Here is a 70091-nt window from a genome sequence, read left to right on the forward strand (position 1 = left end):
TGCAATTTAGCAAAAGAAATTGCGCGAATCAAGAATATTGAGCTCGTGCCTAAGTTTTTTAAAAGTTTGTTCATCAAGAGGCTTGGTAAAGATATCGGCTAATTGATCTTTAGTGTTAATGTAAGAAATCTCGATATCTCCCTTTTGTTGGTGATCCCTAAGAAAATGATACCGAATGGCTATGTGTTTAGTGCGGCTATGCTCGACGGGATTATCCGCCATCTTGATTGCACTTTCATTATCACATAGCAAAGGGACTTTGGTTAATTTGTAACCGTAGTCCCGCAGGGTTTGCCTCATCCAAAGCAATTGCGCGCAACAATGGCCTGCGGCAATGTACTCGGCTTCGGCGGTGGAAAGAGCAACCGAATTTTGCTTCTTTGAAGCCCAAGACACCAAGGATCTTCCCAAGAACTGGCAAGTCCCCGATGTGCTCTTTCTATTAATCTTACACCCCGCCCAATCAGCATCCGAATAACCAATCAAATCAAATGTGGATCCCCGAGGGTACCAAAGCCCAAACTTAGGAGTATAAGCCAAATATCTCAAGATTCGTTTTACGGTCGTAAGGTGAGATTCCTTAGGGTCGGATTGGAATCTTGCACACATGCAAACGGAAAGCATAATGTCCGGTCGAGATGCACATAAATAGAGTAATGAACCTATCATCGATCGGTATGCCTTTTGATCGACGGATTTACCTCCCGTGTCGAGGTCGAGATGCCCATTGGTTCCCATGGGTGTCTTGATGGGCTTAGCATCCTTCATTCCAAACTTGGTTAGAATGTCTTGAGTATACTTCGTTTGGCTAATGAAGGTGCCTTCTTGGAGTTGCTTGACTTGGAATCCTAGAAAATACTGCAACTCCCCCATCATAGACATCTCGAACTTTTGTGTCATGATCCTACTAAATTCTTCACATGAAGATTCGTTAGTAGACCCAAATATAATATCATCAACATAAATTTGGCATACAAACAAATCATTGTCAAGAGTTTTAGTGAATAAAGTAGGATCGGCCTTGCCAACTTTGAAGCCATTAGCAATAAGGAAATCCCTAAGGCATTCATACCATGCTCTTGGGGCTTGCTTGAGCCCATAAAGCGCCTTAGAGAGCCTATAGACATGGTTAGGGTACTCACTGTCTTCAAAGCCGGGAGGTTGCTCAACATAGACCTCTTCCTTGATTGGTCCATTGAGGAAGGCACTTTTCACGTCCATTTGATAGAGCTTAAAGCCATGGTAAGTAGCATAGGCCAATAATATACGAATTGACTCAAGCCTAGCTACGGGTGCATAGGTTTCACCGAAATCCAAACCTTCGACTTGGGAGTATCCCTTGGCCACAAGCCGAGCTTTGTTCCTTGTCACCACACCATGCTCATCTTGTTTGTTGCGGAAGACCCATTTGGTTCCTACAACATTTTGATTAGGACGTGGAACTAAGTGCCATACCTCATTCCTAGTGAAGTTGTTGAGCTCCTCTTGCATTGCCACCACCCAATCCGAATCTTGGAGTGCTTCCTCTACCCTGTGTGGCTCAATAGAGGAAACAAAAGAGTAATGCTCACAAAAATGTGCAACACGAGATCTAGTAGTTACCCCCTTATGAATGTCGCCGAGGATGGTGTCGACGGGGTGATCTCGTTGGATTGCTTGGTGGACTCTTGGGTTGGCGGCCTTGGTTCTTCATCCTCCTTGTCTTGATCATTTGCATCTCCCCCTTGATCATTGCCGTCATCTTGAGGTGGCTCATCTCTTTGATCTTTTTCTTCATCATTTTGAGTCTCATCCTCATTTTGAGTTGGTGGAGACGCTTGCGTCGAGGAGGATGGTTGATCTTGTGCATTTGGAGGCTCTTCGGATTCCTTAGGACACACATCCCCAATGGACATGTTCCTTAGCGCGATGCATGGAGCCTCTTCATTACCTATTTCATCAAGATCAACTTGCTCTATTTGAGAGCCGTTAGTCTCATCAAACACAACGTCACAAGAAACTTCAACTTGTCAAGTGGACTTGTTAAAGACTCTATATGCCCTTGTGTTTGAATCATATCCTAGTAAAAAGCCTTCTACAGTCTTAGGAGCAAATTTAGATTTTCTACCTCTTTTAACAAGAATAAAACATTTGCTACCAAAGACTCTAAAATATGAAATATTGGGCTTTTTACCGGTTAGGAGTTCATAAGATGTCTTCTTGAGGATTCGGTGTAGATATAACCGGTTGATGGCGTAACAGGCGGTGTTGACCGCCTCGGCCCAAAACCGATCCGAAGTCTTGTACTCATCAAGCATGGTCCTTGCCATGTCCAATAGAGTTCGATTCTTCCTCTCCACTACACCATTTTGTTGTGGCGTGTAGGGAGAAGAGAACTCATGCTTGATGCCCTCCACCTCAAGGAAGCCTTCAGTTTGTGAGTTCTTGAACTCCGTCCCGTTGTCGCTTCTAATTTTCTTGATCCTTAAGCCGAACTCATTTTGAGCCCGTCTCAAGAATCCCTTTAAGGTCTCTTGGGTTTGAGATTTTTCCTGCAAAAAGAATACCCAAGTGAAGCGAGAATAATCATCCACGATTACAAGACAATACTTACTCCCGCCGATGCTTATGTAAGCAATCGAGCCGAATAGATCCATGTGGAGTAGTTCAAGTGGCCTTTCGGTCGTCATGATGTTCTTGTGTGGATGATGGGCTCCAACTTGCTTTCCTGCTTGGCATGCGCTACACACCCTGTCTTTCTCAAAATGAACATTGGTTAATCCTAAAATGTGCTCTCCCTTTAGAAGCTTATGAAGATTCTTCATCCCAACATGTGCTAGTCGGCGATGCCAGAGCCAACCCATGTTAGTCTTAGCAATTAAGCATGTGTCGAGTTCAGCTCTATCAAAATCTACTAAGTATAGCTGACCCTCTAGCACACCCTTAAATGCTATTGAATCATCACTTCTTCTAAAGACAGTGACACCTACATCAGTAAAGAGACAATTGTAGCCCATTTTGCATAATTGAGATACAGAAAGCAAATTGTAATCTAATAAATCTACAAGAAAAACATTGGAAATAAAATGGTCAGGTGATATAGCAATTTTACCCAATCCTTTGACCAAACCTTGATTTCCATCCCCGAATGTGATAGCTCGTTGGGGATCTTGGTTTTTCTCGTAGGAGGAGAACATTCTCTTCTCCCCAGTCATGTGGTTTGTGCACCCGCTATCGATGATCCAACTTGAGCCCCCGGATGCATAAACCTACAAAACAATTTTAGTTCTTGACTTTAGGTACCCAAACAGTTTTGGGTCCTTTGGCATTAGAAACAAGAACTTTGGGTACCCAAACACAAGTCTTGGAGCCCTTGTGTTTGCCCCCAACAAACTTGGCAACTACCTTGCCGGATTTGTTAGTTAAAACATATGATGCATCAAAATTTTTAAATGAAAAACCATGATCATTTGATGTATTAGGAGTTTTCTTCTTAGGCAACTTAGCACGGGTTGATTGCCTAGAGCTAGATGTCTCACCCTTATACATGAAAGCATGGTTAGGGCCAGAGTGAGACTTCTTAGAATGAATTCTTCTAATTTTGTCCTCGGGATAACCGGCAGGGTATAAAATGTAACCCTCGTTATCCTGAGGCATGGGAGCCTTGCCCTTAACAAAGTTAGACAATTTGTTAGGAGGGGCACTAAGTTTGACATTGTCTCCCCTTTGGAATCCAATGCCATCCTTGATGCCAGGGCGTCTCCCATTATAAAGCATACTACGAGCAAATTTAAATTTTTCATTTTCTATGTTATGCTCGGCAATTTTAGCATCTAATTTTGCTATATGATCATTTTGTTGTTTAATTAAGGCCATGTGATCATGAATAGCATTAACATCAACATCTCTACATCTAGTACAAATAGAAGTGTGCTCAACGGTAGATGTAGAGGTTTTGTAAGATTTTAATTCTACAACCTTAGCATGCAATATACCATTCTTAGTTCTAAGGTCGAAAATAGTAGCATTGCAAACATCAAAATCTTTAGCCTTAGCAAGCAATTTTTCATTCTCAATTCTAAGGCTAGTAAGAGAAGCATTCAACTCATCAATCCTAGCAAGTAAATCAACATTGTCATCTCTAGGGTTGGAAGTTGAAACATTACAAATATGAGAATCAACCTTAGCAATTAATTTGGCATTTTCATTTCTAAGGTTGGTAATAGTGTCATGGCATGTGCTTAGCTCACTAGATAATTTCTCACATTTTTCTATTTCTAGAGCATAAGCATTTTTAACCTTAACATGTTTCTTATTTTCCTTAATTAGGAAGTCCTCTTGGGAGTCTAAGAGATCATCCTTTCATGAATAGCACTAATTAATTCATTTAATTTCTCTTTTTGTTGCATGTTTAAATTGGCAAAAAGAGTGCGCAAGTTATCTTCCTCATCACTAGCATTTTCATCACTAGAGGATTCATATCTAGTGGAGGATTTAGATTTAACCTTCTTTTTGCCGTCCTTTGCCATGAGGCACTTGTGGCCGACGTTGGGGAAGAGGAGTCCCTTGGTGACGGCGATGTTGGCGGCGTCCTCGTCGTCGGAGGAGTCGGTGGAGCTCTCGTCGGAGTCCCACTCGCGACATACGTGGGCATCACCGCCCCTCTTCTTGTGGTACCTCTTCTTTTCTCTCCTCTTGTCCTTCTGGTCGTTATCCCTGTCATTGTCACTTGATAATGGACATTTGGCAATGAAGTGACCGGGCTTACCACACTTGTAGCAAACCTTCTTGGAACGGGATTTGTAATCCTTCCCCTTCCGTTGCTTGAGGATTTGGCGAAAGCTTTTGATGATTAAAGCCATCTCCTCGTTGTCGAGCTTTGAGGCGTCGATTGGTTGTCTACTTGGTGTAGACTCCTCCTTCTTCTCCTCCGTCGCCTTGAATGCCACCGGTTGTGCTTCGGATGTGGAGGGATCATCAAGCTCGTTGATCTTCTTTGAGCCTTTGATCATACATTCAAAACTCACAAAATTCCCGATAACTTCCTCGGGAGTCATTAGTGTGTATCTAGGATTACCACGAATCAATTGAACTTGAGTGGGGTTAAGGAAGATGAGTGATCTAAGAATAACCTTAACCACCTCGTGGTCATCCCATTTCTTGCTCCCAAGGTTGCGTACTTGGTTCACCAAGGTTTTGAGCCGGTTGTACATATCTTGTGGCTCCTCCCCTTGGCGAAGACGAAAGCGACCGAGCTCCCCCTCGATCGTTTCCCGCTTGGTGATCTTGGTGAGTTCATCACCCTCATGCGCGGTCTTGAGTAGATCCCAAATCTCCTTCGCATTCTTCAATCCTTGCACCTTGTTATATTCCTCTCTACTTAGAGAGGCGAGGAGTATGGTTGTGGCTTGGGAGTTGAAGTGCTCGATTTGGGCTACTTCATCTTCATCATAGTTTTCATCCCCTACGGATGGTACCTGTGCACCAAACTCAACAACATCCCATATACTTTTGTGGAGTGAGGTTAGATGAAATCGCATTAAATCACTCCACCTAGCGTAATCTTCACCATCAAAAGTTGGTGGTTTGCCTAATGGGACGGAAAGTAAAGGTGTATGTTTAGAAATGCGAGGGTAGCGTAGGGGGATCTTACTATACTTCTTACGCTCTTGGCGTTTAGAAGTGACGGACGCCGCGTCGGAGCCGGAGGTGGATGCCGATGAAGAATCGGTCTCGTAGTAGACCACCTTCCTCATCCTTTTTTTCTTGTCCCCACTCCGATGCGGCTTGTGAGAAGAGGATTTCTCCTTCTTCTCTTTGTGGTGTGAAGAAGATCTCTTCTCCTTCCCTTTGGAGGAGTCCTTCTTCTTCTCCTTCCTCTTGGTGCGGGACTTTTCCGATGAAGTGCTCCCGTGGCTTGTAGTGGGCTTTTCGCCGGTCTCCATCTCCTTCTTGGCGTGATCTCCCGACATCACTTCGAGCGGTTAGGCTCTAATGAAGCACCGGGCTACGATACCAATTGATAGTCGCCTAGAGGGGGGTGAATAGGGCGAAACTGAAATTTACAAAATTAATCACAACTACAAGCCGGGTTAGCGTTAGAAATAATAACGAGTTCGAGAGAGAGGGAGCAAAACAAATCGCAAGCAAATGAAGAGTGTGACACGCGGATTTGTTTTACCGAGGTTCGGTTTTCGCAAACCTACTCCCCGTTGAGGAGGCCACAAAGGCCGGGTCTCTTTCAACCCTTACCCTCTCTCAAACGGTCCCTCCGACCGAGTGAGCTTCTCTTCTCAAATCAAAACCGGGAACAAAGCTTCCCCGCAAGGGCCACCACACAATTGGTGCCTCTTGCCTTGATTACAATGGAGTTTTGATCACAAGAACAAGTGAGAAAGAAAAGAAGCAATCCAAGCGCAAGAGCTCAAAAGAACACGACAAATCTCTCTCGCTAATCACTAAAGCCTTGAGTGGAATTGGAGAGGATTTGATCTCTTTGGTGTGTCTAGAATTGAATGCCTAGCTCTTGTAAGTAGTTGAGAAGTGGAAAACTTGGATGCAATAAATGGTGGGTGGTTGGGGGTATTTATAGCCCCAACCACCAAACTAGCCGTTTGGTGGGGCTGACTGTCGTATGGTGCACCGGACAGTCCGGTGCACACCGGACATGTCCGGTGCGCCAGCCACGTCACCAGAGCCGTTGGGTTCCGACCGTTAGAGCTCTGACTTATGGGCCCGCCTGGATGCCCGGTGGCGCACCGGACATGTACTGTAGAGTGTCCGGTGCGCCAGTATGGGCGTGCCTGACGCCTGCGCGCTCTGGCGCGCATTAATTGCTGTTGCAGGCGACCGTTGGCGCGAAGTAGCCGTTGCCCCGCAGTTACACCGGACAGTCCGGTGTGCACCGGACATGTCCGGTGAATTATAGCGGAACAGCCGCTACGAATTCCCGAGGCTGCCAAGTTCCAGAGCCGCGTCCTCTTGGAGCACCGGACACTGTCCGGTGTACACCGGACAGTCCGGTGAATTATAGCGCGCCGGCTCTGCAAAAATTCCCGAGGATGAGGAGTTCTGCGCGAAGTCCTCTGGTGCACCGAACACTGTCCGGTGCGCCACCGGACAGTCCGGTGCGCCAGACCAGGGAGCTTTCGGGATGCCTTTAGCTCTCTATTTTGAACCCAACTTTGGTCTTTTTAATTGGCTTGTGGTGAACCTTTGACACCTGAATAACTTATACACTGGAGCAAACTAGTTAGTCCAATTATTTGTGTTGGGCAATTCAACCACCAAAATTATTTAGGAACTAGGTGTAAGCCTAATTCCCTTTCACCTATTACGTGTTCTCCCTTTAGAAGCTTGCGAAGGTTCTTCATCCCCACATGTGCTAAGCGGCGATGCCACAGCCAGCCCATGCTAGTCTTAGCAATTAAGCATGCATCTAGACCGGCCTCCTCTTTTGCAAAATCAACTAAATAGAGTTTGCCGTCTAATACACCCTTAAAAGCTAGTGAACCATCACTTCTTCTAAAGACAGACACATCTACATTTGTGAATAGACAATTATATCCCATATTACATAATTGACTTACGGATAACAAATTATATCCAAGCGACTCGACTAAGAATACATTAGAAATAGAGTGCTCATTTGAGATTGCAATCTTGCCTAAGCCTTTAACCTTGCCTTGATTCCCGTCACCGAATATGATTGAATCTTGGGGATCCTTGTTCTTGACGTAGGAAGAGAACATCCTCTTTTCCCCCATCATGTGGTTTGTGCATCCGCTGTCAATAATCCAGCTAGAGCCCCCGGATGCATAAACCTGCAAGGCAAATTTAGGCTTGGGTCTTAGGTACCCAACTCATGTTGGGTTCTACAAGGTTAGTACAAATAGCCTTAGGGACCCAAATGCAAGTTTTATCTCCCTTGCATTTTGCCCCTAATTTTCTAGCAATTATCTTCCTATCCTTTCTACAAATAGCAAAGGAAGCATTTAAAGCATGATAAATTGTAGAAGGTTCACTTATTATCTTCCTAGAAACATGAACAACATTTCTTCTAGGCATGTGATTAATAACATTTCTCCTAGCTAAATTTCTATCATGCACAATAGAAGAACTAGAAACAACCATGACATGAGAATCAAAAGCATCATTACTTCTATAACCATTTCTAGAATGTCTCCTATCATGATACATGAAGGCATGGTTCTTTTGAGCACTACTAGCCATAGGGGCCTTCCCTTTCTCCTTGGCGGAGATGGAAGCCTTATGGCTTGTTAAGTTCTTGACTTCTCTCTTGAAGCCAAGACCATCCTTAATTGAGGGGTGTCTACCAATCGTGTAGGCATCCCTTGCAAATTTTAGTTTGTTAAATTCACTCTTGCTAGTCTTAAGTTGGGAATTAAGACTAGCCACTTCATCATTTAATTTAGAAATGCAAGTTAGGTGTTCACTACACGCATCAACATTAAAATCTTTGCACCTATTGCAAATCATAACATGTTCTACACAAGAGTTAGATTTATTTGCTACTTCTAGTTTAGCATTTAAATCATCATTAACACCTTTTAAAGTAGAAATGGTTTCATGACAAGTACATAGTTCACAAGAAAGCATTTCATTCCTTTTAACTTCTAGAGCAAGAGAATTTTGTGCACTAACAAATTTATCATGCTCTTCATATAAAAGATCCTCTTGCTTTTCTAATAACCTATTCTTATCATTCAAGGCATCAATTAATTCATTAATTTTATCAACCTTGGTTCTATCTAGGCCCTTGAATAAACATGAATAATCTATTTCATCATCATCACTAGACTCATCCTCACTTGAAGAAGCATAAGTACTAGTATTACGAGTGCTTACTTTCTTTTCCCTTGCCATGAGGCAAGTGTGATGCTCGTTGGGGAAGAGGGATGACTTGTTGAAGCCGGTGGCGACTAGTCCTTCGTTGTCAGAGTCGGACGAGGAGCAATCCGAATCCCACTCCTTTCCAAGATGTGCCTCGCCCTTCGCCTTCTTGTAGTTCTTCTTCTTTTCCCACTTTCCACTCTTCTTTTCCTGGTCACTATCATTATCGGGACAATTAGCGATAAAATGACCAATCTTACCACATTTGAAGCAGGAGTGCTTCCCCTTCGTCTTGTTCTTGTTGGGGTGCTCCTTGCGACCCTTTAGCGCCGTCTTGAAGCGCTTGATGATGGGCCATCTCTTCATCATTAAGCCCGACCGCCTCAACTTGCGCCACCTTGCTAGGTAGCGCCTACTTGCTCCTTGTTGCCTTGAGAGCAATAGTTTGAGGCTCTTGGATTGGACCATTTAATGCATCGTCGACGTATCTAGCCTCTTTGATCATCATCCGCCTGCTTACAAATTTCCCAAGAATTTCTTCGGGCGACATCTTGGTGTACCTGGGATTCTCACAAATGTTGTTGACAAGATGTGGATCAAGTACAGTAAAGGACCTTAGCATTAGGCGGATGACGTCGTGGTCCGTCCATCGTGTGCTTCCATAGCTCCTTATCTTGTTGACGAGGGTCTTTAGCCTGTTGTACGTCTGGGTTGGCTCCTCCTCTCTTATCATCGCGAATCTCCCGAGTTCGCCTTCCACCAACTCCATCTTGGTGAGCATGGTGACGTCGTTCCCCTCATGTGAGATCTTGAGGGTATCCCAGATCTGCTTGGCGTTATCCAAGCCGCTCACTTTATGGTATTCGTCCCTGCACAAGGAAGCTAGAAGAACAGTAGTAGCTTGTGCATTTTTGTGAATTTGCTCATTAATGAACATGGGACTATCAGTACTATCAAATTTCATTCCATTATCAACTATCTCCCATATGCTTGGATGGAGAGAGAACAAGTGACTACGCATTTTGTGACTCCAAAATCTATAGTCCTCTCCATCAAAATGAGGAGGTTTACCAAGTGGAATGGAGATTAAATGAGCATTGGTACTTTGAGGAATACAGGAATAATCAAAAGAGAAGTTTGAATTAACCGTCTTCTTTTTCTCATAGTCGTTGTCGTCGTCCTTTTGGGAAGAAGAGGATTCATCGCTGTCGTAGTAGACTATCTCTTTGATGCGTCTTGTTTTCTTCTTCTTCCCATCTTTTCTTTTGTGGCTCGAGCCCGAGTCAGTAGGCTTGTCCTCCTTTGGATCATTGACAAAGGACTCCTTCTCCTTATCGTTGACCACCATCCCCTTGCCCCTAGGATCCATCTTTTCGGGCGGTTAGTCCCTTTCTTGAAGAGAACGACTCTGATACCAATTGAGAGCACCTAGAGGGGGGGTGAATAGGTGATCCTGTAAAAACTTGAAACTTAATCCACAAAACTTGATTATGAGTTAGCACAATTAAGCCAAGTGGCTAGATAGGAGAACTTGCACAACACGATAACCACAAAGAGATCAACACAGAGATGACACAGTGGTTTATCCCGTGGTTCGGCCAAGTCCAACACTTGCCTACTCCACGTTGTGGCGTCCCAACGGACGAGGGTTGCAATCAACCCCTCTCATGCGGTCCAAAGGCCCACTTGAATACCACGGTGTTTTGCTTTGCTTTACTATATCCCGTTTGCGAGGAATCTCCACAACTTGGAGCCTCTCGCCCTTACACTTTGAAGTTCACAAAGAAGCACGGAGTAAGGGAGGGATGAGCAACACACACAAGACACGAAATCAGAGTACCAACACGCACACAAGTCACAACAAGAGCTCACAACACAACCCGGCGAGTTCACAACTCAAATGAAGCTCTAGTTGCTATCACAAAGAATCAAATGCGCGGAATCAAAATCTTGGTGCTCAGGAATGCTTAGAGAATGCTTGGTGTACTCCTCCATGCGCCTAGGGGTCCCTTTTATAGCCCCAAGGCAGCTAGGAGTCGTTGAGTGCATTCCAGGAAGGCAATTCTTGCCTTCTGTCGCCTGGCGCACCGGACAGTCCGGTGCACCACCGGACACTGTCCGGTGCGGATCTCCTTCCTTATTTGGCGAAGCCGACCGTTGGCGCACCGGAGACTGTCCGGCCAGTGCCCCCTTCCGACCGTTGGCTCGGCCACGTGTCTCGTGCGGATCGTGCGGCCGACCGTTGGCCTGGCCGACCATTGGCTCACCGAACAGTCCGGTGCACACTGGACAGTCCGATGAATTATAGCCGTACGTCGTTAATCACTTTCCAAGAGCAGCAAGTTCGCCTGAGTCAGCCTGGCGCACCAGACACTGTCCGGTGCACCCAGACAGAGCTGACTTTGGCTGAACAAAGTCATCTTTAATTTCAACTGCTTCTTTGTGAATTGTAATAGCAGATACCTTCGAAAATCGTAATGACATGCATAAAATATCCTTCGAATTAATTGGACTACTAGTTTGCTTCATGATTTGTGTGGACTTTTTTCTTTGAAAGACCACTACTATTATTAATTTAACAAAGATCATATTTTGCTGGCTCAAATATTTATCACCGCGCAAGTTGTCCGGTGTCCGCAGCTCATCCGTTGGCTGCTTCGCGCTCACGGCTCACCTGTGGCTCACTGGCTCAGTACTCCACGTCTCCAACGGCGCGAGCCCGCAGCTCCTTTCCTTCTCTTCGCCCCGGCCAGTCCGCGTCCCACTCCCGGACGCGACGCGACCCTGAAACTCGACGCGTTCCAACTACAGCCTCCCTAGTCCCTCCCATGGGCGCGCGCTATCGCAGCCTCGGCCGCACGAGCTACTCAGCAGCATCTGCTTCTTCTCGCAAGGCGCGCCGCGCTTTCCACGGTGCGGCGCCCGCTACCGGTCACATGCAGAGTCAGTGCGGTAGCGCGCCGCTCGGGCTCGCTGCCCCCGCCGCGCAGCACATTGGGTGTATGCTCGGCGAGGGCCACCGGCCGGGCGCACTCGAGCTTGCCGCGGCGATCAGGTCGTCCTCGGCGCTCCCGGGCAGCGGCAGCGCGCTCGCGAGGTGCCTCCACGGGCTCGCCGTGAAGGCCGGGCGCGTGGCGAGCAGCGCGACGGTGGCGAAGGCGGTCATGGACGCGTACGGGAGGTTCGGATCCCTCGCGGATGCTCTCCTGTTGTTCGACGAAATGGCGCGCCCCGACGCGGTGTGCTGGAACATCCTCATCACTGCATGCTCTCGCCGTGGGCTTTTTGAGGACGCCTTTATTTTGTTCCGGTCGATGCTCTCTTGTGGCGTGGGACAGGGCATGCCGACTGCAGTGACGGTGGCTGTAATTGTTCCGGCATGCGCGAAGTGGAGGCATTTGCAGACCGGCAGAAGCGTCCATTGCTACGTGGTGAAAACTGGTTTGGAATCAGATACTCTGTGTGGAAATGCATTGGTGTCAATGTACGCAAAATGTGGTGGAAGTAGGGTAATGGTTGATGCACATAGAGCATTTTCTTCTATTCGCTGTAAAGACGTTGTTTCATGGAATTCAGTCATTGCTGGATATATAGAGAATCAGTTATTTGGAGAGGCGCTTGCGCTGTTCAGTCAGATGATCTCACAGGGATATCTTCCAAATTATTCAACAGTGGCTAGTATTCTTCCTGTGTGCTCATTCACAGAGTTTGGGAGGCATCATGGGAAAGAAGTGCACAGTTTCGTGGTCAGGCATGGTATGGAAATCGATGTATCTGTTTCTAATGCACTGATGACACATTATTCCAAAGTGCTTGAAATGAAGGATGTAGAATCAATATTTACTAGTATGGATGTGAGGGATATCGTATCATGGAACACCATTATTGCAGGATATGTGATGAACGGGTATCACCATAGAGCATTGGGCCTGTTTCAGGGGCTTCTGTCTACAGGAATTGCTCCTGATTCTGTTTCTTTTATCAGTCTGCTCACTGCCTGTGCTCAAGTAGGTGATGTCAAGACAGGGATGGAGGTTCATGGTTATATTTTTCAAAGGCCAGTACTTCAAGAAACATCCTTAATGAATGCTCTTGTCACTTTTTATAGCCACTGTGATAGGTTTGATGATGCTTTTCGTGCTTTCACCGATATTCTGAACAAAGACTCAATTTCATGGAATGCAATTCTCTCTGCTTGTGCCACCAGTGAACAACATATCGAGAAGTTTTTTGTACTGATGAGTGAAATGTGCCGTGGGGTAAATCAGTGCCAGTGGGATTCAGTCACAGTCTTGAATGTTATACACATGAGTACCTTCTGTGGTATTAAGATGGTCCGCGAAGCTCATGGGTGGTCTCTAAGAGTTGGTTATACAGGTGAAACTTCAGTAGCAAATGCTATTCTGGATGCTTATGTGAAGTGTGGCTACTCACACGATGCAAGCATACTTTTCAGAAACCACGCTGGGCGGAACATTGTTACTGACAATATAATGATTTCTTGCTACTTGAAAAGTAACTGTATAGAGGATGCTGAAGTGATCTTCAACCATATGGCTGAGAAAGACCTGACTTCATGGAATTTGATGATCCAGTTGTATGCACAGAATGACATGGATGGTCAAGCTTTCAGTCTGTTTAATCACTTGCAATCTGAAGGCTTGAAGCCTGATATTGTTAGCATTGCAAACATTCTTGAGGCTTGCATTCATTTGTGTTCTGTACAGCTTGTGAGACAATGTCATGCCTACATGCTCAGAGCATCCCTAGAAGACATCCATCTTGAAGGAGCTCTTGTTGATGCGTACTCAAAATGCGGCAACATAACCAATGCATATAACATCTTTCAGATCAGCCCAAAGAAGGACCTTGTCACATTCACTGCCATGATTGGATGTTACGCGATGCATGGAATGGCAGAAGAGGCAGTAGAGCTGTTCTCTAAAATGCTTAAACTTGACATTAGGCCAGACCATGTAGTTCTGACCACACTTCTGTCAGCATGCAGTCACGCAGGCTTGGTTGATGCTGGAATCAAAATTTTCAAGTCCATCAGAGAGATTCACAGAGTTGTACCAACAGCAGAACACTATGCGTGTATGGTTGATCTTCTTGCCCGCAGTGGACATATCCAAGATGCATATATGTTTGCCTTGGATATGCCCCCTCATGCAGTCAATGCAAATGCATGGAGCTCCCTGCTAGGAGCATGCAAAGTCCATGGAAAGGTTGAAATTGGTCAACTCGCTGCTGGTCGGTTGTTCTCAATGGAAGGGGGGGATATTGGGAACTATGTCATTATGTCAAACATCTATGCAGCTGATGAGAAATGGGATGGTGTTGAGAATGTCCGAAAACTGATGAAGTCCATCGATATGAAGAAACCTGCAGGGTGCAGCTGGATAGAGGTCGAGAAGACCAGACACTTGTTCATAGCGAGCGATATTAATCATCAAGATAGGTCTTGTATCTACGATATGTTAGGAAGTCTGTATCAGCAAATCAAAGATACACACACACAGAACATGACAATGGTGAAATCTATGTGACCACAAGTTGCAAAAAAGAAGAAGTGAAGCGCTCTTCATCTGATATGTGCCCAGTGGCTTGTCTGACTCCAGTTGCAGGGCTTCCACTTCCTGGCTGCAAATAGTAACGAATTTGCCTTTGTCTCACTGAGGTATGCAGCAGCCTAGTCCTGTAAGCATTCTAGTTTGTCACTTGACCTCTGATGCTATTGATTTGTGCATGAAACTAATATTTTGTAGGCTTTTATGTATAGTTAGACCCAGAACTCCAGAAGTAAGAATACATTATTTATTCTGCTCTAGGTGTGATAAAGTTCATTTTCTTGACTGCTATAGGCCTATGACCCAGTCATACCCTTGTGCTCAATGCCTATACTATAACCATTTGTATGGGTCGCAGTTAACCTTTCCCAGTTATCCTTCCTTTCTTACTAATGTAACCTATTATCGTGATTGTAGTAAGCTTTAACACGAGCAACATTTGTTTCCTTTCTAAAATAAGCCAAAAACTTTCAGACAATTCCACTTTGTTTCTTAAGCAGGTTGATCCTGCATTGTTATGCAAACTAATAATTTATGGTTGTGTGCATCCCTGGTTTGTGGCTTCGTGCAGAGGCTGGAGATTAACTCCATTATGTAAATATGTGAGCACTGACAAGGATCTTGAAGCCAAGAAAGAGACCATGGAATTTCAAGTTAACCAATGTCCTTAGAGAGTATATGCTCGTGGTTTGCTGTTAAAAAGAAGGTGATGTTTCCTTATTCCAATCATATAGGCGCATGCACATACGCACTTCTCCTGTTGATGACAAGTTCAGTGTAACAGTTGTTAGTATTTTTTTTCCCGAATGCGCAGGAGATCTGCGCTTCATTATATTGAGAAGAATCTATAACTCCTAAAGAAACATGACCCACAAAGACCTAGAGACCAGGAATGGGGGCTGTGAGGAGCAAAAGATCCCTAGCCCCAGCACGACTCCACATCTCCTTTTCTTGATCAGCCTTAAGAATTGCCTCTTCAATGTTGTGAGATTTTTTTATCAAACACACATCTATTTCTATGTTTCCAGAGAGTCCAAGCTCCAAGAATAATTGGAGTGTTTAGATCTCGCCTAGCAACCCCACTGATCTGACCAGCTGCCAAACTCCACCAAACCACAAAGCTCCAGCCTTCAGGCTGTGGAGCAAGAAACTGAAGATTTACTTGACTTAGTAGGCGGTACCAAAACTCTCTAGCAAACACACAATTTGTCGAAAGATAATCAATAGATTCCCGATGCTGATCACACAAAGGACAATGCTCTGGATGGTCAAGCCCTCTCCTGCTTAACCTATCTACAGTCCAACAATTTCGATGGGTAGCCAACCACAAGAAAAACTTGCATTTAGCAGGAGCCCATAATTTCCATATTATGTTAGCTGGCTCAAACTGAATCGAACCAATAAAAAAGAACTCATACACCAGCTTGGCCGAGTACTTTCCATCCGCAGCAAGTCTGAACACTTGTGTTATGGTCGCTAGATCGGTGAGGGATTGGAGAGGGAATTCGATGGTTGGGGCTGCTGGTGGAGGTGGTGCGGGACTGTTCATGTGTGAACAATACTCGCGGTTACTGTTCACAGGACGCCGGCCGGGGGTCTCTGCCCACGGCCGAGCAAGAGGGGGGGGTTTCCCTTCTAATTCTTGCTTGCTTTATTTCTCATCCATTGATTACATAAATAGGCCGGTTGGCTGCCCCTATCTAGCTAGAGATCCTTATCTCCTAAAAACTCTCAACAAACTACTAACTGATAACCTTCCTAGATAATCTCAACTAATCTCCTAATCTTATCTCTAACTATCCTTATCTAATCCCCCTTAGGGCCCATGGCTGCTGCTACCGCAACCCCTCTGTGGGCCTCCTTAGGTCCTGACACTACACCCCTCCTGGACAAGCAGCTCGCCCTCGAGCTGCCGCATAACGGGTGCTCAAAGACCGAGTCTACTTGACCCAAAACCAAACACCTAGAAGACAAGCCTTTTATATCTCGGCTTATCTTATTATTCCGAATCTGATTTTTTTTACCCCATAAGATAAGGCGAACACGCACGTGTGTAGCCACCTGGATCCCATGGACGCCATCTGCACGAAAGGGGAGCACATGGATGGGCACCTAGAATAGGTCGCAGCAATAACCAGCGGAGGCGCCCTCGTGGCGGCCGGTAGCGGAATGTGGTGGCGCTAAATAGTGTGCCCTTGTTGATGACGAGGTGAGTGTCTTCCCTACCGCCGCTGTCGTAGAGTTGAAGTTCGTCGCCCGCGGGACACGTATCATGCTCGCACTTCGAGATAGCGGCCTGGTGCCACTGCTGATAGTCGTCCGACAAGGTGAGGTCGCGCCGACGTGTGCCGAGGTCAACCGTCACCAAGGCTGCCTTGAGCATCTGCCGGCGCATCTCCCGCACTTTCTGTAGTGCAAGGAAGCCACAAGCAGCAGCTTGTATGCCCACAGCTACCGACGTCCGGAGCCGTGCGGACAACGCTAGCTGGTGTTGCTCATGTTGCACTGCTGCCTTGATTTGCAGCAGCCATTGCATCTTTGTGAGATCAGCCCTTATGTTGGTCCACAAATCTCCCATCGATGGAGCTGGTGATTGCTGAGTCGTGGCTGCCCCTAGTGGTGTCGCCCATGGGGACGGAGACGCCGTCAACGAAGATGATGTGATGAAATTTGGCGTTGTCTCTAGGGATGGGCACGCCGGCGTCCAGGATGTGGTGACAAAATTGGCAGGCGATGCTGCCCATGGAGATAGGGACGCCGGTTGCCAGGATGGCGTGACGAAGGTGGCATGCGGCGCAGCCCATGGAGATGGGGACGTCGGTTGCCAGGACGGCGTGACGAAGGTGACATGCGGCGTTGTCCATGGAGATGGGGACGCCGATTGCCAGGATGACGCCGCGAAATTGGCAGCAGAAGCCATGGGATCAGATCGAAAACCAAGCTAGCTGATACCAGATGTTATGGTTGCTAGATCGGTGAGGGATTGGAGAGGGAATTCGATGGTTGGGGCTGCTGGTGGAGGTGGTGCGGTACTGTTCATGCGTGAACAGTACTCACGGTTACTGTTCACAGGACGCCGGCCGGGGGTCTCTGCCCACGGCCGAGCAAGAGGGGGGTTTCCCTTCTAATTCTTGCTTGCTTTATTTCTCATCCATTGATTACATAAATAGGCCGGTTGGCTGCCCCTATCTAGCTAGAGATCCTTATCTCCTAAAAACTCTCAACAAACTACTAACTGATAACCTTCCTAGATAATCTCAACTAATCTCCTAAATAATCTCAACTAATCTTCTAATCTTATCTCTAACTATCCTGATCTAATCCCCCTTAGGGCCCATGGCTGCTGCTACCGTAGCCCCTCTGTAGGCCTCCTTAGGTCCTGACAACTTGTCTGTCCTCAATGCCTACTTGTAGCTCAACTTCTTCAAGCAAATCCCACAAGACAAGATAATCCATCAACACACCAACCGAGAGCCCACCACTGATATCAGAAATCCATAACCATCCATTAAGTGCCTCCTGCACATGGTAGTGTGCCAACATGTGGACACAACACACTGCCAACAACGTCTCCACGGATGGATTCTGACTAGAGATCTGAAGGTAAATAAAAGAAGAGTTTTCAAGGATGATTTTTTATCCGTGTAATGGTCCATGTAATATTGTTTCTCTTTGGATCTGAATTTCTCATCGTACATGTTGTCAGTTCCAGTGCTTGAGCCTTCATGTGAATGAACTTCCAATGGAATTTTCTTAATCCTACTGGTCCTGAATGCCACTTTACTTTGGAGAAATAAGCATGCAGACTCATGTACCTGCTAGTGATATGGTTTAGAATTTCCTTCACTTTTGGTAAGCTCATTAACACTCATTACAGAATGAATCACGGTTCTTGAATTGTGGATGTATGATATGGTGTTATTTTTCACATTCTGTGCCCACGCTGCTATCAATCTTAAGGATTCTAGAAATCCCTTACTAGCCTAACCGACTTCTCGTTTTCAGGATCAGATTGGAGAGGGGTATGTCAAGTCAAGATCTATTGAGTACCACATTGACCACTGATCCACAACAACTTGTTGATTAACTTGCTATTTGAACTGGATCCAGCAATAGTTCAAAGAGCAAGCCAAACAAAAAGTTGTTGTGGATCGGTGGTCAATGTGGTACTCAATAGTTGTTCATGTTCGACACTGCTATTACTGTTAGCACTGATAGCCTCCCAGTTGAGCGCAAGCAGGAACTATAGATGGCCAAGTGGGTCGTGTGCTAAATGGACCGACACTAAGCACGACACGACCCGTAGTGCTTCGGCACGGCACATACACAATTCATATAGTGTCAGTACCGGCACGACATGAGTCTAGTGTCGTGCTTGGGCGCCACCCCAGCACGATGGACTGGCACGAGCACAACACGATTAAGTGGCAGGTACGATTAGCCACAACTTAGACCAATTGGTGGTATATAGATGTGATTGTGTTAATGAATTCACTTTATAATGGTATAAATGTTCACGATTTAAAATTATATATATATAATCTTAAAGATTTTCTATATTTTTTTGAGCTTTTAAAGTGAAATAATGTCTGGACTAGTACATGCACTATTAGGTGTTAGTGTTGTATAGTGCCGGCACGACACGATTAAGCACTATAGTGGAGTGTCTGGGCCGCTAGTTATGCACTAGTGTCGGCACGTCACAACACAACATAGTGCATAATAGTGTCGTGTCTAATAGTGTCATGTCTAATAGTGCTAGTGTCGTACCGTGCAGGGCGGCTGTGTCGTGCTCCCTCTATCCTACCCTATAAGTGTCATTCTCGTTTCATGATAAATTAAATATTTTCAACCTTAACTAAATATATTTAAAAATATTAATATTTCTAATATATATTAATAATAATTAGATAAACAATTAAATCTACTTTATAATAAATTTATTTAGATATAAAACTGTTGGTACTAAAAAATAGTTAAAAGTTTGTTTAGTGTGAATAACATAGAGAGATTTGTTATAGGACGAATGGAATTACTTCTAGTTAAAAGGCGCTGGGGTTTGGGGCTCCATCCGCGTTCCCGGGTACGACGTCCTCACGTATACCGACACGTCCACGCACCACGGACGCGAGCGAGATTTTCTCTATCACGGACGTGAAGTTTCTAGATACGAATTGTTTATCAGCTTTGATTGTCCTCCCTTCCGCTATCTCCTCACACGCCGTCGCATGCCTGACTTCTGTATCTGCTGCTCCCCTGCCCCTTCTGGTCTCTTCTAGCCCGCCGCAGGGGGAGCACACGCCGGTCAAGGGCGGCTGAGTGCGCGACAGAGATGGAGGCTCCGGTGCCCGCGCCGGCTACCATGAATCTGGGGGCAAGGTGGCAGAGAATCTAGAGGCGGCGATTGCGCGGCTTCGCCTGCCTGTCTTCCTGCTGCCTTCTTCTACTCGTGCTCGCACCAACCAGAGGAGCAAGCCTGTAGCTGATGCCCCCATAAAGGGACCAGAGGGAAGGTGACGCCGGGAGACAGGGGAGGAGACGCAGTGACCATGTCTCAGATCTGGGTGTTTGAGTACTGCTCGTTGATCTGGAACCCAGGCATCACCCACGACGCCTGCATCGTCGGCTTCGTCGAAACTACCACCACGTCTTGTACCAAGGTAACCTCCACACTGCTTACCTGCTTGTGGGTGCAATCCGTCCGTCTTCACGGTCACGCCCTCAAATTATTTTTCCTTCAGCGGTGGGTGGACAGGGAGTATGGAACACAGGGGCACGCCGCAGTTCCCCGGGAGGACCATCACGCTCGAGCACCAGCTCAGAGCGACTTGCGTATGCCCTTTCACATGTCCACCCTCCTACTCTGTCAATGTAACTGCTATGACAGCCTGAATACAAGGATGGTTAATAATTTCAGGGTTGATGACTTGATGTTACTCCCCTTCCATCATGTTATCATCTACATCTGTGTTTTGTGAGCCTAACGATCCGCTGCGTAGTTGATGTGGTTGATTTTGCGAGCTAATCCGTCTATTTTACATCTTTTAGTGGGGAGTTGCTTACAGAATAAAGGAAAAAGATAAGGAGGTAGCTATGGAGGTATGTTTATTGCAAGCCAGGCAGATGCAGATGTGTTAGTCTATTCTACAACTGGCCTGTTACCAATATTTTTATGGGGTCTGTTCTGGATAACAATATGCATTTGTTCTTTATACCGAGATTTTCCTTGCAATATTATGTTTATTTGGTCATTCATAGCGGCTTTTTTGCCTTTTTCATCATGCCAAGTTGAATACTGATGCTGCATATCAATGAGCTCAAAAAAGTACAGTGTTTTCAAGGTTTTTTGACTGTTCTCGGTTTGTTTCAATGCCAGAAACTGCCAGAAAAGTTAATAATTGCATTTAAACCACCCTATGAAAGCTAAAAATGATTTGGCCATTAATTAGGTTTGTTTGCAACCTGTTCTTACTTCGTAGATGAGGTAATGGTTGCCTTGTATGGGCTTTCTCCCCCTTTTTCCTCTAATATAAAAATATGCAGCTCCCCTACCCGTTTGAGAAAAATGTTATTATGAGCTTGCTTTAAAAATCATTGTCCCCCCAGATACTATGGTGTCTCCCAGTGCCAAAAAAGTACCTTGATTATGGAATCACTCATAAGAAGTTCCTCAGCCAACAGCTCAAATTCTGAATATGGATAATGTGTCAGGCCAAAAGTTAGAGTACCACCAGCTAAAAGAATCTGTCCTTGAGCCTGAAATAGGAAGCATTTAAGAAAATGATAGTAGAATTGAGGAAACTTTTAGTGAAATAATATGTGTGTGAGTGTGTATGTATTTAGATCTGTCAATTGAAAAGGTATTTATATTATATATTTTGTAGAAAGCCTCAAGAAAGACTTTCAGTCTCGTTATTTTCTTTTGTTTTAAACATATATTTTAGTAACAAACAATGGTCACAGTTAGGGGTTTTGCGGGACAATGTTCATGGCCAGCACACCAATTATTTGTGACTGAAGGATCTATGTATGCATATGGCATAAAATGTTACAAAAAGTACAGAAAAGCCATAGGACACCAGCACTCCCCCTATCTATGTAAGAAACACATAAAGACAAACAAAGCTAATATCTTCCTGAACAAACATGTTTGTGACTTTTCTGTGAGTTCATCTACGGTAAAGCAAAACATAAGTGCAATGCTTGAACCAAAATTGTATGGATGTACTATCAATAGAGATAATGCTTTCAGCCTCAAACCTGAATACGGCTCCACCGTAAGGGAAGAGAAACTTTGGCACAATTTCTGACAAAAACATTTGTCCAGAGTGGCTCATATGGGGGGTCTAGAAAAACTGTATCCGTTTGTGTGCTCAAGTTATTGTTGCTAACAGTAATACTCTTAGGTACTGCTTCATAAAGTGTTCCAGCTGCTCCCGCATTGTCCAAGCATCCTGAACTCTTCCCCCTGTACACGAACAACAGCAACAACAAAGCCTATTAGTCCCAAAAAAAACTTGGGATTGGCTACTAATGAAACCCAACAAGGCTCACCAAAAAAAGAGGATAAGAAAAGTAAGAGGGCATTATTGTAACCACAATAGCAGTAATAGTAGATCAAGGGAAAAAATAAACACTCAAATTATTAGATCAAGAAGGTCGAACCGAACCTGTACTCTCCATCAATCAGATATTATAGGTCTACTGAATTACAGATATTTAGAGCATAATCTCATCAATTAATAGGCAACAACAAAGCCCTTTAATCAGAAGCAAGTTGAGCAGGTGTATCGACTATGTCAGGCTTATGTTTCTCCTGCTTCTGCGCCCGCCAGCCGATGTTCTGCTCCTTAGTGACTCAGATGACTGTCAGAGAGCAAGAATACATTCGGCTAAGAGAATATGCTCCACCATGACCCAACTCAAGTAGAAACTAAAACTATGACAGGCTTGCATTTCTCCTGCTGCACTCGCCAGTCGATGTTCTGGTTACCTCTTGCTGTTGACAATTGACATCACGATTCCTGTTATGATAGAATTTTTCCTGTTCAAATATCAAACAGACCTGACATGAAATTTCTTGAAGTATTTGACTGAGCAATCTTATGTTTGTTATGTTTTCTTTGTCATATAATTTTTTCCCTTTGGATTATGAAATCCTCAATGACCGGTTATAATTTGGAAGACCAGTTATAAGCTGGAAGGCGGTAAAATTGAGATATACTCGGCTTATTTGCCGTTGCACGGTACCATGTAATTTAGTTACATGCTGTTATATCAGCCACTACCTCTGTTCCTTAGAGAGGTGCATAGCCAGAATGACAATCTTTTAGGAACGAAGGTAATAGCTGCAACAACGCCTTCTTTGGCTCCAAAAGGATCCTTTTTGGTACGTGCCAAAATATGAAGCTAAGTATGGTTGAAAAGCCTGCTGCATTTTCCTGAATGGTGTATGATCCTATGAGATGGGTTCATTAGTTTACTCCTTTTGCCATGGTGGTGATTATTTTGAATGCATAATATTTGTTTTCATATCAGTTGTTGTGATGGCTTCAGTTTTATTCGCTTTCCATCCCTAATTAATTGTTAATAGAGCCAAAATGAAGTTAAGTAAGCATATTGTATATTAGCTTCGTGTAAACAAATCACTTGAACTGGAACTTGCTATGATCTAATGTTAGTAAATTCCTTATAAGTGCTTCATTCAAAGATGCTGCTATAACTATTTTTATCTTCGGTGCAGGGATGACTTGATACCTTTTTTTTCCGTTGCGGCTGTAGGCATGACCTGTAGACTACTGGAAACTCAGAATTTGGTATGGTTAGATTTTTTCCTATCTATAGCATCGTTAACAGCCAATGCACAGAATATTAGTGTGACAATAGTGCATAACTATAAAAATTTTCTGTAATTCAGTCATTGGAAGTTAGTAATCGGCACAGCATTCACTATTGTCATTCTCAGGTTTATTCTACAAATTTTATTATGTTGACTTGAATTAAATTTTGTAGGAGAGGATCTTTTGGTGATTGCTGCTGATCAACCATTTCGCTTCCCTGCCACATTTACATTTGTGGTTAGAGCATTCTCAGGTTTCAATGTCTAATAATCTACATGTTTACATTTGTGGTCAGACCACTTTCCAGCGTTGTGCGTTGTCGCGACACCTTTTTTTCTTTTGCCCAAATTTTACCCCCACCACGATTTAGCATAGGCATGGCACTTAACCCCCCCCTTCCGGATTGTATGTAGATGTAATGATAACATATAAAGATGTACATAGTGTATAATAGACATTCTCCATGTATTGTTTCGTTTTCATGATGTACCAGTACACAGATAATCGTTTGATTTTTTTTCTTACATAAATTATTAGATTGAATGATAAATATTTGTTTTCTGATCCTTTTTCCCTGTGCAAGAATGCTGAGGGATAATTCTTAAAAAGTGTTTGCGTGCACAAATTTTCCTGAAATATGAAAGATATAACAGCTGATTTATATTTTTTATTGAAAAGTAGAGAACATTCAGGAACATTTTCTTACAATCTCATATGTTGTGATTTCGAAAGAGAAACCAACTGAAGATGTAAGCCAGCAGTGTCTTGTGCATTGATTTAATTTTTTGGAAAGAAGTAACATCGTTGTATAATACTTGGAATTCAGTAAAATGTATTGTCACTATGGCTTTGTCTGGATCTTGGCCTAAGTTCATACTTGGATGCCATCAGTGAACTATGTCGTTGTATAGCCTTAAATTTCTGTACAATCTGGAGTAGCTGACCTGGTATGATGAGTATTGTAATCTTTGCATGAATATTTTGGCTTGTTGCGGACTAATTATGATGCAAATAGTTCCTAAGTTATTGTTTGTTGCATCTATGCAGAAATAAAACCAAGATAGTGGATGCTGGTGCACTTGAGCCCCTGCTTGGTTATTTGCGATCAAGCGATCCAAATTTGCAGGAGTACGCCACTGCTGCTCTCCTTACACTTTTAGCCTCATCCACCACTAAGCCTGTCATAGGTGCCTCAGGAGCAATCCCTCTACTTGTGGAAGTCCTCAAAGGAGGGAATCCCCAAACCAAGAATGATGTTGTGATGGCCCTGTACAACCTCTCCACAATCGCAGACAACCTTCAAGCTATCCTTTCTGCCCAGCCGATCCCCCCTTTAATAGAGCTACTGAAGGGTGGCAAGAGGTCCTCCAAAACAGCCGACAAATGCTGTGCTCTTCTCGAGTCGTTGCTCGCTTTTGACCAGTGTCGGGTGGCCTTGACATCCGAGGAAGGCGGAGTGCTCGCCGTCGTAGAGGTGCTTGAGGAGGGCTCCCTTCAGGGCAGAGAACACGCCGTGGGAGCGCTCCTGACAATGTGCGAGAGCGACCGCAGCAGGTACAGGGACCTCATCCTGAACGAAGGGGCGATTCCTGGTCTTCTCGAGCTTACGGTTCACTGTAGGGCGCCCGAAGGGGCGCCTAATGTTCTAGTTATCTTGAAAAGGAGAGGGGATTGGGATTTGGGAGGAACGTCTCCGAATCCACAAAGGCACCAAGCGTCCAAGCCCCAGTAGCCAGGCACGCGTTTTCATCAGGAATACCGAATACCCGTGGGCCGTGGGCCGTGGTTGCCCGTTTCCGTCCACCAAACGGAATTTGAGCCCCGAACACACCAACCACCGTTCGGCTGTACTGCTGCTATATAATAGCCTCCTCCTCGCTGGACGCCGGCCACGCAACGCAACTATCCCCACTTCACCGCGCGGAAAAAACAAAGAGATTCCCCTTTGCTCTACAGGAAGCGCCGACGCCGTTGATGGAATTCGGAAGGACCAAAGCTGCTGCCGTAGCCCTGATCCCCGAAGCGACCTTCCGCCGGTCCAGTCTGTCCTTCTCGGCCTCCGCGACGCCGTGGTCCCGGGAGGTGTGGGTCAACGCATCCAAATAACGGCTCTTCCAGAGGTGCGCTCACCAACTCGATTTGGTTGTACACGTGCAATTGGAATTCTGGGGTGGATGCATGCTCTTTTATGTTAACTGTAAGCCCAACCAATAGATTGTTCATTCGAACTACTACTTCAGTAATCCCAACACTCAGAATAATGTTGGATTCAGACATATATTAGATAGAAGAAGTGGAGCATGCTTGTGAAAACAAGCAGCGCCAGTAATTAGTCATTTTCAGCCTGTATTGGGTGAACTGATCTGAGTATCTGACCTTCTTGCCCTTGTGTTATAGGAAAACACTGCTGAATTTCTCAGCTGGTGCCTAGTGGTGGGAAATAAAGCTAGGGACCCAGCATCCTTGTGATAGCAATCACATCATTGGTGTTGTTTTTTCAGCTTACGCTGAAACTAGACTGATCAAGAAGGCGACCAGCTGTCAAAATGCATAGACAGAAGAACCCAAACTCTGGGTGGGCTGCGTTTGATCGCAAGCAGCGCAGTGCAGATGGCAGTGGGTATGAAGGTGATGCTGATCCATTTCCGTCTCTCTCAAATTCTGGAGCCTCTAATATTGCTAGTAGCTCCATTACAGAAAAGAATGGGCTAAAACGAAAGCCCTTTGCTTCAGTGGTTCGCCCTTCTGTTGATTCTGGAGCTGTTAGTACTGGATGCGGAAATAAGAATTCTGCTAATCACGTGGACAGCGGGAATCACGGTGCAATCTCTGCACCTCTTAATAAAGTTAAGATCTTGAAAGATGCACACAGTTGGGCCGACATTCACTTAATTGAGGATGTACTAGCTGCTGTGAATAATGATGTCGGACAAGCATCTGATTTGTTGAAAGTTATGGACTCTCCTGCCTTGCAGACTGGAGAGGGCAGAACATCTGGCCAACTGGCTGATGTGATGAATAAAACACACGGATCACCATCAGAAAGTGCTGCAGCAGGCAAAGCAAATCCAGATAGCTCACAGTTGTTGCTGCCCCTGATGAACTTTCCCTCTATACCCTTGCAGCCTGAATTCGAAGATATTGATGATGAATACTTCAGCTACCGGAAAGATGCATTGAAAATGATGAGGTATGATGAAATTCCTTGTTTGTTCTTATATTTTTCAAACTGTCTGCTGTTAGCATAATATTTACTCTGGGTTATGCATAGAAGAAACGTGTCTCTATTCTCTCTGTATCCACCAGGAGCCTAGGATGTCCATTCTAGTTCTAGCCGTGACATGTACACTAGTAAGCATAGAACTTTCGTATGATCATTTACTCTTGTAGTTCCAAACTTGCATGAGCATTCAAAGCCATTAATTGGTAAAGAATTGTAGAAAGGAATATGAAATCCTTGAATTATAGGTCTAACAGGCCATAAAAATTTATTAGACACTAAGACAGTTCAAGATGGTAATAATTTTTTATTTAAGGTTTGTGCACCAATTTTATGTGATGACCAAAGTCAACTCTTTTCAAGTGAAATAATGAGCCTCATTCTTTCCTTTTGGTTGCAGGGCTGCCACAAAGCATTCCCAGTCTGCCAGTAATGCATTTTTGAGAGATGACCATGCTGCTGCCAAGGAACTTTCTCTCAGAGCTCAGGAAGAGCGGGCAGCTGCTGAAAAGCTAAATAACAAGGCAGCGGAAGAAATTTTTCGCCTTAGGAATAGCAATAATGACATCTGGAAGATAGACATGCATGGTCTTCATGCATCAGAGGCTGTGGCAGTATTGGAGAGGCATCTCCACATGATAGAGTTCCAGCAACCTGGGAATAAGTCAGCCTCATCTGAGGACTTAGCTAAGTTGGAATCTGCATATTCTGAATCAACCACTGGTTCAAACATTGAGCTTGCTGCTGAGAAGGTGGTCTTACGCCGGCCTAAGCAGTCTATCTTACATGTGATCACAGGTAACCTATTGTTCCTATATGCATGCTTTCCTATCACACACAGTTGATGGTTTCATATCAAAACTAAAACAGTTTATGTTCGTCAGTTTTCTTGCCACTATCTTTGTAAATATGATCTGCAGACATGCAATTTAATGGATGAGGGCATCTTATCATTTTACAAACAGATAATGCATTGGTTTGGTTCATCTAATAACAGCATATATAGAAGAAAGAATGGTATCATGTTCATGATGTAAGCAACACCAGCTTTGGCAGTAACTCTTTTCTGTTTGTACTTTACACAGGGATGGGTAACCATAGCAAAGGGCAGGCTTCACTACCTGTTGCCGTTAGGGGTTTCCTTATTGAGAACGGGTAACATTCGATGCAATCAATACAACTCTACGCCTAAGTGTACACAAAAGTACGATTGACAGCCTTCTGCTTGCAGGTATCGATTTGATGAGCTGAGGCCTGGTGTTTTTGCGGTTCGTCCAAAATTCCGCCGCAGGTGAACCTGTGGAAGTTTGTACAATTGTAACATGGTGGTGGCTTGGGGTGATTATGTGCTCTAAATTTTACACTAAAATTTAAGGATCAAATCGGATTAGGATCAGACTCTATTTTTATTATGAAGTAGATCCTTCGGTACCTCCACGGCATCACCGACTTCGTCCTTCTCCTTCATCGATTTGCGACCGTTGTTCTCGTTTTCTACACCGATACCGATTAGGGTGGTTATCCCGATACCTGTCGGTTCACTTTCGGTTTTGCCGTCTTTCTTAGCGACAACCTCGTCTCTTCTGGTCTTCGAAGCGACAGCCTGTCGTCTCCCGCTCCAGCGCCGAGTCGACATGGCTTCGTCAGCTGCTCCAGAAGCTACAATGTTCGTTGACTCGAAGCACTTTTGTCTACTGTGATAACATCAGCGTCATATACTTCTCCTCCAACCTTATCCAGCATCAGCGCTCGAAGCATGTCGATCTCGACCTACATTTCCTTCGCGAGTGGGTTGCCGTCAAAGATGTGCGGGTTCTTTATGTCCCGACTACTTAGTTTGTCGACATCTTCACCAAGGGCTTCCCTGCGTCGATGTTCGATGACTTTCAGTCCAGTCTCAACATCTCCCGTAGCTAGAGTTTTGACTGTGGTTAATGTGTATTCAGTGTAATGGGCTATGTATTCAGTGTAATGGGGCTTTGTGTAATGGGCTTAGGTCCAACATCTATATTATAAATTTAGCACACGACCTTGATAAGGGTTAGGGTTTCAGTCCAATAATTTTCGAACTAAAATTATTTAAGTGCCCAAACGAATTATGAAAGAAGATTTGGATTGTGACCCGTTACCATCTCTAGTGCTAGCTCTACTGCCTACAAGAGACTAGATGTAACACCTCAAAATCTCATTTTGAGAATTATGTATTTTTTTTTCTTTTCATCTTGAATTAGATTTTTTTTCACATAACTTTTGAAGTTACATCTCCTAAAACAAAAGTTTTATAGTAAAGATTCAATAAAAAGATTCTTCTATAAATTATTCTTTGATGAAGTTGATAAGTATTATAAGGATAAATATTAGAGCTTTACTTAATAGAGATTATACAAAAAAAACATATATATATCTTTAAAATAATTAGGTGGAGTAACATATCCAAAAGTATGTACTTATGTAAGATAATAAACAAACAAATAAATAAAATAGTACTTCATCACATGTTGGATTTGGATTGTGCTTGTTATTTTGAAGATTAAATGTGAAACCAGAGTCAAATTTGAATTTGAAAATTTCAAATAAATAGAGATAGGAATAAAACAAAAATTCAAATGAAAAAAATAGAAAAAGGGAAAGATGAATCGCTACCTGGGCCGAGGTCCTTGTTTTCGGCCCATTCCTAGCCTAAACCCTGCGTAGCCCACCCTCCCATTTCATTCGCGCGGGCCCAACGATACTCTCTTTTTCCCCCTGCACTCGGCTTGGGCCAATGTGGGCTCATTTTCCTCAGCCGCATGGTCCATCTGCAAGCTCAGCCGCACCTATCTAACTATCCCCGTGGGACCTTCTTGTCAGAGTTATCGTCTTCAATAGATTGGGGGCGGAATCCGTGGCCGGGGATGTAGCGACCCAACACGTGCTCGGCTAAATCGCTAGCGCGCATGCCGCAATACTCGCGGGTCGTCGCGGATCGTTGGGGGCCGGCGCGTCTCCCTATATAATCCTGGCCTCACCGCCTCGTCGTTCCATCCAAGCGCGTCGTGAACAGAGAGACCTGGGTCAGGGAAAAGAGAGAAGCCGGGGGCCCTTCGCCGTCGACACAGAGAACCGCGGGCGAGGTCGTGGTGTGCCGCCGGTGTGCGCGAGATCCGGGGTGGTTTACTCGTTGCCTGCGTTGGCGCGTGGACGGTTCGGCTTGCGGCAATCACTCGTCGGTGCACAGAATCCGCCGCGGATCGCAGGTCACCGTGGTCAAGGCCCCACACACCATAACCGCCGGTAAGAACCCCTCCATTGATTTCGCCATCCTCTCCGCTCTGTGTAGCATCCGTTCAATGGGAGTTTGGGCATCAGGGCACCGATCCGGCATGCTCCGGCGTGACCACTGTCGCGGCGCGGTGGTGTCGCTGCCCCTGTTGTTTGCCGTGAGCTAGAAGATGCCCTTCCACCGTTGGATCCAAGGCCAGTGGTGAAGATTAGATCTAGTTCAATGTGGCGGGGACCGTCGATCTCGCTATGGGTGGCTAAGATTAGAGGCTTGTACCGGTTCGGCTCGGCTCGATCTCGACCGTAGATCGGTGTGTAAGCGGGCACAGTTGGTTTGGGGCTGTTTTAAATCATGGTCGTCGATCTCGTGATCCGCGGCTCGGATGTATTGGTGGGTTGGGATCTAATCCGATCCCTGAATTCAGGATCGGACGGCTGTGATTAGCTCGTACCCCTTCGCCCCGGCATTTATTCAAAAGAGTCCTTATGTTATTAGAATATAGATCCCGCCGTCCACTCTGGTGAATCGCTGTGTCTAGGACGCTTTTGCGCTTTAGCCCCTTTCCTTTTATATAATCATGCGAGCAATCCAGGAAAATAAGAAAACAGAGAAATACTTATAGAAATTGATTTTAATACAAAAATAAATCCATAAACTTATATAATTCATATTAGATTCATTTTAGCTCCAAATTAAGTCATTTCAGTTGCTATAATTCTGTAATATTATGGTTTATCATCTAGTACCACAATTTTTACATGAAAGTCACATTAAAATTTATATCCTAGTTAATCTTATATCATAATATCTTAGGAAATTCATAACTCCTTAACCGTAACTCCGATTTTAGTGGTTCTCATTCCCACGATCTCGTAGCAACGCGTAGACTATTATTATGCAGTATGTTCTTATGTTTGGTGTGATGTTAATTTTGTCTATACCATGTCTGTTTGTATTGCTACGACTAGCGCGAAGTTTCGAAGACCTGAAGAATCATCCTGGTAATAGGAATCTCAAGTCACAGGCAAGTTGTGCCCTTGATCACTTCTTTTACCCACTCATGTTCTAATTAATCATAATGATCTGCATAGGTTAATTTTGATGGGACCTAATAGGTTACCCTAGTTTGTTTATCCTGAATACCTTGTTTAACCCCTGAATCACTTGGGTAGTTCTGCTACTGCTTTATATGGTTTTGGGTTAATATTTCATTATATCTATGTTCCAATTATGTTGTTATTTTATTTATGTTCATGACAAGATCATTAAATGTTAATTGGAACATAGAGCTTAACTTGAGAAACACGTGCCACCACAAGGGTTTATGGACGCCCTTGGCTGATTAATTAGGAAAGCTAGTGGAGGACTACCTTACCCGAAAGGGGCAAGGGCAGTAGGGGAGTGGTCAGTGTAGGGAGGCCCTCGGGAGGATTTTGCTGCGATGGCGGTCCTGCAAGGGATTCCTGCATTGGAGCTTCCTATAAACTGTAGCGGGTTTTCTGAAGCTAGTGGAACTTTGTAAAGGCCTCGTAGTGTTACCCTGCCTCGCCTCCTCGGTAGAGGTGTATAGGAAGTCGCGATCCCTTGGCAGATGGGTAACATGACTTGTGGGTAAAGGGTACCACCTCTGCAGAGTGTAAAACTGGTATACTAGCCGAGCTCACGGTCATGAGCAGCTCAGGACTCTCTGATGATTAATTTATGGAACTAAATTCAAATTGTCATATGCATTGCATCGCAGGTGATGTTGTTACTTTTGTTCTACTATTTAATTGGGTTGGTATTTACTTATACTTAGTAATTGCTAATAAAATTTTGACCAACTTTAAAAGCAATGCTCAGCTCTAACCATCCTCTTTGGTAAGCCTTACACTTCACGTGAGCTCCCACCTTTGGCGAGTTCATGCACATTATTCCCCACAACTTGTTGAGCGATGAATGTATGTGAGCTCACTCTTGCTGTCTCACACCCCCCACAGGTCAAGAACAGGTAACAGGTACCGCAGGATGAGGCGCTTGGAGGATGCTGCGATGTGTTCGTGAGAGGTCTAGGCCGTCGTCTCCCAGTCAACTTCGGGTTGCTGGACCGTTGTCTCCTTATAATGTAATTATCTATTTTGTATAGAACTCCTGTTATATAGTAAATATGTGACATTCGATCCTGTGCCATGATTCATCATATGTGTGAGACTTGGTCCCAGCACACCTGATGATTATGTTCGCGCCCGGGTCTTGGTGCCCCGAAAACCCGGGTGTGACACTAGAATGGCAGGGGGGTCATAGGAAACTTCGGCAACTCATTGTTTATTTTTCTTGATTAATAATAAAGCAAATTTGTACATTTGTGATGCTCCTTTAACCTTGTCAAACAGGATCTCACTTGACATGTAATGTTGTGATACATGATTTGTCGCGTGATTCTTTTAGGGCTTATTTGGATGTATAAATATTTGAGGGGCATATAATCATATGCCCATCAATCCCCTCCAAACCCTCTACATCCGAGCAAGCCCTTACTCTCTTAGAGGCTCTGCCGATAAAAGGCACTCGCCACAACTCACAACTCGCTTGTCTACTTCGTATCTTTTCTTCACTATAAAACATTGTTTTTCCAGCAAGGCAACAGATGTCCTCTGGGCATTGTGATTTATACTGACTTTTCATTTACCCTGCAAGCTTATGCTTTCAAGCATGCATTATAACAGGAAAAAAATCTGAGGCGGGCTACTATTTCTGTACGTGCCCTGACCCTCTGTTAGACCTTGTTCGGTTATTCCTATCATATATGGATTGGATGGATTGAAAAAATTTATGAAAGATTTTGATTTGTTTGGAATTTAAACTCATCCAATCCACATGGATTGAGAGCAAAAAGAACACGCCTTAAGTGGTAAATATGGCTCCTAGAGGTGTCGATGTGGAATTTCCCACCGGGTTTAGACATCTCACACCCATCCCTATAAAGCTATACTTATCCCCATCCTCATATCCATAACCATCATAGGTATACAATTCATCACATACACATCCCTATTCAGGTATCAAATCTCCAATGGGTCCCATCTTCGTCATGAAAATTTTGATCACATTATATTTTTTATAGCATTAACAACTACACGACACCTAACAAACAATACATCACAAATAAATCTAGCATTTAACAAGAAAACATTATTTAACCATGCAACAAAGTGACACATGAACTGGCGGCGTGGGGTGACGTCTAGTTGGCCGTATGGGTTGATGGATGTGTGATTAAAAGGGTTAGGAGAGGTAAAATTATTTGTTGGGCTTATTGCCTATTAGAATACATTCCTAATTTTACTGGGTAAATATTATCCATGGATAATCCGGTTCCGATTCTGCTTTTTATACTCATACTCACATACCTAATCGGTAAAGAATTTCTCCTAAATCCGTACCCATATAGATTAAAATCTTCTTATACCTTAACTCTAGTAGAGAAATTTTCTATGACTTACCGGGTATCAGGTCCTCGTTTGTCGTTGACGAGACTGTTCGCTTGACTTCAATTAAAACTACTTTTATTATTTTTATAATGTTTTTCTATGGATTGCAGATGTAGTTGGCTTTAATGCGAAGTTGTTCCGAAGTTGTTTTTGTCACCTCAGGGGCTCCTCTCCCTGCGTGCGGGCTTTCGTTTCGTGCAGTTGTGTGGTTTGCGAGCGCAGAGCAGTTCGTGGACGTGGAGCCAGGTGGTCTGCTGCCCGAAGAAGCCACACTACGCTCCACGCATCGCGTAGACGGCGTAGTTGGCTCGCGGGACCCCGGAGTCAGCATCGCGCCGCTCTCTCCCGAAGCTCGCGCGTCTCCTCGGCGCCCGGAGCGAGCCTGAGGCGCGCGGACAAACGATGTCCTCGCCGGCGGCGGCGACGCTGCACCCTTCCCCCACCTTCCTTGCCTCCGGCCCTCGCTACCGCCGCCGCGTGAGTGCTCTTGTGATTCTTCCCGCTCCCCCCCCCGAGTGTAATTTGGTGATGTATTCGGCTGGTGGAATCCACGCGCAGCGATACGGTTAGTAGGGTTCCAACGCCGTACCTCGTTCCGAAGCTGCCATATTCTTCTGGGAGGCCGCTTAACCATGGATCATCTGGTTCTAATTGACACGAAACTGTACAGTTGAGTGAGTGTTAGATTTGGAGGCTGATCCGGACACAATTGTTTGGATGATCGTTTTGTACCGAAGGGCCAGATTGATGGTTTGGATTTTCAGTATATGCTCGATCTGCGGGGGTAAGACCTTCCCCACAACATTTCATTTAAGAGACCTTCAAACCCTCGAACTCTTGCACCATACACAATGGTACTGTAGCTCATGTGAGAATGTCCGCGACTGAGACCAGGCCTTAAACCCGTGCTTTGATGTCGGACAGACGAGACTACAAGAGTCAAATTCAGAGGAGAGCTACTCAAATCACCTAACCAACTCAGCTAGAAGTACTCACCACCTAACCAACTCAGGTAGAAGCCCTTTCACGATTGTCAGTATATGCTATACACATAAATCATGATTTCCAGGTATGACACATACTGATTCAGTGATTCTGTTAGATAATGGTAGTTTGTTGGAGTGCTTCATTAAGCAGGAGAAAAATGGATATATCACACACACACACTACAAGTTGCTTGTCTGAGCCTTGTGCGTGTAACATTCAAGATTGAACGCGGCAAACCGACTGGGCTGTTCCAGAATAAGTTTGGTCTAAAGTAGCCATATGGTTTACGCCCATTCTGGCATCTGTTTAGTTTCCTTTGTTTACTTATATTCTGTTCAGTATAATGTTTGTTCATCCTGCTACATAATTTTGTTCTCAAAACTAAGTTTGCTTACTCTGGCGATGATCATTTGCAGGGACATCCATCTTCGAAGGTCAGCTTCCGAAGGTTGGCGCCACGATTAAAGGTCAATGCACTTTTTGGATGGCCTAGGGGGGACACGACAGCACGTGAACTGATCCCTCCTGCTGAATCCTATACGCTCTCAGGGTCAGCCTCAGAGGTGTTTGTGTTTCTTGAGTGAACTCCTTTTTGAGGACCTATGCACCTAATTCATGATTTCCTTAATCACTCGTTTATTTCAGGTAGGTGCAAAACCACGTGAGGTGTCTATATCTGTTGCTTCTTCAATCATGGACATTCCTGCTGCGGATTGGGATGCCTGTGCGTGTGATTTAGATGATCCTGGAAATTTTAACCCTTTCCTTACTTATGCATTCCTCTCAAGCTTAGAAGAATCAGGTTCTGCGGTCAAGGTAAGCACATAAAGCACCATGTATTCTCGTCGGATCATTATAAGACATTTCAGTTTTAATCACTGTTCACCTACTGCCTATACAGTTGTTTTGCCCGAATAATGGCTAAACGATAGGTGACTGACTGTATAGCGTTTAGTGTTTATGTGAACACTAGTTTTAGTCGCTAAGTACCCAAGCTCCATTATATGCATGCACAATGTTGAATACATTGGTTTTGACGATAAATTTGCTGTGTTTAATTGACAACAGAACCACAAACAAGATTTGTCTGCAATATCACTAGGCAAATTGAGACATCACAAATTATGAATGACCTATGATGAGGGAGTTCCTTTTCTATGTGCTTAGCAGTTAGCACCCATATGATTGTGATTCTTAATTCCACAGTTTCTTTCTTTTTGAAAAATATTGCCATAGATTGAACAAATATTAGATCTAATTTTTATTCTGTACCAATAATCATGGATGTACACTCTGTTATCTTATTGTCTTCCTTGTGACCTTGGTCGCCTCGACTGATTTCAGGAAACTGGCTGGTTACCTTTTCATATTGTTGCACGGGATGAGAATGGACATATTATAGGTGTTGTTCCACTTTACCTTAAAAGGTTTAACATCGTTAACAAAATATCATCTCCTGTTTTCCTACTTGCGATGTAGTAGGTTCTCGTTTTATCTTGTTCATTGTCTGAGAGACAACATTGTGAACTTGCAGCCATTCTAGGGGAGAGTTTGTGTTTGATCAATCATGGGCAGAAGCTTACTACAACTATGGCCTTGAATACTATCCAAAGCTCCAGTCTTGTGTGCCTTTTACTCCAGTAACTGGTCAAAGAATATTACTTCGAAATACATCATACCGTGATCAAGTTTTTGACGCACTAGTCAAAGGTTTGATGAGCCTCACTACCAAGGTATCTGGGTTAGCATTCTTGCAAATATTGGTTTAAAGTAGTGCCTACTAAGAATGCCTAAGAATTGTAGCAAACGTCCTATAGTTATAGCGTCTATGTGCTACTGTTCATTGTTTCCACATTTTATCAGTTCTACTTCATATGGCATTGTGATATCCTCTAGGGCCCCACTATTTCTTAATTCTTGAGTCATCTGTCTTCTTTCGTTCTTGTTTTCTTGACATTTACAGCTTATACCAAAGGGCACAAAGTATTTCGTTTAAATAGAATAATTTGATTGTCTGCTTGCAGCTACAAAGTTGCTAAAGCAGGGGTTGATCATTACTTAATTTGTGCGGGTGAGGAGTCAATGCTGAAGTATAAAAGTTTTAAATCCTGTCTCTCTTTACAACTCATGTTTCTATACATAGTGACAACTTGGGTTGCTTTGTTTATTTATCAACTACCTCTGTATAGCTCTTAAAAGACTGCCTTCAGATGTATTGAACTAAGTTAATATCTGTTGGTTTCTTCTGCATTTCAGATGAATGTGTCATCATTACATATTACGTTTCCGTCCGAAGGTGAATTCAGTAAACTGAAGGATAGTGGGTTGTTACAAAGAATCGGGTTGCAATATCACTGGAGAAATCGGAATTACAAGAGGTGATAACACATTATGATATCAATAGCATTTTCTTCTGGAATCTGGATGGTTCGATGCTTGAAGTTGGGACTTCTAAGTCCTAACCCTATTGTACTGCAACTTGGGGGTTTGAATGCTTGGGTGGGACATCTCATTTTAAGAAAGTCTTGGTGGACTAAAAGTGCAAACAAGCTCACAGTTTGGGTGCAGCTAATATTTCCTCATATACTGTTAACTCAAGGCATTTTTCTGTTCTTTTTTCACGACCTCTCTTGTTTCTTAAAAAATATGACACTTGGCTGTAGTAATTTATCTTTAAATAGTGGTGAACCAGCTTGTTATAGCATGCTGGTTAGACTTTATCTGTGGGCCATGAGGTTTTATACCTATTTTGGCTAATTTTTTTCCTTTATTAGTGCCAAAAGAAGTAGTTATCTTGACCAGATAATTGTAGCTAAGAGGCTAAGAGCACATTTCAGATTTTTTTTTGAGAACGCGCAGGAGAACTGCGCATCTTATATATTAGAGAGGAAAGGAAACATTACAAAAGAGGAGATGTTGCTGAGCAAATCTCCCAAAGACCCACATAACCCCGAAGGGAAATACAGAATAGTACTGAAACTAGACCCGACCTCGCCCAGGGCAGCAACTAAGCCCATGCTCCCGATCTCCTTAGCTCCTGCTAATACCCAGCAAACACACTCATCTGAGAAACATCTAAAAATCCTGGGTAAGGATGGAGTCTCCCCATGAAACACTGCTCTGTTTCTCTGGAGCCATAGGCACCAAGCCCCCAGGATGATCAGAGAGTTAAGCCCTTTTTTCCTGGTCTTGATAACCCTAAGGCTCACCTTTCCCCACCAGTCTGCAAAATTCTCCTCATCAGCTGTCGGAGTGAGATGCCCCAAGCCAATAGCAGCAAGAATTGTATGCCAAAATTGCCGGGCAAAAATGCACGCAATAAGGAGGTGCTGAATTGTCTCTTGGGCTTGATCACACATTGGGCAAACATCTAGGTGTGGCATCCCCCTCAACTGTAATCTGTCAGTTGTCCAACATTTGTTCCTTATTGCCAACCAAAGGAAGAACTTGCATTTAGGAGGAGCCCATGTCTTCCATAATCTCTTCCAAGGCTCAAAAACAGTAGAGCCTAAGAAAAGGACTTTGTAGCAGGATTTAGAGGAGATCAGCCCTGATGCCTCATGTCTCCAAACATGGCGGTCTTCCTCCTGAGAAAGCTGCACCTCCCCTAAAGTATCCCATAAGAAAAGAAATTGTTGATTCCAATCAAGGAAGGGGGGGTGTTGATATGTGCTATCCATTACCTGTTTTCAAGAGCCTGATCCACTGTCATAGAGGTAAGAGCTCGTTTAGCCACCTTGGACACCACTTCTGAAGCAAGATCTCTGATGGAGCATCCATTTAGCCACTTATCTGTCCAGAACAAGGTATTAGAGCCATTTCCCACATGAGAAATCAGAGATGCTGCAAAAAGGTCTTTAACATGCTGCTGAATGGGGATGGACAAGCCATGCCAAGGTCTGTGCCGATCTGTTTTTTGAAGCCAAAGCCATTTGATTTGAAGGGCCCAACACATGTGTTGTAAATTAGGAATCCCAAGCCCGCCATACTTCAAAGGTCTTGTGACTGTATCCCAGGCCACGAGGCAGCTGCCTCTCATTTCTCCCTCTCCACACAAATCCTTTTCTGATTTTATCAATTTTGTTAATCACCCACTTAGGGACATTCATAGCAAGGAAGAGATAAACTGGGATGGTTGAGAGTACAAAGCGCACAAGGGCTGTCCTTCCAGCAAGGTTGAGGAGCCTAGCTTTCCAATTTGGTAGCCTATCCGCAATCTTGTCAACCCAAGTCATCAAAATATTCCTGCTAAGCTTCTTATCTGAGATAGGCAGCTCCAAGTAAGTGCAAGGGAAGGAAGAAGGGGTGCATTGCAGAATGTTACACCCTTCATGCAGCAAATCATCCTCACATCTTATTGGGATGGCACAACTCTTGTGTAAATTAGTTACTAGGCCAGAAGCTTCTCCAAAACAGTCAAGAATGAGTTTGACATAGTTTAGCTCATCCTCCCTAGGCTTGACAAACAAGACTACATCATCTGCATATAGAGATAATCTGGACTTCATAATGGCACCTTCCAGACTAGACAACAATTGTTTTTCTTCTGCCACTTTGAAAAGGCTGCTGAGGACATCCATCACCAGGACAAAGAGCATTGGGGAGAGGGGGTCCCCTTGCCTCAAACCTCTGCGATGTCTGATCTGCTCCCCTGGAAATCCATTTAATAAAATTTGAGTCGATGAAGTGGCCAGCAAATTGGAAATAAGATTCCTCCACCTATTACCAAAGCCAAGGTGGGTTAATACCTCAAGAAGGAATGCCCAGGAAACAGAATCAAATGCCTTTGTTAAGTCCAATTTCAGAAAAAGGCTGGCCACTTTTTTCCTGTGTAAGGACTTACTTGAGTGCTGGACCAACATATAATTGTCATGAATGGGTCTGCCTCTAACAAAAGCACTCTGATTAGCCTCAACCATCTTGTTGAGGAGAGGAGCAAGCCTATTAGCAAGGACCTTTGTGGACAGCTTTGCAACAGTAAATTGGAGAGATGGAGTTTTATCTGCCTGAAGCCTCCTGCTATGCTTTATCTGAAATGTGCACCAAGCATAGCATGTGGACCATCGTTTTGAAACAGTAAATTTTTTATGGAATCACTGCCTTGTTGATTTTGTGCTAAACTTTGTGAGATTACCTGTTAGTTGGCTAGTTTATTGTGATTTCTCAATGTGTGCTGATATTCTTTGTTCACCATGCCTTTTCAGTTTTGATGAGTTTCTGATGGATTTGAAGCAGCCTAAACGGAAGAATATCAGACAAGAACGTAAAAAGGTTTACCTTACGTAAAAAGGCTTACCTTCTTTTGGCTTAATTGATTCAAATGTGCTTGTCAATTGAGGATAATCTTTTTTTCCCAGATTCCTGCCCAAAATTTGCAAATGAAGCGACTTCGTGGAGACGAAATAAAGGTAATTATGAGGGAGAGATAGTTCTTCAATTGTACTCTTCAGACTTCTTTTATACCATATTCTTCACCAATATCACATTAGCTTTGTTGCTTTCTTGGCAGCTTACTTATAATTGTTTCTATTCACATTGCAGAGCAGACACTGGGACACCTTCTATAAATTCTACCGTAACACAACTGATAATCAGTTTGGTTTCGCATTCTTCTTACCTTGTATTTTTTATTTATTCTACACCTAACGTTATCCCATGTTGTTCTTGAAATGGTTGTTGATCTACTGTCGGCATTCATACATATCATGATGCAGCACCATTCTTGTTGACTAACTCTCAACATGAATTCTGTTGTTCATTTCTTCTTATTTAACATAGTTTCCCTAGGTTGGTTTATTTTTTTTAATCTGCTCCCTCTATTAAACATGTATGATTTTTTTAAAGGAGTAATATTTAATGTGATACTGTATATTAAGAACTAAATTTAATCAAAGCAAGCAAGGAATAGAAGTTTAGCAAATTATTGGCAAAATATTATTTAATTGAGCTAAATGGTCACTTAAACAGATACAATTGGCCATTGTGTAGTTTTTTAAACGGTCTAAATGGGAAATAAGGATTGGAGTTTGAAATTTGAAGTAATAACTGATAAATGCATGTGACTGCTAGCACATAGCCTTCTTCTTGAATTGGAAGATGCAACAAAGTTTTAAGAACCATCACCGTGTGAGTACGTGAACCCCTCACCTTTTGGCACTTTTTTTGTTATTACACGGCATATCTGTAGGTATTTTTCGTGACCGTGCCTAGACAGATTTTTCATTAAGAAGAGGGGCATATATGTAGGTACAAATTAGGATTGGTTAGACTTCGCTTGTGCAGTAATGTAGTTTTATGTATTTTCACTTGTAGCTAGGGAAATAGGGATGCTTCCATTTTAATATGTCTTCTTTTTTCTTTTTTTCTTTTCTATTGCATCCCATGTGCGAAAGGGCCTCTAGCTGAGTTGGTTAGGTGGTCTGAGTAGCACTCTTCAGGTCCTGAGTTCGAATCTCAGTGGGATCGAATTTAAGGTTGAGGTTAAAAAAGGTCACTCACCCTGATCATGTGCACACGAGGTGAACTGATCTATGAGGGGCGGATCCTCGTGTAGGGTCTGGGAGGACTTAAAGCACGAGTAAAAGATTTGGCCTATAGTGGCCGAGTTTTTTTTATCTCATCCCATGTCCTCTGTTTCGAAATCTGAATCTGTTCAATTAAATGAGTTCTGTGGCAACACAATGATCGAGAGAAAGCAAAAGTCACATCACATCCTTTCTCATAGGTTACTTTTCGCTGCAGTTGGGGCAGACCATACTTGACAAGGGATTTCTTTCACCTCTTGGGAGAAAAGATGGGGGATAATGTGATGCTTATAGTTGCTGAAAAAGATGATAAACTAGTTGCTGGCGCTCTTAACCTTATTGGAGGTGATACACTATTTGGCCGGTTATGGGGATGCCTGCCAGATGCTTACTTTCCCAATTTGCATTTTGAAGCTTGCTATTATCAGGTATTTTGCTCATGTTTGGAACCATAGAACAATGCCAATATATGGTCCGCTTACAGTATAGTGATATTGTCCAGGCAATTGAAGCAGCCATAGAGTTAAACCTGAGTAAGGTGGAGGCAGGTGCTCAGGGAGAGCACAAGATCCAGCGTGGTTACCTCCCAGTGACAACTTACAGCTGCCACTACTTTTCAAATCCTGGTTTTGCGGCAGCTATTGGAAATTATCTTACTCATGAGACGGCTCAGGTATTTCCATGTTGATATTTTCAACCAGTTTATCTTCAAAACTATGTGATATCTTTTTTTTCTGCAAGCAAAACTATGTGATGTCAACCTTGCTGTCTTTTGTGAACGCACATATAGCTCTTTCATCTAAGTGCATAGTATCTGTAGTTAATCAAGCATCCAATGCCAAAGTCATCTGTCATGACCATGGCTCTTGTATTCTCTTCAGTAGGCGTTTTTGCTATTCTTGGTTGGGCCGCTGGCCCATGTAAGAAACTAGCCGGCAGTATATAAGCCGGGGTGGGTGGTGGGCTATTCATCAAGAGAAATAAAATTCTATTACGGGGCGTTTGGATCCCTTCATTTTAAAAGAATTAGAATTCACTCAATAAAGTAACTTATTTAGTTTGGAATTTGGCATTCCACCACTTTCCAAAGTTCAGATATAACCCTATCTCAAATTCATAGGGTGGAGGATAGGAAATGATTTTATGTATGATTAGAATTTGTTTCTAATCTGTAACTTACATGACACTCTTCGTTCTACTCCTCTATAATAAAAATGTAGCACATAAATATTTAGGACATCTTGCTAATAATAGTATACAAATATATTTTGTATAAAAGTAAATTAGCTTAATTGATATATGCCTAAATTACTATTATTAGAATGGAATTCAATTCCAGTGATCCAAACGGGGCGTTACCTGAATCTTCTCTGAATCAACCCCACGGACTCAGCCGCTTCCTGTCTTCCTTCTGCTCTCTGTCTCTCTCTCTTGTCTAAATTCTGTTCTCTAGTTCAATATTCTAACGTGAGAGGGTTGAGTTCGTGACATCACCCTAGATTGAGTACCACATCTGGCACCCTTAAGACCTTGTTCGGTTAATTCCAATTCCATGTGGATTGGAGTGTATTGTAATGGATTGGGATGGATTTTGATTTGCTATGAATTTAAACCGACTCAATACCACCTAATCCACATTGGTTAACGCGGAAACGAATAAGCCCTAAATCTGAAACTTGTCCTGTTTTCGTTTCAATATATTTTCCACTACATTAGCCTCACATTCTGATGGGCCCATCGGGTGCTCCAGTGTACAACATCATCACCATTAGTTGATTGATACACACACACAGAGAAGAAATTATTACCGCGGCAGCCGCTTTTTGGAGCTAATTATTCTAGTTAGCCGGTGCTGAGTGTGACTAAGATTTGTTAATGCCATATATTAACGCATATGGTATGATATCTTATTTTAACTTTTTTTCTAGCTTATTGTTGATAAGTTCTATTTTCCCTCCGAGTGGTGAGTAACTGCTGACATTACCAGCGTGTCATTTACTTTATACCAGACTCTTCTTTTCTTAAAATCCTCTAGGAAATGCAGTTTACTATGGTGGACAGTCTGCATACCTTTCTGCCTTTTTCCTGAAACTCCCAACTAATATATCCGGGTGTTAATAATACCAGGTTAAGCATGCTATTAAGGTCCTTCGTGATTCCGGACCATACAAGGAAGACATACTGAAAGAGTTCGCTGCTCAACAAGACGACGACCTGTAGAATACAGAAGGGACTTAAACTATTTGCATACTGTTTTATAGAACTAACATCTTCTATGTAGCAACAGGGATACAGGTCGTCCAAAGTGTTACCAAACTACGAATCCCACATTTGGACACTGCTAGGACTGTAAATATTTAACATTGTAACATCAGTCTTACGGCGTTGAGTTGGGAGCTATAGCTATACTCAGTTGTCTCGCTCTTACTTTTCCCCAACAGAAGGACTTGATGCTTCCTGTATATTGCGCTTTGACTTTGATTAGATTTATAGGAAAAAAATTACATAAATATCTGCAGCTGTCATTCAGTCACGATACGTTAGCATCCTAAATATCAAAGAATGAAAAAGTCTTGCCACAGGACGACGGATGCGCTTATATTCGCGATTAGAAAAAAAAGTAGCTTTATTTCCTTTTAAATATCAGGTTAGACGTGTCATTGAAAGTTTTGCTCTGGCATGATGCTGGTCCGTACGAGGAGGAAATATCGAAAGATCTGCACGGGATTCGGCCCCTCTGCATACAGTATCATAGCAGTAGAATCTTTCTTTCCTTTTTATGCAACGGTTGAGTTCGGTGATGATCGTGATCCCATTCCCATGCCTCCAGTGGTTGAGATTGCGCAGCTCAAGGCTTACATGAACAAACTGGTAGTGGTAAACATCGCAATCATCGAGTCGGGAGGGTCCGATGCTACGACAAGTCAACAACCTGCGTTGTCGTCTTTCCCCTGGGATCGGATGGGAATATCGGATCTGATCATCCGAGCTGGTGAGCAATCGCCATCGCCGTCCGTCGCGTGAAGCATATCAGCCCGGATCCAGGCCGAAGAGGACGCCAGGTACTTGGCTCGGGTCACGCGTTGCATTCTGATTCAGTGGATTCTATACAGAGGAGAGGATACAGGGGAGCGTACCCCCCGTGGCCTCGTATCGTACGTACATACATACGTCTCCCTCAAATCAAGAAACAAACGCCACGCAGACGGCAGACGCGAGCGTACCCAATCCCAAAGCAGTCAATCTTCTACAGTGCCTAAATTAAAGGCTAAGCTAGACCTCCACGGCTGTTGGAGGTTTTTTTTTTTGGTTCAGCAGCTGAAAAACTCTGCATTTGCATCACCAGTCTCCTGCTGGTGCCCAGGACACGCACCGCTGCTCAGGCGCACCACGGGGAGAGCGAGCAGCGGCCGTCCGACGACGCCCACCTGTGCAGGAGCTCTCCCAGGCACAGCGCCGCGTACGCCAGCACGACGAGCTTGAGCAGGAGCGGCAGGTACTCCACGCCCGACGAGTGCAGCACCTGGCACCAGGAGAGACAAGACAACCGACCAGAGAACAATGAGGGAACGGAACTGGACGGCACGGGAGCGGGCGAGCTGCGGTCGTCAGCGGGCAACGTACCATGGCGACTCCGGCGAGGCTCGCTCGCCGTCCAGACGGCGACGCGGCGCCGGCAGGATGCGGCGGCTTTTGATTCCTCTTGGCCACGACGGCGGCCTCGCACGGCGCGGCGCCCTTGCTGGGCCTCGCGGCGGCGGAGCAGTTCCGGAGGCGCTGCACGTCCTTGCTCTGCAGGGGCTTCACGATGAAGTCCTCGGCGCCGGCGCTCAGGCATCTGCTCCGGAGAATAACGAGGCCGTCAGTACACACGGGTCGAGTGGATGAATGAATAAATGTTACCCCGTCAGTACACACGGGCCAGGGCTTTTGGCCCCGTCTGCTATTCTATCTCACGGGATGATTCAGCATGCATTCACAGGGGACGGGATAGGGACCAAAGGAAACGGTGCTCAAAAAGAGGAAAGAACAGAGCCGGCTGGCTCACCGGCTGATCCTCTGGGGCTCGTCTTCTGACGACATGACGACGACCGGGATCGGCTCCAGGGGGTTCAGTGCCTGCCAGTTTTAGAGCAATTTGCAGCGGCGTGAGACCGAGACACACACATACATAAAATGCCGCAGCGACTGATATTGCTTCTTGCAGCGGGGTAAGTAAGTTGTAAGTACCTTGATGGCCTTGAGGAGGTCGTAGCCGGTCATCTCGGGCATGCAGTAGTCCGTGAGCACCATGTCGACGGCCTGCTCCTGCAAAAAGCGTCGCAGGTCGTAAATAAAGAACTGCACTGCAGACTTGCACAGTGCAGCAGGTCGTCTCGGAAACAGGCAGGCATCCTTTTGCCTTACCGCCATGGAAAAGCGGCTGCCTTTTGCTCCCCCAAAGAGGGGGCGGGGAACAGAAGCCGTCACGCGCGCATGCGCGGACGCGTGGGCCGTACGATACGGCGCGGCCTGTGGTGCAGGAGGCACCGAGGCAGGAGCCCATGCGCTCTCTTTGTGAGCAGCTCCCCGGCACGGGAAAGGGATGCCGGCCGGCGGCCGGACCTGGTGGTGCTGAGTGCTGACTAATCCCGTGTGTCGCCTTCAGGCTAGCTCGCTGTGGGCAGGGCAGGTAGCGGCTGTTACCTCGCCGCCGTCCTTGAGGCCGAGGAACTCCATCGCCTTCCTCGCGCTGTCGACGGCGATGACTGGGTGAAACATCACACGAGCTGTTTAGAATTAATATACTCTACCGGTCTAGCCTGATAGTATGTATATATATATAAAAAAAACAGAGCAGAAGTGGCACGGACAAACTGGAAACGGTGACAGCCGATGAAAAGCAGAGGCAGATCAGCTCTGGAAATGCATGCACGCACGCGTGGTGCTCTTCCAGAGTTGAAAAACAGGGGGGAGCCAGCCTGCGAGCTCTCGCGGTGCGAGCGACGCGGACGGAAGAAGAAGAATCGAATGGTAGGAAAGAGAAACTGGGAGGAGGTGGGCAGGTGGTTCTGTGGTAGACACCAGAGGGGTGGCTGACCGTGGAATGAGCCGGCGCAGGAGTCGCTGCTGAGAAGCAGCTGCGCCACCCGGCGGTCGACGGGGGAGTCGTCCACCACCAGCACCCTCATCACCCCCTCCGCCTCCACTCCTCCTGCCGCTGCTTCCATCTCCGCTGACCTGTCGTCGCTCCCCTCTGCTCCTCTCTGTTTCGGTGTCCCTCTGCTCTTTCTCGCCAACCAGAGCGGGGGGCAGCGGCAGCGGCGAAAGTTTATAAAGCGCGGCAAGGAAGAGTGTTGCCGGCCGCGTGCTCTTATAAGCGTGAGCGTGACGCCACAGGAGGCCAGGTCCAGGACGAAGAGAGAGAGAGAGAGAGAGAGAGAGAGAGAGAGAGAGAGAGAGAGAGAGAGAGAGAGAGAGAGAGAGAGAGAGAGAGAGAGAGAGAGAGAGAGAGAGAGAGAGAGAGAGAGAGAGAGAGAGAGAGAGAGAGAGAGAGAGAGAGAGAGAGAGAGAGAGAGAGAGAGAGAGAGAGAGAGAGAGAGAGAGAGAGAGAGAGAGAGAGAGAGAGAGAGAGAGAGAGAGAGAGAGAGAGAGGAGGAGGCAATCCTCTGACGGCTCGCAGGACAGGGACGGCTCCTAGTATGGATGGTGTCAGGACTGAGGCAGGCAGGCAGGCCGCAGGCGTGCGTGACGACTGATGAAGGAGGAGAGGAGGGTGGCTCGCCGGCACGGGAATCGCTTTTCCTCTCTAGATTTTGCTGTCGGGGAATCTCTCCACACCGCGCTCCCCTCCACCTTCTTCGTCTCTTTTTTGGTCCTCCCTTCAATCCTTTTTTTTATGAAGCGCGGCGTGTGTAGACTCCAATACCCGTGTGCTCCAGTTATGTCGTCGCCGTCTGCATCATTTGTGAGAACCACCTGTGATATCTACTTCTACTGCTGAGCCAAACGCCAAACATGCGAGCTCAGACTTAAACAATACTCCCTCCGTTTCTTTGTAGTTATCGCTGCATAGTTCAATTTTGCACTATCCAGCGATAACTAAAATGAAACGGAGGGAGTAGCTCTTAGGTATGTACAACCTAATTAAACAAGAGGTTTTTTTAGTCTTTAGTGGATTAAGTGAAAAAATCAAGAGACATACTCTTCGTGAAGAACTCGTTTCTAGACGATTCTTTATACATTCTGTATCTTGGCTGCAATTATTATTTATGGGCTTAGTGTTGTATCACTACACCAAAATCATACACTTCCTACGATTTTTTAACTTTCTACAGCTTTTATAACAAACCATAGGAAATAAATAACTTTCGAGAGACAACTGGTAGCTCTAAGAAATAAACATAACTTCCTACGATATTTTATAAAAGTTATAGGAAGTTAGCTTTCATATGCTGACCCGTGTGTGCGGTTAAGCGAGCCGCTAACTTCCTAGAGGCAGCCGTAGAAAGTTAGCATGGGCAGCTAACTTCCTACGGCCTTCTCTAGGAGGTTAGCTTTCAGTTGCTGATCTGCGGGTGCGGTCAAACGAGCCGCTAACTTCTTACGACCGCCTCTAGGAAGTTAGCTGCACATGCTAACTTTCTACGGCCTCCTCTAAGAAGTTAGATTTCAGCTTTTGACCAGTCAAACAAAAAGCTAACTTCCTACGACCTGCTCTAGGAAGTTAATTAACTTCCTAGAGTACATGTACAACCTCTAGGAAGTTAAGTAACTTCCTACAGCTTTACTCTAGGAAGTTATATTTTTTATCTTAAACCACTACTCAATCTTATCATCTTCTCACTCTCCTTTCTCCCTCCCATGTCTTCCACCAGGACCAAAGCCGCCGCCGCACGCCCCCGTCAGCGCGCCCGCTCCCGCCTCCGCCCGCCCCTCTCGACCATGCCCCCGTCCGTCGCGCCCGCCGACGTGCCCAACCCTGGCCCCGCCCGCCGTGTTCTCGCACAGCAGCGGCCCACTCAACGGCGGCGACTCTCTCTCCGACAGCCCACCAGTCTTGCCGGAGATCGATGACGCAAAGGTCAGTTCTTGCCTCGCCACCTTCTCGTGCCTCGGGGATACTACTAGGCACACGTACAACTAGCTTCTCTGCAATTTTTGGCGATGAACTCGTAGACTAGCATCGGGACCTCCACTTCGAGGCAGCAGCCCAGGAGCTTGACGATGTTCTTGTGGTTGATCTGGGAGAGGATGAGCATCTCCTTGCCGAACTCCTTCTTCTGCTGCTCGCTGGCCATCAACGAGACGCACCGTTTAACCGCGACGACACCGTCGTCCTTGAACAGGCCCCTATAGACGGTGCCGAAGCCACCGCGGCCGAGGATGTTCTTGTCAGCGAAGTTGTCAGTCGCCTCGATGAGCTCTGCTTCTGTGAAGACGGTGAAGGCAGTTCCTTGCTTTAGGCTTATCTCGTGCAGCAGAAGCATCCCACCGTGTTGTTGGAAATACTTCCGCTTGATTTTGGCCAGCTTCTTCCTCTCATGGATAATTTGTTCAAAGAGTTACAATAATTCGAATGGCTACTATCGGAGACAATGATTAGAGTTTATCAAATTAATGATAGACGTTTCTAATTATTAAGAGTTTCTAGGATTCATTTTTTCCCTAGTGCGTCTGGTGAAATTAATATGGTGTGGCCATTGAGATATCTAATTAACAATAGCAAGTTAGTTACATTGACAATAATGATATTGGTGGATATTGTTTTTTAGAAACAAAATAGATCCAATAGCTATATTATTATCCTTGGTTATTAGAGTCTATCCAACTGAACTGATGGTAGTATGTTCATGCTCTCCCGTCCTGTCCTGTGACAGCTTTTGTGAATTTTCATTTTATTCCCTAGTGTGTCTGATGAGAATTAAATGGGCTCTGAAACACTAAGCCTCAAACATATAGAAGAGAAAACTGTGCTTACCCACAGATAGTAGCGTCGCAACGTTCAAGGGTGTCGGACAATCGTGACCTCCAGGTGTGTTCTTGCATCCAGCGCATGGAGGTGGTTTAGCAACACACTCATCAATGTTTGTATACATACATACAGAGTATATAGATCCCAAGGATACCGTATGCATATATTTGTTTTGAGGAATTCTTTGTTGTACTTGCACACATGAACCAAAAAAGATACACACACTTGCAACACCGACCTTGGCATCCATCAGGAAGGTAAGGATTGCCCTTGAATCCTTGGCTGCAGCTACAGAGGTAGCCTCCACTACTGGAATTGACGCACACGTTGTTAGCGCTGAGGCAAGCATAGGAATCCTTTTTCTTCGTCACAACATCGTAGGTATCGTTGCCCAGTTCCCAGATCAGGATGGCAGGTAGACAATGTTTGCTAACGTCATCGTCTCGAGCCAGGTGAGGGTTCAGCGTGGAGGTTCGTCGAGGTCTGCTGCTCGTAGCTCCCATCACTCCATTCAAGATCCAGCAGAAGTGAAGCAACTGCGAGAAGAACTTAGGCGACATCAGGATTACTTGAAGCAACAAGCTACTCAACATGAATATTATGCTACACAGATTCAACAACAGCAAACACTCATACAAGTAAATTTAAAAGATAATAGCTTTCACTTTAGGATATGTATTAATTTAAAACGCTGATGTGAATGAGTTCGACAAATTTGTAGCAACTACCACAGGCCCAAGGGATACACGTCCCGGTGCCCCCCCCACCACCACCTCCCATTCATTATCCTTGGTCTTCACCTCCACGTACACCTACATCTCCATCTACCGAACATCAGGTATGCAAATTCATCATCATTTACTTGTTGTTAGTTATATTATGATGTAACTCAACAAATATCATTTGTACATGTATATTAGACCCCTCCAGCTACCTTGACGACACATGAACGAGAAGATGTGTTAGACTTTGTCGAAACCCTCTTCGCTAGTGGAGGTATCGACCATCACTCGTCACTGTAAACCGATGGTGATCGGCGACCGTGAGATTCCATGTTATTGTGTTCTGATACTTGAGACTTTTATTATAACTATGTATGAGATATTGTCTCTTATTAGTACTGGACGAGATGTGTCTTATTATGACTATAGATGAGACTTTTGTGATATAATTGATGAGACTATGGATTTAAATATTGTTATGTGATTGTGTGTGAGATGTTTTATGTGAAAATATGTTGTGTTATATAGCTGTTGATATATTTGTTATATTGTGGAATGTGGTGTAAAATAAAAATAAACAACATTTGTAATGCTGGTCAAATTAACTTCCTAGAGGCTTATTGGGCCATAGGAAGTTAGCCAGCTACAGTCAGCCGTAGGAAGTTAGCCAGGCTACAGTCAGCCGTAGGAAGTTAGTCGTAGGAAGTTAGTCAGCTGACGGCGCTGACGCTACTAACTTCCGAGAACCTATTAACTTCTGAGAGTCTTATTTGGCTGTAGGAAGTTAGCTAACTTTCTAGAGGGCTCTAGGAAGTTAAGCTAAACTCTGACAAAAAATTTTTCGAGAGCCAAACTTCCGACGGGATGGTTTAACTTCCGAGAGTTTAGCTAACTTCCTAGAGTTTAGGGCTAACTTCCTAGGGTTTATGCTCTAGGGAGTTCACTATTTTGGTGTAGTGTATCCTGCAGTCTTTTAGTTGTCTCTTATACTTGGAAACCCATTCCAAGGGCTCAAGGTTGTACATGCCTTTACTATATAGTTATATCATATGCCAAACTTAAGTTCTTGTAGGTGATTGCCGAGTTTCTTGATTTGATGATCACTTTAGGACGAGGATCACTTGTGGAACCACCAGTTCACACCACTCGATATGTTGTACTATATACCACTTATAACATTTTGACCTTTTTTAGGATTGTGATAATCTAGATACCATGTGAAGGAACCGATGTGAAGTTGCTATCATGTATAGTTAGGTGATACCACTTGTAGGATATTTGTCATTGTAACCTTCTTAACTATATTGTTTGCATGAGCTTCATTCTTTTTTTCTTGAACTAAATGATTGGCATAAGCTTCTAAGTTTGGTTTGAACCCTCTCTAAGATTCTTCACATGTTTTTAGCGGTTATCTTATTGAGGTTGCACTTGTAACTTAATTGCAATGCAAAATAGATCAAGTACATGTGTTCACTAGCTTATGAATAAACTCGTATTCTACCACTAGTTTAAATCAACCAAACAAGCAACAATGGTAGGCTATGAATTTAAAATTACTGCTTATTATGTATGATCCTATTAAGCATGTACAATATGCACTAACTGCATATGAGTAAGGGATGAAATGGTCATGCACATTATAATAATACCCTTGCTATGTTGTAGGGGATAGTCATTATATTTCAATTAAGCTCCTTAATAGCACTATGAAGACCACTTGAATAATTTGGTGAAGATAAAATAAAAATAAGGAATCTATTCTTCAGCCATATGAAGTTGAATGACACTTATCATAAAGTAGGCATGGTCTACTCTATGGAGGCATGGCTGCCTTTTATGGTGTAAGCTCCATCTTCTCCGTTTATGCTTCTAGGGGCTTGATCTTTATTGTTTTTGTATGCTTTGTCAACCAAATATTGTTTATTTATCATTTGACATTCACTAGAAAAATCAAGTTTAGCAAACCTTTTGCGCTTCCCAGGTTTTTCTGTAACTAGACTTTTTTTATTGAAATGCAATTGATTTGGAAAGGATATTTTGTTTTAAGCTCTAATAGCCCAACACCCACTTATATATATCATAATCGATTCTTTCTTTGTCAATGACGTCTCAACCAACAAAAACTTCCCCCAACCAACACAATGAAGACACAAGACTCACTCCAACCTATTACACATTAAGTGCAACCTCTCCACGCATTCAAAGCCAATTCTGTGCTGGGTTTGACCTGATTTGCATTTGATAGACTTAGCGGCTTGAGCTAAAGAGAGTTGCAAGTTGTTGTGTTCTTGATTTGACCTTTCTCATTCTCTTGATTCTAAAGTGGGGCAAGAGACTCTGAATACTTTGTATGGAGATCCTTGCGGGACTTACTATCCCCGTGATAGTGAAGAAACCTCACCCGATCTTCGTGTGAGAGAGGGAAAATGTTGAAAGAGCCCCGTCCCACGTGGACTCCTCAATGGGGAGTAGGTCCTTCATAATTGAACCTTGAAAAACATATCGTCGTGTCTTTACATTGATCAGAATCTTTATGATTTGCTTCTCGCCTCTCCAGTTCTCTTGCTTGCGATCGTTTTGAGTTGGCTTCCAAAGTTATTCGCATTGATTGAGCAACTTATAGAAATAAGAACTTCTCTTCCACACTCTAATTTCATTAATACTCGTTGTAACGCTAACCTTAGGCGAAGTTTGTGTTCAAAGTTTATAATTTTCAGGTTTCGCCTATTCACCCTCATCTAGACGACTTTCACTAGGATTTTTATCATGACTACCATGCGATTTTTATCAACATGTTGCACAATAGTAAGCAAGATCACAAGAGGGTCAAAACTAGATGTGATTGGCCTTTTGGACCAGAAGTAATGGTAATGGTGAGCATAATAAAGATGGATCAATAAAAAATATGGCAAGGGCAAATAGATTCAGCTATAAAGTAGAGCTGAAGCAATTCTTTCCTAGCGGAGTCATCAAAAAGTGTGTTGACACCGAACTAGAGCACACTCCAAGTAGGGCTAGATTGCCTAGGTCGGCATGTACCATAGAACACAACAAAGACATCACACTTACCTGGAAAAGAAAAGACATGTCTACGAGAAAACCAGCAAACCACAACCAATTGCGCTTACGTGATGTAGAACAACTAGTTTCTAGACAAACTAGCAAAGTAACCATAGAAGCTCTCGCTCGGGAGGAAGCCCATCGGGGCAAGGACATCATCTGGTTGCTCTAGGTCGGCCAACAAACCTAGAGCGCTATCTTTGGTCATCAGATCAAGCGATAAATACCATCATTAGGGTTGGAATAGAGGTAGTAGATTACTTTTTATTCATTTGGATATTGGATACCTCAATCGGTCATGATCCTTCAATACATAGAGAGATGGTGTTATCCTAGTTGGAAACAACTGCTAAACATGTTTGGCAAGCTTTTCATGTTAATGCTGGTTTCAAAATAAATCGATTCAAAATCCAGGAAAAGTCAATCTAGCCGACTTCCTTAAGTTGGATTTTGTGGTGGAGGATGGTACGGTAGCCGCTTTGACAACGGAAAGTTGGTGGTATTACCGACTTCACCATGGTGGTGATAGCCTGATAGGAAACGTGCTAGACACATCTACCACGTCACGCAGGAAACTTGCAAGTAAGAGATCATGGATCATTACCACTACACGTGCAGCGTAGCGGAAGACAAGTTGAAGCAGCGATCCAACGTAGGCGCGCATCGATAGAGAGGAAGTAGTTGATCACGATTGTCTCCTCCTCCTCCACAGTTTGTCAGCGTAGCAGGCGCGCGTCGATCGTCTCCTCCTCCTCCACAGTTTGTCAACGTATGAGGAAGATGACGGCTAGGGTTTGCACGTCTGATGGGCAGGCCTAACCCTAGCTTGTTCCCATATATTTATAAAGATGTTAATGGACTGTAGCCTATTAAACCTCTAATCTCAATTAGACTATAATCTGATTTGTGTATGATTGGCTCTTAGGCATGTCACTAACATGTGGCACCCGGTCTGATCGGCTTTCATGCTCGGACACTTTTGAGAATGAACAATTTGCTTTTGAGAATGTTTGTAGGATTGTGCTTTAGAATATTTGTAGACGCGTGATATTACGAGAGGAGAGAGAGGAGGATAGGGGGAGAGATGGAGTGGATAGAGAGGGGACGACACATGATAGATTCACGCACAAGTTGATATGGCCACTAATAAGAACAGTCCCTTTTTCATCCATTAGATATATAGCTACCATTACTCTCAAATCCGACGATACTTATACTAGCACATGCATGAGTAAGTTTTTTTTTTTTTTTTTTTTTTGCAGTCGAACATTTTGATCGAAGAAAGAGGTAGTTGGTTCATTGACAGCGCAGATCGATACTGTTTTGTTCCTCCATTGCATTCATTTGGCTCTGATAGCGTACCGCGCGTCCTGTGCGACGAACCGGATTCGCATGCGATACAATATTTGATGCATGAGTGAAATGAATGTCACGACCAGAATTTAATGATACGAGAAGGCGTCAGTATGTACCGTACGTACGTACGAAAAGGATCGGGATAGGAGTATTCACGACGGCACGATTCACGGGGCTTCATTCAAAGCCTGTCGTCGTTTGAATTGGACGATACGAAACGTACGTGTGTATGAAGGCGTGGATCTTTTCCAATCTACAAAAGTAGATATGGTCCAACTGTTAGTTATAATAATATGTACTATAATACAGATCATGTTCTTAGGACAGCCACAATGATGCACAGTCAGCTCTCTATAAAAAAAATTCATGTCAACATCTATTATATGTGACAACAAATTAAATGAAGAAGGAGAGTGCCGCTATCTATGAACCTGGAGTAAGTCTATACGTAGAAACCGAGGTGGTGCAGATAGTGTATTAAGTATTAAAAACAACTATAGATATCTACCATAGATACATCATTGCAAAGATTTACTATAGTATAGTATATAGATGAAATATATGTTGCTATAGAGGGTGTGCTATCTACACTATTATGGCTGCCCTTAAACCATTAAACACAGAGACAGAGGAACACAAAAGCCCCCCAACCCAATGCAAAGTCGGTCGGCAGCCCGCGCAAGGGTTGAATTCGGGTAGTGTGATTGCGACGGCAACGCCCGGAAGGGAGGAGGAGCTCTGTTATTATTAGGCTATTCTCAGTGGCAATTCTGTAGCACTCTTTCTAACACTGCCACATTATCAAACAAACATGATATGCAACTAAGAATGTAACAATACCTCTTAATGCAAAATTTCGCTTCACTATTTCATAGACTAACATATCAATTAAATGTTGCAACTTAATGACCAATAGAATTTAGTAAAATATGTGAAGATGAAACAAATCACACTCAATAGAGGTTTCACACGTTTTCAAGACCATGCAAACGAGTTGGCATGGTTTCATCCACATGAAACCAATCTCATCCTATAAAACTCAATCCTCTTACATGCTATACCATATCATCTAAAAAGCCAATTCTTAGGACTCCTCTTTAGATCGAGGTGTTGTCTTATTATTAATCCTATCAATAAATAGCTTGTAATTAGCTTCAGCTATAAAAGCCCTAACCAGTTCCTCCGTTTTGAACACATCAATTTGCTCATCATAATTTTCTAATATAATTCCTACATCTTTCATAACATTTACTGATAATATCCTAATTGATGTGGTAGCGCTAACATTGACCGAACAAATTTCCATATGAGCCGTACAAATCGGATGGGTGGCCAGTTGGCGTGCCTTTATTAGGTTGTCTCCAACCATTCTTCCTCCCAAATGCCCCCATTCGTACTTTCTATTCATATTTAAATACCTTCCCTCAACTATTCTTTCCCCCATTTCTCGTCCTCTCCAACCATTCCCCATATTCAACTCCTCTTTACTATTTGCCTGAGCTATTTCATATTTTTACATCAATTTTTGGAGTTTTAAAATATACTATCATATTTGTAATACCATAATATACATTGTTATATGGTAATTATATGAAAAGAGATTAATTTCACGGTTAAGCATTAATTAACGAAATGAGGGATATTTGATTTCCCCCATACACAATGGGCTTAGGCACCCTCTGTCGGTGTTTTGGGTCCGACCGCACACCTGGGGTTGCCCCTCAAGGTGTTTTTAGGAGTAGGACGGTGTCAACGACTGTAGCAAAATGGTTCGTGCCGATCGCACGAGGAACAATGGACAAGATTTGCAGGTTCGGGCCGCTTAGAGATGCGTAACACCCTACGTCCTGGTGAGTATACGAGTGTGGTTACAAGAGGGCTCTCTGGGTTGAAGACACAGAGAGTTAATGAGGGTGGCTAAGTAAAAATAGGGTCGATCGTTCTGAAGGGGTGCCCCCTAGGCCTTATATACTCGACCGTGGGGCAGTACATGTGGATATGATATCAACAAGTAGCTAAAAGGTAGTGAACCTCCCGTGTTTATCCCTACGTAACCTTCGCCGACTTATCCTTGCATGGCTCCGTAGCATGAGGGCTCCAGCGCGGGAAAGTCGGGTCTCCGTTGCGATTTACTCGCTCGACGTTGTGGGCCGTCCGGGTTTGCATCAATCCGGTCTTACGTCTTCTCTGCTTTGTTGGTCGTTTCTCCTTAGGCCCACGAAGGAATGACCTTGCGATTTATTGGGCCCTTGGGCCTTTCGTGAGGTCTTTTACTCCTTTAGTGGACCTAGTGGATATCTATCCCCCACAAGCCCCCGATCTTTGGGTTAATTTGGAGGTAATCAACCCAAAGATCCAAGGTCCAAAAAATGACTTCCTGCTGTCTTCTCTTGCCCCGATCACTCGTTTGACCAGAGCTTAATTTCATGCTTGTGCCTTAGAGGTCGGCATTTCGACTTGTAGGATTCTGAACTTCATTGGGTGCACCGGAGGTGCACCCAATGGGTGTAGCCCCCGACCTTTGAGTAGATTTTAGAAAACAATCTACTCGAAGGTCTTTCCCGGAAATTATCTCCATTTGTGCTCCTGCATCCTGGTTGAGGGTTGGTCTTTTAATCTTGTCCTTCGCTTTAGAGGTCGGCACTATCTCGACTTGGAATGATAATCCATGGGGTGCACCGGAGGTGCACCCAATGGGTGTAGCCCCCGACCTTCAAATGGATTTTTTAAGGATAATCCATTCGAAGGTCTTCCTTTCGCTTGTAAAAATTGGTATGAGGCTATTTGCATTATGCTTTGGAGGTCAGCATTATGTCATCAATATTTTGCTGCAGAGGTCAGCATATATTTTGTCTTTAGTAGCCGAGTTTGCAATCCATCCATATCTTGCTAGTGCAATCCATCCATATCTTGCTAGGTGATGCAATTTATTTGCTTCTGCGACTTGATTGGACGTTTGATGGACGTTCTCTGTCTAGTCATTGCGTCGCTTCTGTCGGCCACATCTTGTACTTTGCTGGCTATATTTGGCTTTCCTCTGATCCTTACTGATATCTCATTTTTGTCTTGAGGTATTCACTGCGTGCCCTGCACGGATGTGACCGTTTTGAAAAATATACTGATAATTCCTGGGCGTCCCCCCAATGGGTGTGGGCAAGGGACGGCTTGGTGCACTGAGTATTTTAGCCGGCTGCTTCTGAGTAGTAATGTGATGGGACGGCTAGTGTAATCATATCCTTTGCGCTGTTGACTGGAGTCCCAATGGGTGTAGTGTTGTATGAAACGGCGTCAGCCGCCTGACGTGCCTCTCAGACGGGTAGAAGTGCTTATTGAATGCTTTGCGACTGTTCAGTGACCACGGTTGGAGGTGAGCGGTTGCCTTTCCCTTCTATAAATAACGCCGTTGCTCCTCTGGCTTTTTTCACATCTCTTCGCTGTTTCTTACTGCCTTCTTCTCTTCCCTTCTGTCTGCTTCCGCCATGGGCAAGAGTAACAAACGCAAGCGTGAGCCGACTCCTCCGTCGGAGGACTTCGGCGACTCGGAATACTCGGAGGAGGAGTTCTCCTCCGAGTCCGAGGGGTCTCCGGCTCCCGTCTCTCCCCCGGCGTCGTCTAATGATTCAGACGACTCCCAGGGGATTGCCGCGGAAGTCTGGACGTACATCCGGGCACTCGAGCGCTCCGGGCTCGAGGGCTCGGATGAGTCGGAGTTCTCCTCGGAGGCGGACTCGGACGGCGGCGAGGGCGAGGACGACGACGACGACGACGACGGTGACGACGGCGATGGCGATGGCAGCGGCAGCGGCGGGGGCAGCGGCGGCAAGGGCAGCACCAGAGGCGGCAGCAGCACGGGCAGCACCAGAGGCGGCGGCGGCAAGGGCAGCAGCGGCAAGGCCAGTGGCTAAACGCCACTGGTCTTTAGATATTAGTATAGTGTAGTTAGAATAATGTAGCAGTAATGTAGAGTAGTATAGTGTAGTTTAGTAGTAGTAGTAATGTAGTAATAGTAGGGAAGCACCAACTCGCAAAGAGTTGGTTTGTAAGCTTATTATCTTCCCCTTAATGAAAAACTGACGTTGGCCCCTTCTCGATGACTCGCTTTCCCTGATTGTTGAACTGATTCTTTTGATACAGTAGATGAATAACTTGTGCATCACACTGACGCTTCCAGAAGTAGCCGCCGGGTAATATTGTAGTCGGTATCGGCGTTTTAGAAGCAACACCGAGCGATTGAAGGTCGACATCAGCATTTTAGAAGTAACACTGAGCAATCAAACACGAGATCAGCGTTTTAGAGGCAACGCCGAGTAAGTGAAGGTCGACATCGGCATTTTAGAAGTAACGCCGAGCGATTGAATCACGCGATCGGCGTTTTAGAGGCAACGCCGAGTGATTGAAGGTCGGCGTCGGCATTTTAGAAGTAATGTCGAGCGATTGAATACGAGGTCAGCGTTTTAGAGGCAACGCCGAGTGATTGAAGATCGGCGTCGGCATTTTAGAAGTAATGCCGAGCGATTGAATACGAGTTCAGCGCTTTAGAGGCAACGCCGAGTGATTGAAGGTCGGCGTCGGCATTTTAGAAGTAATGCCGAGCGATTGAATATGAGGTCAGCGTTTTAGAGGCAACGCTGAATGATTGAAGGTCGGCGTCGGCATTTTAGAAGTAATGCCGAGCGATTGAATATGAGGTTAGCGTTTTAGAGGCAACGCCGAATGATTGAAGGTCGACGTCGGCATTTTAGAAGCAATGTCGAGCGATTGAATACGAGGTCAGCGTCTTAGAGGCAACACCAAGTAATTGAAGGTCGGCGTCGGCATTTTAGAAGTAATGTCGAGCGATTGAACACGAGGTCGGCGTGTTAGAGGCAACACCGAGTAATTGAAGGTCGGCGTCGACATTTTAGAAGTAATGCCGAGCGATTGAACACGAGGTCGGCGTGTTAGAGGCAACACCGAGTAATAGCCGGCCGCACGAGTTATTTTGAGGATAATAACCGAGTGATGAAGTGGCACGTCGGCTTTTTCGGAAATAACTGCCAGATGTCCACGTGGCATACTGGGCACTTTTTGAAGCGGTATCTGGCTCAAGAATATCCCATAAGAGTTGCGCTTTTAGCCGCCTTTGCTTTCCGTGCCCTAGTTCTTGCATTCCCGCATCTGAATCTTCTTCTGCCACTCGCCTCCTACTCTGTTCGCTGGTGAAAAGCAAGATGGCGCCCAAGAGGAAAACTGCGAACTCGTCTGCTGCGGTGATCCCTGCAATCGACCCCAACAGTCAGTTACCCTTCGCAGGTAACCATATGTCCGTTATTTCCGAAGCTGAGCTTCTCCGCCTCGTCTCCATCGGGGTTCTTCCTCCGCGGGAACTCTGTTCTTGGCGGATTTGCCACGGGACTACTGTCCCAATAGAGGATACCCACGAGTCTGTAGTTTACGCTCCTTTTCTTCTCCGCGGCCTCGGCCTTCCCATCTCTCCTTTTTTCCGCGGCCTCCTTGATTTCTATCACATCAACTTGACCCATTTGAACCCTAATTCCATTCTGCAAATCTCCATTTTCGTTCACCTATGCGAAGCCTATCTCGGCGTGCTGCCGCATTTCGGTTTGTGGAAGTATCTGTATCATTGTCGCCCTGGGATGGCCGGGGGGCAACATCAGTTGGTCGGAGGTGCCAGTTTGGAGATGCGCCGTGGGCGGAAAACTGAGTATCTTGAAATTCCCCTCAAGGATAGTATTAAGGGGTGGCGTCTAGAGTGGTTTATAGTTGATAATTATGGAAATTCTCTCCCTTCCCGGTCGGGAAGACAGCCAGACGTTCGCACCCCGAGTTGGACTGAGTCTCCCACGGATCAGGAAGTGGCTGAGGCAGGTGTGTTGCTGGCTGAAGTTGGACTGCTGAAAGAGAGAGGTCTAACTGCTGAAGCGGTGGTCACTGACTTTGTTTTTAAGAACATTCAGCCACTGAAAGATAGGGCCTATCCGGCATATCTGTATCGAGGGCTGGCCGACTCAACTCGGGTTACCAATAGGAGAATTCCTTCTGTAGACTTGGTAAGCCGACTTGAAATGATCCTCAGGGGTAAAGTTTCAAATGTTGGTGCTCCAGTGGCCTACTCGGCCTGGAACCTACCTCCTCCCAAAGCTTTCACCCTTTTTGTGTCGAATCCGCCCGTGACTGATAGCAATTTGGGCCTTAGAGTGCGACCCTCTGCTGAAGAAGTCAGTACTTTGGTCGCTTCGCTCGGGGAGATTCCTGATGATGAACGGCAGGTTTATTTTGAAGTGCCTCTGAACCCTAGTGATGCCGACATAAATGACATGCTTGATCTGTTAGCCGAGGATTCATCCGATGCTGCTCCTGATGGTACGTTGGCAGTGGTGCCCCTCCCAGAGGTTGATACAACTTTGGATGTCCCGAAACCTGTCAGTACTCGCCCGAGGCGCCCTAGCCGAACCAGTCAGCCTGAGCCTTCTGCTGACGAGCAAAAGAAAAAGAGAAGACGCCTCCGGCGAGTATCTAGTTTTGATGAGGACGCCAGTCCCTTAGCTCTTGCTGCTGAAGAGGTGCCTGCAACTGGCCTTACTGATAGTCGCCTAGAGGGGGGGTGAATAGGGCGAAACTGAAATTTCCAAATATAAACACAACTACAAGCCGGGGTTAGCGTTAGTAATAATAAATGAGTCCGCAAGAGAGGGCGCAAAACAAATCCCAAGCGAATAAGCAAATGAGACACGGAGATTTGTTTTACCGAGGTTCGGTTCTTGCAAACCTACTCCCCGTTGAGGAGGCCACAAAGGCCGGGTCTCTTTCAACCCTTCCCTCTCTCGAACGGTCCCACGGACCGAGTGAGCTTCTCTTCTCTAACCAAAGCCGGGAACAAAACTTCCCCGCAAGGGCCACCATACAATTGGTGCCTCTTGCCTTGATTACAATGGAGTTGTGATCTCAAGAACAAGTGAGAAAGAAAAGAAGCAATCCAAGCGCAAGAGCTCAAATGAACACGGCAAATCACTCTCTCTAGTCACTAGGGTTTTGTGTGGAATTGGAGAGGATTTGATCTCTTTGAATGTGTCTAGAATTGAATGCCTAGAGCTCTTGTAGTAGTTGAGAAGTGGAAAACTTGGATGACAATGAATGTGGGGTGGTTGGGGTATTTATAGCCCCAACCACCAAATGTGGCCGTTGCTGGGAGCTCTCTGTTCGATGGCGCACCGGACAGTCCGGTGCACACCGGACAGTCCGGTGCCCCCTGCCACGTCATCGTTGCCGTTGGATTCTGACCGTTGGAGCTCTGACATGTGGACCTGCCTGGATGTCCGGTGTACACCGGACATGAACTGTTCATTGTCCGGTGCAACGGTATGGGCGCGCCTGCCGACTGCGCGCGCAGAGCGCGCATTAAATGCGCTTGCAGGTGACCGTTGGCGCGGAAGTAGCCGTTGCTCCGTGGTTCACCGGACAGTCCGGTGCACACCGGACAGTCCGGTGAATTTTAGCGGAGCGGCTGCCGCGCGAACCCGAGGCTGGCGAGTTCCGGAGGCCGCGGTTCGTTGGCGCACCGGACATGTCCGGTGCACACCGGACAGTCCGGTGAATTATAGCGCGCCGGCCTCCGCGAATTCCCGAGGGCGAAGGGTTGAAGTCGAAGTCCTCTGGCGAAGGGTAGAAAACGAAGTCTACGGGCGCACCGGACACTGTCCGGTGCACACCGGACAGTCCGGTGCCTCCAGCCAGAGGTGCCCTCGGTTGCCTTATTGCTCCTTTGTTGAATCCAACACTTGGTCTTTTTATTGGCTAGATGTGAACCTTTTGCACCTGTATAACTTATACACTAGAGCAAACTAGTCAGTCCAATATTTGTGTTGGGCAATTCAACCACCAAAATTATTTAGGAACTAGGTGTAAGCCTAATTCCCTTTCAATCTCCCCCTTTTTGGTGATTGATGCCAACACAAACCAAAGCAAATATAGAAGTGCATAATTGAACTAGTTTACATAATGTAAGTGCAAAGGTTACTTGGAATTAAGCCAATATAACTACTTACAAGATATGCAAGGAATGTTTCTTTCTTATATAACATTTTGGACCACGTTTGCACCACATGTTTTGTTTTTGCAAATTCTTTTTGTAAATTCATTTCAAAGATCTTTTGCAAATAGTCAAAGGTACATGAATAAGAGTTTGCAAAGCATTTTCAAGATTTGAAATTGTCTCCCCCTATTTCAAATGCTTTTCCTTTGACTAAACAAAACTCCCCCTAAAAGAGATCCACCTCTTAGTGTTCAAGAGGGTTTTGATATACCATTTTGAAATACTACTTTCTCCCCCTTTTGAACACAATAGGATACCAAATGATAAAGACTTTTGAAAAGCACTAAGTTTTTGAATTTGGTGGTGGTGGTGCGGTCCTTTTGCTTTGGGCTCATTTCTCCCCCTTTTTGGCATGAATCGCCAAAAACGGAATCATTAGAGCCCTCGAAGTAATTTCTTCCCCTTTGGTCATAAGTAAATGAGTTAAGATTATACCAAAGACGAAATTCGGTCCTTTTGCTTTTGAGCTTTTACTCTCTCCTCCAAGGATGAAGTCCTTTTCTTTGATGCTCATTTCTCCCCAAGGAATAGAGAGTTGCTCGGAGTGATGGCGAAGCATGAGTTACGGAGTGGAAGCCTTTGTCTTCGCCGAAGACTCCAATTCCCTTTCAATATACCTATGACTTGGTTTGAAATAGACTTGAAAACACATTAGTCATAGCATATAAAAGAGATATGATCAAAGGTATTTAAATGAGCTATGTGTGCAAGCTAGCAAAAGAAATTTCTAGAATCAAGAATATTGAGCTCATGCCTAAGTCTGGTAAAAGATTGTTCATCAAGTGGCTTGGTAAAGATATCGGCTAATTGATCTTTAGTATTAATGTAAGAAATCTCGATATCCCCCTTTTGTTGGTGATCCCTAAGAAAATGATACCGAATGGCTATGTGCTTAGTGCGGCTATGCTCGACGGGATTGTCGGCCATTTTAATTGCACTCTCATTATCACATAGCAAAGGGACTTTGGTTAATTTGTAACCGTAGTCCCGCAGGGTTTGCCTCATCCAAAGCAATTGCGCGCAACAATGTCCTGCGGCAATGTACTCGGCTTCGGCGGTGGAAAGAGCGACCGAATTTTGCTTCTTTGAAGCCCAAGACACCAAGGATCTTCCCAAGAACTGGCAAGTCCCCGATGTGCTCTTCCTATTGATTTTGCACCCCGCCCAATCGGCATCCGAATAACCAAGTAAATCAAATGTGGATCCCCGAGGGTACCAAAGCCCAAACTTAGGGGTATAAGCCAAATATCTCAAGATTCGTTTTACGGCCGTAAGGTGGGATTCCTTAGGGTCGGATTGGAATCTTGCACACATGCAAACGGAAAGCATAATGTCCGGTCGAGATGCACATAAATAAAGCAATGAACCAATCATCGACCGGTATACCTTTTGATCCACGGACTTACCTCCCGTGTCGAGGTCGAGATGCCCATTAGTTCCCATGGGTGTCTTGATGGGTTTGGCATCCTTCATCCCAAACTTAGCAAGAATGTCTTGAGTGTACTTCGTTTGGCTAATGAAGGTGCCCTCTTGGAGTTGCTTGACTTGGAATCCTAGAAAATACTTCAACTCCCCCATCATCGACATCTCGAATTTCTGTGTCATGATCCTACTAAACTCTTCACATGTAGACTCGTTAGTAGACCCAAATATAATATCATCAACATAAATTTGGCATACAAACAAGTCATTCTTAAGAGTTTTAGTAAAGAGTGTAGGATCGGCCTTGCCGACTTTGAAGCCATTAGCAATAAGGAAATCTCTTAGGCATTCATACCATGCTCTTGGGGCTTGCTTGAGCCCATAAAGCGCCTTAGAGAGTCTATAAACATGGTTAGGGTACTCACTGTCTTCAAAGCCGGGAGGTTGCTCAACATAGACCTCTTCCTTGATTGGTCCATTGAGGAAGGCACTTTTCACGTCCATTTGATAGAGCTTAAAGCCATGGTAAGTAGCATAGGCCAATAATATGCGAATTGACTCAAGCCTAGCTACGGGTGCATAGGTTTCACCAAAATCCAAACCTTCGACTTGTGAATACCCTTTGGCCACGAGTCGAGCTTTGTTCCTTGTCACCACACCATGCTCATCTTGCTTGTTGCGGAAGACCCATTTGGTTCCTACAACATTTTGGTTAGGACGTGGAACTAAATGCCAGACCTCATTCCTCGTGAAATTGTTGAGCTCCTCTTGCATCGCCACCACCCAATCCGAATCTTGGAGAGCTTCCTCTACCCTGTGTGGCTCAATAGAGGAAACAAAAGAGTAATGTTCACAAAAATGAGCAACCCGAGATCGAGTAGTTACCCCCTTATGAATGTCGCCGAGGATGGTGTCGACGGGGTGATCTCGTTGGATTGCTTGGTGGACTCTTGGGTGTGGCGGTCTTGGTTCTTCCTCATCCTCCTTTTCTTGATCATTTGTATCTCCCCCTTGATCATTGCTATCATCTTGAGGTGGCTCGTCTTCTTGATTTTGCTCTTCATCATTTTGAGCCTCATCCTCATTTTGAGTTGGTGGAGATGCTTGCATGGAGGAGGATGGTTGATCTTGTGCATGTGGTGGCTCTTCGGATTCCTTAGGACACACATCCCCGATGGACATGTTCCTTAGCGCAATGCATGGAGCCTGTTCTTCACCTATCTCATCAAGATCAACTTGCTCTACTTGAGAGCCGTTAGTTTCATCAAACACAACGTCACAAGAGACTTCAACTAGTCCAGTGGACTTGTTAAAGACCCTATATGCCCTTGTGTTTGAGTCATAACCAAGTAAAAAGCCTTCTACAGTTTTAGGAGCAAATTTAGATTTTCTACCTCTTTTAATAAGAATGAAGCATTTGCTACCAAAAACTCTAAAATATGAAATGTTGGGCTTTTTACCGGTTAGGAGTTCATATGATGTCTTCTTGAGGATTCGGTGAAGATATAACCGGTTGATGGCGTAGCAGGCGGTGTTGACCGCTTCGGCCCAAAACCGGTCCGGTGTCTTGTACTCATCAAGCATGGTTCTTGCCATGTCCAATAGAGTTCGATTCTTCCTCTCCACTACACCATTTTGTTGTGGCGTGTAGGGAGAGGAGAACTCATGCTTGATGCCCTCCTCCTCAAGGAAGCCTTCAATTTGAGAGTTCTTGAACTCCGTCCCGTTGTCGCTTCTTATTTTCTTGATCCTTAAGCCGAACTCATTTTGAGCTCGTCTCAAGAATCCCTTTAAGGTCTCTTGGGTTTGAGATTTTTCCTGTAAAAAGAATACCCAAGTGAAGCGAGAATAATCATCCACTATTACAAGACAATACTTACTCCCGCCGATGCTTATGTAAGCAATCGGGCCGAATAGATCCATGTGGAGTAGCTCGAGCGGCCTGTCGGTCGTCATGATGTTCTTGTGTGGATGATGGACTCCAACTTGCTTCCCTGCCTGGCATGCGCTACAAATCCTGTCTTTCTCAAAATGAACATTTGTTAATCCTAAAATGTGCTCTCCCTTTAGAAGCTTATGAAGATTCTTCATCCCAACATGGGCTAGTCGACGATGCCAGAGCCAACCTATGTTAGTCTTAGCAATTAAGCAAGTGTCGAGTTCAGCTCTATCAAAATCTACCAAGTATAGCTGACCCTCTAACACTCCCTTAAATGCTATTGAATCATCACTTCTTCTAAAGACAGTGACACCTATATCAGTAAAAAGACAGTTGTAGCCCATTTGACATAATTGGGAAACAGAAAGCAAGTTGTAATCTAATGAATCAACAAGAAAAACATTGGAAATGGAATGGTCAGGAGATATAGCAATTTTACCAAGACCTTTGACCAAACCTTGATTTCCATCCCCGAATGTGATAGCTCGTTGGGGATCTTGGTTTTTCTCATATGAGGAGAACATCCTTTTCTCCCCGGTCATGTGGTTTGTGCACCCGCTGTCGAGTATCCAACTTGAGCCCCCGGATGCATAAACCTACAAAATAATTTTAGTTCTTGATTTTAGGTACCCAAACGGTTTTGGGTCCTTTGGCATTAGACACAAGAACTTTGGGTACCCAAACACAAGTCTTGGAACCCTTGTGCTTGCCCCCAACAAACTTGGCAACGACCTTGCCGGATTTGTTAGTCAAAACATAAGAAGCATCAAAAGTTTTAAATGAAATAGTATGATCATTTGATGCACTAGGAGTTTTCTTTCTAGGCAACTTGGCACGGGTTGGTTGCCTAGAGCTAGATGTCTCACCCTTATACATAAAAGCATGGTTAGGGCCAGAGTGAGACTTCCTAGAATGAATTTTTCTAATTTTGCTCTCAGGATAGCCGGCAGGGTACAAAATGTAACCCTCGTTATCCTGAGGCATGGGAGCCTTACCTTTAACAAAGTTAGATAAGTTCTTTGGAGGAGCATTAAGTTTGACATTGTCTCCCCTTTGGAAGCCAATGCCATCCTTAATGCCAGGGCGTCTCCCATTATAAAGCATGCTCCGAGCAAATTTAAATTTCTCATTTTCTAGGTTGTGCTCGGCAATTTTAGCATCTAATTTTGCTATATGATCATTTTGTTGTTTAATTAAAGCCATATGATCAAGAATAGCATTAACATCAATATCTCTACATCTAGTGCAAATAGAAACATGCTCAATATTAGATGTAGAGGGTTTGCAAGATTTAAGTTCTACAACCTTAGCATGCAATATTTCATTCTTAGTTCTAAGGTCGGAAATAGTAGCATTGCAAACATCAAAATCTTTAGCCTTAGCAATCAAATTTTCATTCTCTAATCTAAGGCTAGCAAGAGAAATGTTTAATTCTTCAATCCTAGCAAGCAAATCATCATTATTATCTCTAGAATTGTGAATTGAAACATTACAAACATGTGAATCAACCTTAGCATTTAAACTAGCATTTTCATGTCTAAGGTTGTCAATCATCTCACGGCAAGTGCTTAGCTCACTAGATAATTTTTCACATTTCTCTATCTCAAGAGCATAAGCCTTTTTAACCTTAACATGTTTTTTGTTTTCTTTAATTAGACAATCCTCTTGGGAATCCAAAAGGTCATCCTTTTCATGAATAGCACTAACCAATTCATTCAATTTTTCTTTTTGAGCTATGTTAAGGTTGGCAAAAAGGGAACGTAAATTATCCTCCTCATCACTAGCATTATCATCACTAGAAGATTCATATTTAGTGGAGGAGTTGGATTTAACCTTCTTCTTTTTGCCGTCCTTTGCCATGAGGCACTTGTGGCCGACGTTGGGGAAGAGGAGTCCCTTGGTGACGGCGATGTTGGCGGCGTCCTCGTCGTCGGAGGAGTCACTAGAGCTTTCGTCGGAATCCCATTCCCGACAAACATGGGCATCGCCGCCCTTCTTCTTGTAGTACCTTTTCTTCTCCTTTCTTCTCCCCTTCTTGTCGTCGCCTCGGTCACTGTCACTAGACATAGGACATTTAGCAATAAAATGACCGGGCTTACCACATTTGTAGCAAACCTTCTTGGAGTGGGACTTGTAGTCTTTCCCCCTCCTTTGTTTGAGGATTTGGCGGAAGCTCTTGATGACGAGCGCCATTTCCTCATTGTCAAGCTTGGAGGCGTCTATTGGTTGTCGGCTTGGTGTAGACTCCTCCTTCTTTTCCTCCGTCGCCTTGAATGCAACGGGTTGAGCTTCGGATGGCTCGCCAAGCTCGTTGATTTTCCTTGAGCCTTCTATCATGCACTCAAAACTTACAAAATGCCCGATAACTTCCTCGGGGGTCATTTTAGTATATCTAGGATTACCACGAATCAATTGAACTTGAGTGGGATTAAGAAAAATGAGAGATCTTAAAATAACATTTACCACTTCGTGGTCATCCCACTTCTTGCTCCCGAGGTTGCGCACTTGGTTTACCAAAGTCTTGAGCCGGTTGTACATGTGTTGTGGCTCCTCCCCTTTGTTAAGCCGGAACCGACCGAGCTCCCCCTCGATCGTTTCCCGCTTGGTGATCTTGGTGAGCTCATCTCCCTCGTGCGCGGTTTTGAGCACATCCCAAACCTCCTTGGCGTTCTTCAACCCTTGCACTTTGTTATATTCTTCTTTACTTAGTGAGGCGAGGAGGATTGTTGTGGCTTGTGAGTTGAAGTGCTCGATTTGGGCTACCTCATCCTCATCATAGTTCTCATCCCCTATTGATGGTACCTGCGCACCAAACTCAACAACATCCCATATGCTTTTGTGGAGCGAGATTAGATGAAATCGCATTAAATCGCTCCACCTAGCGTAATCTTCACCATCAAAAGTTGGTGGTTTGCCTAGTGGGACGGAAAGTAAAGGTGTATGTTTGGAAATGCGAGGGTAGCGTAGGGGGATCTTACTATACTTCTTGCGCTCTTGGCGCTTAGAAGTGACGGAGGGCGCATCGGAGTCGGAGGTCGATGTTGATGAAGTGTCGGTCTCGTAGTAGACCACCTTCCTCATCCTCTTGTGCTTGTCGCCTTTCCGATGCGGCTTGTGGGAAGAGGATTTTTCCTTCTTCTCTTTGTGATGAGAAGAAGATTTCTTCTCCTTCCCTTTGTTGGAGGAGCTCTTCTTCTTCTCCCTCCTTTTGGTGCGAGACTCTTCCGATGAAGTGCTCCCGTAGCTTGTAGTGGGCTTTTCGCCGGTCTCCATCTCCTTCTTGGCGTGATCTCCCGACATCACTTCGAGCGGTTAGGCTCTAATGAAGCACCGGGCTCTGATACCAATTGATAGTCGCCTAGAGGGGGGGTGAATAGGGCGAAACTGAAATTTCCAAATATAAACACAACTACAAGCCGGGGTTAGCGTTAGTAATAATAAATGAGTCCGCAAGAGAGGGCGCAAAACAAATCCCAAGCGAATAAGCAAATGAGACACGGAGATTTGTTTTACCGAGGTTCGGTTCTTGCAAACCTACTCCCCGTTGAGGAGGCCACAAAGGCCGGGTCTCTTTCAACCCTTCCCTCTCTCGAACGGTCCCACGGACCGAGTGAGCTTCTCTTCTCTAACCAAAGCCGGGAACAAAACTTCCCCGCAAGGGCCACCACACAATTGGTGCCTCTTGCCTTGATTACAATGGAGTTGTGATCTCAAGAACAAGTGAGAAAGAAAAGAAGCAATCCAAGCGCAAGAGCTCAAATGAACACGGCAAATCACTCTCTCTAGTCACTAGGGTTTTGTGTGGAATTGGAGAGGATTTGATCTCTTTGAATGTGTCTAGAATTGAATGCCTAGAGCTCTTGTAGTAGTTGAGAAGTGGAAAACTTGGATGACAATGAATGTGGGGTGGTTGGGGTATTTATAGCCCCAACCACCAAATGTGGCCGTTGCTGGGAGCTCTCTGTTCGATGGCGCACCGGACAGTCCGGTGCACACCGGACAGTCCGGTGCCCCCTGCCACGTCATCGTTGCCGTTGGATTCTGACCGTTGGAGCTCTGACATGTGGACCTGCCTGGATGTCCGGTGTACACCGGACATGAACTGTTCATTGTCCGGTGCAACGGTATGGGCGCGCCTGCCGACTGCGCGCGCAGAGCGCGCATTAAATGCGCTTGCAGGTGACCGTTGGCGCGGAAGTAGCCGTTGCTCCGTGGTTCACCGGACAGTCCGGTGCACACCGGACAGTCCGGTGAATTTTAGCGGAGCGGCTGCCGCGCGAACCCGAGGCTGGCGAGTTCCGGAGGCCGCGGTTCGTTGGCGCACCGGACATGTCCGGTGCACACCGGACAGTCCGGTGAATTATAGCGCGCCGGCCTCCGTGAATTCCCGAGGGCGAAGGGTTGAAGTCGAAGTCCTCTGGCGAAGGGTAGAAAACGAAGTCTACGGGCGCACCGGACACTGTCCGGTGCACACCGGACAGTCCGGTGCCTCCAGCCAGAGGTGCCCTCGGTTGCCTTATTGCTCCTTTGTTGAATCCAACACTTGGTCTTTTTATTGGCTAGATGTGAACCTTTTGCACCTGTATAACTTATACACTAGAGCAAACTAGTCAGTCCAATATTTGTGTTGGGCAATTCAACCACCAAAATTATTTAGGAACTAGGTGTAAGCCTAATTCCCTTTCACTTACCGATGCTGACCCCAATGGGTGTGCCCAAACTGCTGCTGATCCCAATGGGGGTGCTGCTTGCGTTGTTACTGTGGAAGATGAGGAGGAAGAAAATGAAGCTCCATTAACTCGGAAAAACAGTCGGCAGTTCATCGCCAGCGGTGGAAGTAG

The 70091-nt window shown here is 44.8% G+C and overlaps 5 protein-coding genes across 12 annotated transcripts; 3 read left to right on the plus strand and 2 right to left on the minus strand.

Moving 5' to 3' along the window:
* Positions 1-11540: 11540 nt before the first annotated feature.
* On the plus strand, positions 11541-24892 carry LOC103641674 (putative pentatricopeptide repeat-containing protein At5g08490). Its single transcript, XM_020545985.3, has 4 exons — positions 11541-14512; positions 14974-15108; positions 23146-23218; positions 23415-24892. Exon 1 carries the CDS (start codon positions 11661-11663, stop codon positions 14379-14381), a length of 2721 nt encoding a protein of 906 aa, XP_020401574.1. The 5' UTR covers positions 11541-11660; the 3' UTR covers positions 14382-14512; positions 14974-15108; positions 23146-23218; positions 23415-24892.
* A 227-nt stretch (positions 24893-25119) lies between these two features.
* Positions 25120-28520, plus strand: LOC100304429 (smr (Small MutS Related) domain-containing protein). 3 transcript variants are annotated; one of them, XM_008663874.2, is made up of 5 exons: positions 25120-25362; positions 25640-26432; positions 26863-27260; positions 27548-27617; positions 27694-28520. In XM_008663874.2, the coding sequence occupies exons 2-5, from the start codon at positions 25789-25791 to the stop codon at positions 27755-27757; spliced, it is 1176 nt and encodes a 391-aa protein (XP_008662096.1). In that variant the 5' UTR covers positions 25120-25362; positions 25640-25788; the 3' UTR covers positions 27758-28520. The 3 variants fall into 3 exon arrangements, with proteins under 3 accessions (XP_008662096.1, XP_008662097.1, NP_001159335.1); XM_008663875.2 differs by having other exon boundaries at positions 25744-26432; NM_001165863.1 differs by having other exon boundaries at positions 25151-26432; positions 27548-27892.
* Positions 28521-33347: 4827 nt separating this feature from the next.
* On the plus strand, positions 33348-43215 carry LOC100381692 (uncharacterized). 2 transcript variants are annotated; one of them, XM_008663888.4, is made up of 12 exons: positions 33348-33671; positions 34598-34744; positions 34827-34997; positions 35526-35608; positions 35716-35914; positions 36438-36559; positions 39386-39452; positions 39539-39589; positions 39723-39775; positions 40923-41133; positions 41208-41378; positions 42833-43215. In XM_008663888.4, exons 1-12 carry the CDS (start codon positions 33597-33599, stop codon positions 42923-42925), a joined length of 1443 nt encoding a protein of 480 aa, XP_008662110.1. In that variant the 5' UTR covers positions 33348-33596; the 3' UTR covers positions 42926-43215. The 2 variants fall into 2 exon arrangements, with proteins under 2 accessions (XP_008662110.1, NP_001167975.1); NM_001174504.1 differs by having other exon boundaries at positions 33539-33671; positions 34598-34731; positions 42833-43158.
* A 98-nt stretch (positions 43216-43313) lies between these two features.
* On the minus strand, positions 43314-46027 carry LOC100272408 (RR1-Corn type-A response regulator). 5 transcript variants are annotated; one of them, XM_008663321.4, is made up of 6 exons: positions 45786-46027; positions 45392-45453; positions 44936-45013; positions 44754-44824; positions 44330-44543; positions 43772-44228 (listed from the first exon to the last, which is right to left on the minus strand). In XM_008663321.4, the coding sequence occupies exons 1-6, from the start codon at positions 45913-45915 to the stop codon at positions 44085-44087; spliced, it is 699 nt and encodes a 232-aa protein (XP_008661543.1). In that variant the 5' UTR covers positions 45916-46027; the 3' UTR covers positions 43772-44084. The 5 variants fall into 5 exon arrangements, with proteins under 5 accessions (XP_035818840.1, XP_008661543.1, XP_008661544.1 ...); XM_008663322.3 differs by having other exon boundaries at positions 45559-45991; XM_020544925.3 differs by having other exon boundaries at positions 44936-45007; positions 45786-45985.
* A 1500-nt stretch (positions 46028-47527) lies between these two features.
* LOC109942906 (wall-associated receptor kinase-like 1) lies at positions 47528-48206 on the minus strand. Its single transcript, XM_020545473.1, has 2 exons — positions 47833-48206; positions 47528-47743 (listed from the first exon to the last, which is right to left on the minus strand). The coding sequence occupies exons 1-2, from the start codon at positions 48172-48174 to the stop codon at positions 47528-47530; spliced, it is 558 nt and encodes a 185-aa protein (XP_020401062.1). The 5' UTR covers positions 48175-48206.
* Between the last annotated feature and the right edge of the window lie 21885 nt (positions 48207-70091).

Source organism: Zea mays, chromosome 10 (genome assembly GCF_902167145.1).
Source record: "Zea mays cultivar B73 chromosome 10, Zm-B73-REFERENCE-NAM-5.0, whole genome shotgun sequence".
Classification (NCBI taxonomy): domain Eukaryota; kingdom Viridiplantae; phylum Streptophyta; class Magnoliopsida; order Poales; family Poaceae; genus Zea; species Zea mays.

Bases quoted from the DNA above. Each gene is read 5' to 3' on its own strand.
- LOC100304429 (XM_008663874.2), top strand. From the start codon at position 25,789: ATGCATAGACAGAAGAACCCAAACTCTGGGTGGGCTGCGTTTGATCGC. The intron at 26,433-26,862 runs GTATGATGAAAT...TTTTGGTTGCAG, and splicing joins GATGCATTGAAAATGATGAG to GGCTGCCACAAAGCATTCCC. The intron at 27,618-27,693 runs GTAACATTCGAT...TTCTGCTTGCAG, and splicing joins GGTTTCCTTATTGAGAACGG to GTATCGATTTGATGAGCTGA.
- LOC103641674 (XM_020545985.3), top strand. From the start codon at position 11,661: ATGGGCGCGCGCTATCGCAGCCTCGGCCGCACGAGCTACTCAGCAGCA.
- LOC100272408 (XM_035962947.1), bottom strand. From the start codon at position 45,251: ATGGGCTCCTGCCTCGGTGCCTCCTGCACCACAGGCCGCGCCGTATCG. The intron at 44,825-44,935 runs GTACTTACAACT...TAAAACTGGCAG, and splicing joins ACCTCCTCAAGGCCATCAAG to GCACTGAACCCCCTGGAGCC. The intron at 44,229-44,329 runs GTACGTTGCCCG...TCCTGGTGCCAG, and splicing joins GCCTCGCCGGAGTCGCCATG to GTGCTGCACTCGTCGGGCGT.
- LOC100381692 (XM_008663888.4), top strand. From the start codon at position 33,597: ATGTCCTCGCCGGCGGCGGCGACGCTGCACCCTTCCCCCACCTTCCTT. The intron at 35,915-36,437 runs GTATCTGGGTTA...TCTGCATTTCAG, and splicing joins TGATGAGCCTCACTACCAAG to ATGAATGTGTCATCATTACA. The intron at 41,134-41,207 runs GTATTTTGCTCA...GATATTGTCCAG, and splicing joins TTGAAGCTTGCTATTATCAG to GCAATTGAAGCAGCCATAGA.
- LOC109942906 (XM_020545473.1), bottom strand. From the start codon at position 48,174: ATGCTTCTGCTGCACGAGATAAGCCTAAAGCAAGGAACTGCCTTCACC. The intron at 47,744-47,832 runs GCTAGTTGTACG...ATCTCCGGCAAG, and splicing joins TCGCCAAAAATTGCAGAGAA to ACTGGTGGGCTGTCGGAGAG.